The sequence below is a fragment of the Bidens hawaiensis genome, unplaced genomic scaffold (assembly GCF_021521415.1).
Source record: "Bidens hawaiensis isolate Kalapana, Puna unplaced genomic scaffold, B.hawaiensis_p1.1 tig00021042_1, whole genome shotgun sequence".
Taxonomy (NCBI): Eukaryota; Viridiplantae; Streptophyta; class Magnoliopsida; order Asterales; family Asteraceae; genus Bidens; species Bidens hawaiensis.
Genome location: NW_027493257.1, coordinates 265567 through 336269, shown reverse-complemented (window position 1 = coordinate 336269; position 70703 = coordinate 265567). Strand labels below are relative to the sequence as shown.

Sequence of the window (70703 nt, the reverse complement as noted above, 5' to 3'; positions counted from 1 at the left end):
TGTAATGAATACATTAAGGATCTAGAGAGAATCCGGCAACATAACGTTACAGGGGATAAATATGGCACAGATCTCTATGCAAACCAACTATGGAAGGCCTATTTATAGGCATGTCCCATTCCTTACACTGTAGTAACGAATAAGCCTTCTCATTTGTTAACATCACTAACGAATAAGTCATTCCATAGCCCCATTCGCTAAACACCCTTAGCGAATGGGTATACCTTAACGAATGAGCCCCATTCGTTACACTATATTAACGAATGGGCTCTTACATTAACGGATGAACCTAGTCTTAACGAATGAGGCGTCATTCGTTAAACATGCTTAGCGAATGAGCCTTTATACATTAATATAAAGGACTAAAACTACCCCCTATCCTATTCGAACAGCTGCGGAAACCAAATCCGTGCACTTACACCTAGTAATTAAAGGAATGTAACACAACATAGTGTTAGGTCCCTTTTTGTGTATTTAGTCTTTTGTATTGGTTCGTTTATGTATTTGGGCCCGTTTGGCAATTTTTGTACGTATTTGGCCATTAGATATTTTTTTGTATGTATTAGGCCCAAGAGAAATGGCCCAAGAGAAAATGTAACAAGCCATTGGGCATTTGAAAATAAACTACCTCTCATGCATGATCCTCTACAAATAGGGAGCATGCCATGAGAGAAACAACCTTTTGCCAAAATTCTCTAGCACACACATACTCACTTTCTTGTTCTCTCACTCTCACTCTCTCTAAACCGAAATAATATCTCAAGATCCGAGACCTCTTAGGTGGCTTAGTGTGATTTCCGCTAGCACTAAGCTCGGTTGATCTAAGAACGTTTTTAGATCCACCCGCGTCGGGGCCTACAATTGGTATCAGAGCTTCAGCTCACTAGTTGAGGGTTTTTGGATCACAACCTTGGGTTTTGATCTTGGGAAAAGAAAAGAAGTGTTCTTGACAAGAAAATTCACAAAAAACAAGAAAAATACAAAAAGATTCGGCTTCAAAGTTCATAAAATGTCTTAGAATGTGTTTTTGGTGAAAAGCAGCAAGTATACTTGTTCCAAATCTAAAAGTATTGGGTTTAAAAGTGTTAAAATTGGTGTCGGGTTCTTAAAATTGTTAAAATTGATAAGTTAAAAATTTCGCTTTGCAAGGCGTGAAAATCAATGTACCAACCTTTGACCAGAACTGACAAGATTAGGTGGACAGATCCCGAGAAATATTGCTTCTAGAAACTAAACTTTTTCGCATAAGAAAGTTTTTCGCTTTGCTTAAGACTTTTTCGCTTCGCATAAGCATTTCGCTTCGCTTCGCTTGGTGAACTTTTTCGCTTTGCGTGGCATAACTTTTTCACTTCGCGTGGAGACTATTACGCCGAAAAACCCATTGTTGGAAATTTAAACTGTTTTAAGAACTGTTAAGTGTTTAATACTGCTGAGACCAAGACGAGTACTGATTCTGAGTTGTTGAAGGGCTATTTGTTGCTTGAGAACCAAGTGAGAACCCCTACAAAGCCTCCTAAGTACATGACCTTAGATGATAACTTTACCGATTTTAAATGGAGGTTCAGGAACTATATCTCGTTGACTGAATCTGACTTAATGAGAAGTTTTGAATAAGGTCCTCATGTTCCCATGACTGTTACACAAGCTGGGGAACAACTAAAGACTCCTGAAAATTATGATTAAAATGATAGGGACCTGTTAGCACAAGACAAGAAAGTATTTCTCATATTAACCGTTTGTCTTTCGAATGAGATTACTGAGACTTTACGTGAGCACAGAAGTGCCAAGGGTTTATGGGATGCTCTTGTTGAAAAGGTTGAAGGAAATGCTGAGATCATGGAAAACAAAAAGGCCCTATTAAAAGAAGAATTCAATATGTTTAACCATCGTTAAGGTGAAACTGTATTGGACTTAGTAAAAAGGTTTGAGAAGCTGATGGTAAGAGTCAGAGCTGCTAATATCAACATCACCAACTCTGAGGTCAAAACAAATTAATGAACTCTTTGCCATACAGTTGGAGCACCAACACTGCTACAATCAAGAGAACCACTAATCTGAATGCCATGCTAAACACTGATTTGATTTCCACTAGCAAGTCGTTTGAAATGGATGAGCAAATGAGGATGATCAATCATCTAAGTTCTCTGTATCAAGCTGGGATGAGTACTGCATCTTCTGTGCCAACTGCTTTTATTAGCAAAATGCTTACCCAGTGACTACTCCAAAGTACTCATCGTCTGTTTCTCCATAAGAAACAACATTTATTTCAACCGGAAATCAATCTGCTTCATCTGGTTCCAGTTCATTTCAAAAGGCAGTTGATAGTGCGGTTGAACAAGCATTGATGGGGCATGGGATCACCTCATCCTCAAAACCTCAGCCAAGCAGAAGCTCAAGTTATTGTGAAGCTCTCCCAATGGTAAATGATTCCAAACTCTCATTAGTTCATGCATTTCTGTCAAGTCACGAGGAGTTGATGCAAGGAAATCTATTGCCACCACAATTTGAAATTGGGGATATGAGAGACGTAAATCAAAAGGATCTAGACAAGATGGATATCAAGTACCAGATGGCAATGGCAGTGCAAAGAGCTACAAACTTCATGAAGATGTATGGGAAAGACAACTTCAAGGATTCTGACAAGAAGAGGATCGGTTTCGACAAGTCAAAGCTACGATGTTACAACTGCGGTGAAATGGGTCACTTTTCGCGAGAATGCACGAATCCGTCAAAGCCAGCCAATGATATTCGTGTGACTAAGGTGACTGAAGAGGAAAATAGTAAAGCTGCTGGAAAGAAGTATGAGGTGCAGAAGCTAAACAGCTTAGCTCCGAGAATTGGAGGTCATCCACACAAGGGCAGTTCAAGCTCAAACACAAGAGCCCTTGTCTCCCAAATGGAGGTCCAAACTGGTATGGATTGGGATGATCAATTTCAAGAGCTGCAGAATCCTCTCAACATGGCAGACATGGCTTTCACGTCAAACAATGAAGCGTCTACATCCTCATTTGCAAGTTCTGATGCATCATCACTCGATAAGGTAAATCACAATCTCTGCTCTCAAGCTTGCATAAATAAGGTTACATATTATAGATATATTCAGGACGAAGTTTTGAAAGAAAATGCAAAACTTCGTCAATTAAATGCTGAATATGTAAAGGCTGACAAGATTTACGTTGAAAAGAACATCATGATGATGTCGCAAATCTTAAATTTAAAATTTTTCAAAAGAAGCATGATGTTATATATTACAAAAACATAATTAATGATTTAAAATATGAAATTGAAAAATTGAAAATTGATGCTTCTAATAAAAGGGAAAAAGAAAAACAAGTTGAAAGATTTGAGGCATCATCTGAGAAATTGGATGATCTTATTGGAGCACAGAGAAGTACTAAAGTTAAAGTGGGGCTAGGATATGATTATTCAGCGGTACCCCCACCGATGAATGATAATTATACTAGCTTGCACCACTTTAGCTATAATACTTTTCCTAAGGAAGAAATGTCATATGGGGTTGGAAGAATACCAAAACCTGTGAAATTTGTTCCTGCAGTACCACAAACTGCTGCTCCAGTTCAATCATTTGATAAATCTAACTTAAATGTGTCTTGTGAAGCAGGTGATGTAATCAAAGGTGATTATGGGAAGGTTAACCATGGTTGTAAGCCAAATGGAGAGTTAGAACCCCATTTTGAGTCTTGTGTGGGTCTAACTAAATAAATTAACAATCCTGTTTGTAACAAAGTGTATGAATCAATGTTAGGAAGTTTGATTTCAGGGTCAAAATTTGTATTTTGTGAAATGTCTAGTGATGAAAGTTGTAAAGATGTTTGCAATGAAAGTGAATGTTCTTCATCTGATTCAGAATGTGAAACAGTTTTTGATGAAACAATTGAAGCTAAGGTTGATGGACAGAATGGTCCTAGCTACTCATCAACTGATCATTATGTTGAGAACTTGAGAAATTAGAAATCAAATTTTGAAAAAGAAAAACCAAGCACTTCCTGTAAGTATGTGCCACATAAGAAAATCTCATTTTCTCAAAATACAAATTACAACAACATTTCTCAATATTATGATCAGTTTGATAATGCCTGTTACTACTCTCCACATAAACCTAGGCATTCAAATTATTTTGCTTCAAAATTTTCAAATGTTCATAATTATCAGACAGATACAGGGTACAGACATGTTAACCCGACTACATCACCTTATCCCACATATCTCAGTGATCAAGATATCTATAACTGCAACCAAAGAAAATATTGTTTTGTTTTGTGGGAATCCGTCTCATCTTGCAAGACATTGCAAGAACTGGCACAAACAACAAAGATATTCAAGAAGTGCGTTTGGTTAGGCATTTCCTAAGGTTGATCATAAACCTAAGAAAATGACTCACCAAACTCATTCATTTGCCAGTGAGACAGATTCAAATGAAAAAGTGCAAAAACCAAGAAAACCATTTTGGCTAACTCAAAGAGATCGAAAAAGGTTAGCAAAGGGTTCAGAAGCTGAAAAGCCGAAGGGCCCTTCAAATGTTTTCCTCAAGAATTACTCCAAGGATTTTGTTGTTAAGCCGAAACCTAAGAGAATGCAATCCAGAAAACCATTTCAAAACTGAGGAAATCATATTTAAGTTCCTCGAGGGATTGCTCTTCTGATTCCGATTCTCCAAAAGATTATATTTTCAGGAATCATAAAATTAAGCTGGGTGATTTTCTGTTTAATTTTCCCGAGACAACTACGTCTCGGGAAACCCTCCACTAACTAGCTATTCTTGTGTGTAGAGTCAGCCTGTAAGGCCTGTCAATAGTATTTGGTACTTGGACAGTTGCTGCACCCGATGATGTGTTGTAAAATACACGTATTTTCCACGCCTTTTATCTACGAATTATATTATATTTTATATGTTTTAACTTGTTTTATATAGGTTTTACATAGTTTTAATAATCTTGTAGGTTTTGGGTGGAAAGGAAGAAAAACCGAGCTTTTCGGAGAGCTTACGGGTCTTTTACGCATACAATTTCAAGACAAAGCTCAAGGCCCGGCCCGATTACATGTTATACAAGCCCAAGCTACATTATATTATATTATATAAAAAAAAAACCCTAAGGCAGCCTATTTTTGCCGATTGGAACTGTGGACAGTAAGGGGAAGGAAGAAAAACTTTTGTGGAAGCTAGGTCTTGGTGTCTTGGCGGCTAGGGAAGGAAGAAGAAGGCAAGGACAAGTCTCGGGATCGTTCATTATCCGTTTTTACAGCCAAGGAGCAGCCCGGAACATCTCATATCCTCACATCTTTTTCATTGTTCATACACTTTGATTTTCTTGCTTACTTGTTGATTTGTTTTGCAATTGATTGAGAGATTGAATTGTTTGTGATATTTGTTGATCATTGAATGCTTGAATTGATGTTTGAGATGAGTTATACAATGGTTTTATTAAGTGTTCATAGCTGTCCAAATATGATTAGAGGCTAAACTTGTTAGTTCTACCTAGGAATGATGATAATTGTTAGTGTTTGATGAGTTTTATGGATTGTTTGATTGATAGACTTTAATTGTTATTGTAAAGTTTGATTTAGACATGAAATAGGTTGTGTTTAAGGGCTGGAAATTTTGGTCATTCATTGCTTAAACCCCGTGTGTCGGTTAATTAGTTTTGTGTTGATTGATCGGTGCATTGTTTGATTCTAGACTTTGTGCTTAGGGTTTGTTTGCGATAGGTACAACCGTAGGGTTTTGTTGCGTGAATTTGAGGTTAAATTACAGTGGTTAGGCACCTTCTTAGAGACCGAGAGGTGATAAGAAGTAGGGTCGTCTCATTATCTTTGCATACTAGAATAAGAATTGCGCGAGAGCGAGTTCGTTTCTTGTCATGTTTAGGTGTTTTGAGCGGCTAGTTGATCTATTTTGATTTAAGTTGAATTGTTCCTCTATCCTTGGTTGTGTATTATTCATTGCCATTAGGGTCGAGTATTGGTGAGACCGAGAGGTGAGTCAACATTAGAACACGTTAGCAATTGTTTCCCGGTTTGGTCATTTTAGTCGATTTTGAGTAGTTTAGGCTTGTTGAGTGAGGCCGAGAGGTAATCCACTTGCCGGTTGTGTGTGGTTTTAGGATTTTCGTTTTAATATTATAGCTTAGTTGTGAGGGTCATTGTTATAGGGTTATCCGACGCACATCACCCGACATATGACAGGAGATGAGTCCCTGTTGTTTGACATCAAACCATTAGACAGTGGGCATGTCTCTTTTGCCGGTGATGTTGGAGGAGAAATAACTAAACAAGGAAAGGTCTCCAATGGTACTTTGACCTTTGATGATGTCAATCTGGTGGAACAACTCAACCACAACCTGCTCAGCGTATCTCAAATTTGTGATAAGAAATTATCAACCCTGTTCACAGAAAATGAATGTCTTATATTGAAACCAGGCTTTAAAGTCCTTGAAGAGTGGATCATGTTGCGTACTCCGACGCATAACGATGCCTACATTCTGGACATGAGTAGCAATTATTCCAAGCATTCTGCTTCTTGTTTGATGTCCAAGGCCTCGGAGAACGATTCATTCTTATGGCATCGACGATTGGGCCACGACAACTTTAAAAACTTGAATAAGTTAGTTAAAGGTGACCACGTGAGGGGTTTACTTGTAAAATCTTTTCATTATGCTAAAAAATGTTTATCTTGCTCAAAGTGCAAATAGCACAAACTCCCTCACAGACCCAAGTCTGTTAACTACATAAATTCTACTCTTCAACTGTTGCACATGGACCATTTTGGTCCAATTCAACCATTGGCAATAGGTCGAAAAGCCTATTGTCTGGTTATTACTTGCGATTTTTCGTGTTTCAGTTGGACATTTCTGTTAGGGCACAAGGATGAGACATCACAATTTTTGCTCAGGTTTATCATGCTGGTTGTAAATCAAACAGACAAAAGAGTGAAGTGTATCAGGAGTGACAACGGAACAGAATTCTGCAACAAAGTCATGAATGAATTCTGCCACAACAAAGGAATCCTTTGTCAATTCAGCGTACCTTACACTCCCGAACAAAATGGGGTGGCTGAATGACAAAATCGTACATTGGTTGAAGCTGCTCAAACAATGCTGTCATACTCCAAACTACCATTGATTTTCTGGGGTGAGGCCATCAACGCAGCTTGCTTTACCCAGAATCGTGTGCTTCTGAACAAAAGACTGAACAAGACTCCGTATGAAGTCTTCTATGGAACGAAGCCAAGGGTGAATTTCTTCAGAACGTTTGGATGTCCCTCTACCATACTCCAAACCAATGCTGGAACAACCTCCAAGTTTGCTGAAAAGGCAGATGAGTGCTATTTTGTTGGTTATTCTGCTGACAAAGTGCTTATCGGGTGTACAACAAGAAAACTAGAGTGATCTTGGAGTCTTTCAACATTGATTGGCAAGAATTGAACCCTACCGATGCACACAATGGTTCTGACTGGATGTTTGATTATGAAAGTCTATTCAAGCAGTTTCATGGGATGTTTGTGACACCAGTAATACCAACGGTTTCCCCTGTTGTTTCTGCACCAGTTCAACATGCTTATGATCAATCTATCTTGATGCAAGCTGTATTGAGAGGTCTTTAAGATGTTAGTGTAGCTGCCCCTGCACCTGTACTTAACGTACCGCACATGGCTAATCAACCAGCCCCGGTCAATAATGTGCAGCCCTTTGCAGACACCACCGAGATGCCCGTTGTTGAAGACATCACTAATTCAGATACTGACTCATATGTGTCAGCTGACAACGAAGAAAATGTTCAAGTCGAACATGCAGAGCCACCTCCAGCAGAACCTAGTGTGGTGGAATCCGTTCCCACACCTCCCTCGGAAGAAGATAATCAAGGTCCTGAAGTGGAGGTTGATGCATCAAATGTGCAGGTTAATCCAAGTCCAAATGAAGTTTCTGATAACACCGACTCAACCTCTGTTCCAGCCGTTTTCGTCCCATTCTATGACAACCTACGGGAAGGTCCCATTACTCCAGAACACTTGGTTGATCAAGAAGAAGGTGCAATTGATCCTCAACCATGTGCTTCTGTCCCTGCAACCACAGTCTTTCATCCCATAGAGAGCTTGACCATTCAGCTAGAGACAACACCAGTCGAGCATGTCGACCAAATTCCTCAGTTACCGATCCATCGTCGACATTCGACTGAGAATATAATTGGAGATCCGTCCGCTGGCATCCAGACACGTAGCACCTCTGGTACTATTAATAGATGTTTTTTTTCTTGTTTTATTTCACAGATAGAGCCCAAGGATTACAAATTTGCATTGAAAGAGAACTCCTGGGTTGAAGCTATGCAAGAAGAGATGTTACAATTCAAGAAGCTGAATGTTTGGAGGCTAGTAAAGAAGCCAGAACATAAGAAGCCGATCGGAACGAAATGGGTGTTCCGAAATAAGAAAGATGACATGGGTGTGATCATTAGAAATGAAGCCTGGCTTGTTGTGCAAGGCTTTTGGCAACGTGAAGGACTTGATTACGATGAAGTCTATGCACCGGTGACCAGATTAGAAGCAATTCGTATCTTTCTGGCATACGCCTCGTACATGAACTTCAAAGTATATCAGATGGATGTCAAGACTGCTTTCTTGTACGGGAAGTAAAAGAAGAAATCTATGTCAGTCAACCTCCAGGTTTAGAAGATCCAAGTCACCCTGATTACGTTTACCGACTTGACAAAGCACTTTATGGTCTTCATCAAGCACCTCGTGCATGGTATGCCACATTGGCTGATCATTTAGTGAAGAAGGATACAAGAGAGGCATTGTTGATCAAACTCTCTTTGTGAAAAAGGTTAAGGGTGATTTGATTCTCGTTCAAGTATATGTTGATGATTTTATCTTCGGGTCCACGAATGAGGATCTGTGCAAGGAGTTCTTTGAGATTATGCAGAAGCGATTCGAAATGAGTTCCTTAGGGGAGATGACTTTCTTCCTGGGATTACAAGTTGAACAAAAGAAGGACGGGACTTTGATTCACCAAGAAAAGTACGTTCATGACATTGTTCAGAAATTTGGATTTAAGGACTCAACATCTTTCATGACACCAATCGCTACGCGACCTGTTCTCGCTCCTGATCCATCAGGCTAACCAGTCGATCAACACCTTTATAGGTCAATGATTGGTTCCCTGATGTATCTCACTACAAGCAGACCGGACATCATGTTCCCTGTTTGTCAGTGTGTCAGATATCAGTTCGACCCGAGAGAATCCCACATGACGACTGCCAAGCATATTTTCAGATACTTGAAGGGTAGACCACGTTTGGGTCTTTGGTATCCAAAGGAGTCTCCCTTGGAACTTCATGTTTACACCGACAGTGATTATGGGGGATGCAACTTGGACAGAAAATCAACATCTGGCGGATGTCAATTCCTGGGAGATCGGTTTATCTCATGGCAGTGCAAGAAACAAGTTACTATATCCACCTCCACAGCAGAAGCCGAGTACATTGCCACATCCAACTGTTGCTCTTAAGTGATATGGATCCAACATCAGCTAGTAGATTACGATTTTAATTTCTATGGAATCACGATCAAATGTGACAATGAGGATGTCGTTGCTATTGTTAAAAACCCGGTTCAACACTCAAAGACTAAGCACATCGACATCCGAATACACTTTATTCGTGATTGTTTTGATCGTAATCTTGTTGAAATAAAAGGGTCCATTCCGACTATAACTTTGCAGATCTCTTTACCAAAGCTTTTAGTCGTGCCCGATTTTTGTATCTCATTGAGTCGTTGGGCAGGATTTCTTTTGAGTCAATTTTATCTTTTAAAATTGTAAATATTTTTCAAATATGTCGCAATTTTAGAGGGAGAAAATGTAAGGCCCCGTTCCCGGTAACCCAACTTTGGTGTTGGATTTACTCGTAAACACAGTTCTAAAATCAGAGTTAATTAAAACTTTCGTGGAATAATTTAAAACTTCAAACATTCATTTTTGTCATAACATACAAATTGTCTTTCCATAAACATTCATGACACTTCTTCGTAGATGCCAGTCTCTTCCGTTCATGCCATGTGTCCCTCCTCAAGCCAGTTGCCTCAACCTATTTGCCTACGTGCATACTAAAAGTCAGCTACGCTGAGTGAGTTCTAGTTAATCAATTAACATACATAACATTCATACCATACTCATACGTGTCCGGAGATACGTATTCATACCTTATTTAATGTTACTTCTTTCATACATACTTTACATACATGCATACGTTCTTAAATACTTTCTTTCATAAAACCCTATGGTATACCATAAGCTATTCTATCTTAAACATCACATATATTATAAGGGTCTGGTCCCTAACATCACAGATATTATAAGGGTCTGGTCCCTAACGTCACAGATATTATGAGGGTCTGGTCCCTATCATCTCAGATATTATGAGGGTCTCGTCCCTATCAACTCAGATATTATGAGGGTCTGATCCCTTCTATCTCGAATAACCATACCTTTATCACACGTGCATACTTTACCTATCTTCTAGTTATAAATATATATACATACTCGTTCATACAATCATTATGTAACAATACATTCAATACACAATTATACACGTATCATACACTTTACCAATCAAGTAAGTGTATTATCTACCACATAGGAGTATGCACACAGCCCCGAAAACATAACAGATAAAGGGGCTAGAACTCACCTAGAATCGGTTTCTCTCGCCGTTAATGGTAATGCCCTTCCTTAGTTGTGCACGGCTAACTGTACAATACATTACGCGTGTCAATTATCCATTAGTACTACTTCCTACATCTAAGTTAATAAAACCCTCAACTAACGGGGGTCCGGGGGCAGCGCCCCTGGTAGCAGGGTCTAGGGACGGCAACCCCTAGCAGGGTCCAAGGGGCACAGCCCCTGGCTGGGGTTGAATGCGACGGGCTGTGCTCCTGGTATCAATTCTATCCGGAATTCTACTTCTCGTTCCGGTGGTAACCCCGGAAGGTCCTCAGGGAATACTTTTGGGTAGTCACACACTACAGGAACGTCTTTCACTTCCTTCGTCTCGGTCGTAGCTTTAACAACTTACGCCATGTAGGCACTGCACCATCGCCTTAACAAACATTCGGCTTTTATCATCGAAATGACGTTAAGCCTTGAACTTTCTCTATCACCATAAACCGTTACTGTACCACCATCCGAAGACTTCAGTATTACCAATCTACTCCTACACACTATCTGAGCTTCGAATTCAGACAGCCAATCCATCCCCAATACTACATCGAACTCCCCTAAGGTTAGCACATACAGAGTAGTAGGGAATTTGTGTCCTTCCAAATCTATCTTACAATTCTTAACCAATATCATAATTTTAACTGAAGTCTCATTCGCGGTTTCTACCATAAAAGTTTCAGGCACACGAAAACATTTTATCTTAGCTGTCTTACAAAACTGGGTAGCTACAAAACTCCTGGTCGCACCTGAGTCAAACAATACGGAAACAGAAATACCGTTTACTAGAAATGTACCTGTCACGACGTCTGGGTTTTGTTTGGCTTGCTCTTGTGTCAGCATGTAGGCTCTGGTCCTTGGCCTAAACTGTTCAGCATCCTTCCTTCCGCTTCCCCCAGGTTCACCCTCAATGCACTCCCTTGCCATATGACCCGTCTTCCCACACTTGTAACAGGCGGGTTTCGCATTGCATTCGTTAGCATAATGCCCCACCTTTCCACATTTATAACAGGCATTCGACCCTTGCCTGCATTCCACTCCATGGGCCTTCCCACACTTGTTGCACACCTCACTACCCTTACCCCACTTGCACTCACCACCGTGCATTTTTCCACAAGTCTTGCACGGCTTCTTCTCCCACACCTTTTGCTTCTTATCCCTGGGATTCCATATTTGAGTACCAGGTCGCTTAGCAGGGGCAACCCACTTGTTCTCTTTCTGCTCTTCCACCACCACATCAAAAAATGAATCGGGTCACGTTTAATAGCAACTTAAACAATTTCGCATGGGAGGAATTTCGCATGGAAGAATATCGCTTCGCATGGAAGTATTTCGCTTCACATGACTTTTTCGCTTCGCATGGAAGTATTTCTCTTCTCATGGAAGTATTTCGCTTCGCATGACTTTTTCGTTTCGCACGGTCATGCGATGCGATTTCCTTTTCATGCGAAAAACCCATTTTTACTTCGTTTTCACTATTTTAAGGCCATTTTCCTCCGAGACTCTTCCTTAGGACCTGATTCTACTCTTTTTATGAGTTTTGGGTCGTACCAACTTTGTATACCCCTGTTTTTCATGGTCCGAACATCATCTTTTGTCCTACAACACTCCCGTGAGGTTATAACTTACCAAGTTTATGTTTTTCTTACATTTCACAGTCCGATCTATCCTCCTATCAGTTTGCATGTCGAAACCGACTTAAAACTTAACCATTTTAACCGAAACCTACCTTTTGCTTCGGGTTCGGTTCGGATCTGGACTAACTCGTAGATCTGGACGTGTTCTTGTTGTTTAATGGTGTTTACGTACGAAATTCTTCCTTCTTCTTACACGGATTTAGATCCGGAAAGTAGAGAGAAAGTGTGTGTGTTCTTGAGTTGGTGTGTGTGTTGTGAAAGGAAATAAATGGTGAAAGGGTGGAGGGGTTGGGTTTATATAGGGGCTATGGGCCCCACAACCCACTCACTATTCCAAGTCCAAATATTATCCAAACACTTAACACAAGACTAATTTAATGACACACAGTTAATAACAAAACTTTTTGTTATTTACTATTTAACAAAAGTTGGATGTTACAGAAAATGAGTTAACTTTAACTCACCAAAAAGATTTTAAATTTACTTTTAGACAAACCAAAATCAAGTCACTTGATTTAACAAAAAGATTTTATTCTTATATATAATATTAATTTCATTTTAAGAAACTCAAAAAGATTTATCCCATTTAGAGGGAGCTCCTTCATAGAGGGAGTCAGATATTTAAAAATTTTAATTAAGAATATAATGATCCTAGCGCGTGAAAAGATTAGATCACAAGGCTACAAAATCATTCATCGATGTGTAGGTAGGCTTGACAAACAAGTAAGTGTTGGGTGATATAAACCTAAACTCCTGCCGTTGCTAGTGGCTATACGTTTATGAAGCGGTTGCATGATTTCGTTAAAGTCATATCAATGAAGGATGAAATGTAATTACACACATCATACCCAAGCCTCTCTTTACTTGATCATAGTCGTCTTATGAAATATGTGTCAATTTTAATTTTTATTGAGTCAAGAAAAGAGTCAAGTAAAGCGTCAAGAAAAGCAAGAAAATGAAAAATAAAAGAGTCAGTTCTAGGAATTTTAACTTCTATTTTATTTCTTCATTTATTTTCGACTCAAGCCTTGGACTTCCTACGTTTGTAGTCATACAAGATCTGGTTGTTAAGGCCCTAAGTCTTCTGCTTTGTTTTATTTTCTTTCTTTTGTTCAAGCCTTGGACTTTCTCTGCGCGATAATATTGTATTATCTGACCTGATTGTTATTGCTTGAATTTCTGCTTTATTTTAATCTTTCTAGATCGAGTCAAGTGTACAAAGAGTCATGTATACAAAGTCAAAGCGTCAAGTATGTTAATAAGAGTATTGTGATCAACTAAGAAAGGGTTAAGTCAAGTTGAGGTGATATGTCAACACAAACTAGGCCCGAGATATGATGGAATCAGTAACATGTCTGATTAAGTGGGGACCACATAAGTACCGTGCTTAATTGAACCTTAAATGTATCACGTTAACATCAAAACACTTGTCAAGTAAAACAGGTGGACAAAATCTACAGTCAATGATGAAGTTGTGTCACAATAATTTCAAAATAGAAACGCGATCTAGGGATTTGCAAATCAATATGATTCCACGTCGCGATCACTGTTTGTAAATTAATCAACGAAAAGATTCATGTAAATTAATTCAATATTAACGTTAATATCAAATTTTGTTCTAATTTTTATTTAATTTTGTTTTATTTTGTTTTTATTTTCTAAAATATTAAGTACGTGTATAGTTTAATATTTAAAATTTTATTTTATTTTATATTTACTTCTAATTTTTATTTATTCTTTTTTGTTTTATCTTTATTTTTATTTTATTTTATTTTAAGTATAGTTTTTCTACTATTATTGTCTTTGTTTATTTTATTTTATGTTTTTGTTTTGTCAAAGATATCGATCTTGCAAACGTTAACATTCACGGATCGACAAAAGAAAAATCAAATAAATAAACAAGTGCTTGGATTAGGTGGGTAAATGTTTTTCGGGTTTGAAAATGAAAATATTTTTAAAGGCCAAGGACCGAGAGTGTATTTTCGGTGAATACTCGCGATGTTTTGACCTTATTGCGAGATAGGCTGACCCTATATATAAGGCGAACCTAACTTATCTTTCACTATTCACAAACACTTCACTATTCACTCTCTCTTTTCTCTTTCATTCTTTACTCTCAAACCCTAACACTTTACCAAAATTCCTCAAAGATCCGGTCACTTCTAATCTCATTTGATCATGAATCCAGAACATACACCCGCGGTATAACTTCATAAACACTATCAACCATCTGATTCTTCCTATTTTCTGGGTTCACGAAGTTCGAGGCGGCGGTTCATATGAACCGTCAGCCAGATCTAGAAATGGATGTTCATTTTCTTGTTAATTATCTTGCTTAGAATATGTTGTTAGGCCGTTTACATCATGTGTATCATCATTAATTGTTAGTCTTAGGTTTGTTTGAACAGTTTGTACATCTTGGAATAGTTCATAGGTTCTGGAGTTCAATTGAAAATGTAAAACAAAGGGATTTTGGTTCAAACTCTCCAGATCAGCAATTCGTGTCTTGGCGACACCCAAGGAAAGAAAGAGAAACAAAAATAGGCTTAGTAAAATTTTTTCGCATAGGATTGTTTTTCGCTTCGCATAAGCATGCGAAGCGGAATGGATTTCTATTTCGCTTCGCATGCCCATGCGAAGCGAAATGATTTTCTGTTTCGCTTCGCATGCCCATGCGAAACGAAATGAATTTCTGTTTCGCTTCGCATGCCCATGCGAAGTGAACTGAATTAACCCATGAGAAGCGAAACTAGAATCCATGCGAAATTCTCATGCGAAAAAGTTACGCTTAGCAAAATTTTCAGAAATTTGAGACTGAGGCTTCTAGACTGTTTGGACATGTTGGACTGTTTTGAACTTTGGACTACTATGGACTGTTAATTCCTATATATTCTGGACGCATTGGACTTATTGACTTATTTATAGACCAAAATCAACTTTTCAACTTATTAAATACAATATGTATATAACTAATTAACTATAACTATGTGTAATTATTTTAGTTAAATGCGTATACAAAATTAAAACTCTTTGTGTATAACTTATCTAATTTAGTTTTTATTCTATGATGATACTCATTTTCTTATGGTCTGATTTCAGGGTCATAATCAATTATGTACTCTCAAGCTTCCAAAAGCCAAGGCTGACAAGGTTTTCACTTCAATGGTCAACGGGCTAAAACTGTCACCTCTTTCACGTGCTATCACTGCCGACCTAGCTGTTTATTACAAATGGGTGTTGGATTTCTGGGCGTTTGCAAAGGTGGCTGATGATGCTTTGTCGTTTACTACAAAAGTAGCTGGGAAGGAACTGACCATTACAGAAGGAGCCATACAACGAATATTAAATATCAAGGATGATCCTGATTATATGTATGAGAATGGAGACATGGCTAAGTTGGAAGAATTTGTGACTCAGATGGCCTATGACACTGAATGGAGGAGTTTGGAAAAGAAACATCTCCCACCCTATTGGAGATTTCTCTTCCACATCGTCACACACTGTTTTGCTGACATTCGTGGAGGCTATGACAGCATGAGAGTATATTGGGTAAGGATTATGTATGCCTTGACGATACGGGAAAAGTTTAACTACTCAAGAAGGATATTCTTGTGCATGTTTGCAAATGCAAAGAACGACTCTAGATGGCTGATGTATCCGAGGTTTGTACAGATGCTTATAGATGATATGATGCCAAAAGTACCCAGGCCTCCCCACAAGGAAGCCAAAGACAAGAAGTCGCTTCCCGAGCCATATCATGTGCATGAGATAAAGTTTTTCTATCTTTGGTGTGTTGTTGAGCACCAAAGGGAAAGGGTATCTGTATGTTAGACCAAGACCAGGTCCCAAGTTTGGGTTGTTCAAAATGACAGAGCCTGCTGGGGATGAGGCTTCTGTTGAGAGTTGAGAAATGATTGGATCTGAGCCTAAGGTTGAGCCGAGCAGGTGGACTCGTCAGATGAGCCACCTGAGAATAGAACGAAGGCCAAGCATGATTTGAAGAGTAAGGCTACCGACAAGCCTTTTGTTGGTGGTTCTTCTAGTAAAGGAAAGGAGTCTGAAGAAGAAGAGGATGTTCAGCCCTTGAAGTGTTTGAGGAAGCTTGGAGACTCCTAGAAGTCCTCCAAGCTCGTCGTCAAGCTTCCCACAAAAGGTAAGCCCTCTTCCACCTCTAAACCACCCGTAGTTACCAAAGAAACCTTGGCCAAAGTCCTTAAAGACCTAGACGTAGGCAAGATCCAAATTCCAGCCTATAGGAAACCCAAATCAAGAAAGAAAGCCAAGGCCAAGAAAGCCAAAACCATGCTTCACGATTAACCCGACTCCTCACCCGAGCCTTCACCAATAGACCAACCTGTCTCAACCTTCCTGCCTCCAATACCACCCTCACGACCTAAAGACCAATCACATATCTCACCACCACAGTCTCAACCACAACCAGCTACACCTCCCAAACAACCAACCCAAACCGAATCCGAGCCATCTCAAACCACAACACCACCCACACAACCAACCACTGAACCCACAACCTCCTCAATATTCACATCATCCATATTCAGCTCACCAATACAAACAACAAGCCTGTGGAGCCAAAATGTTATCACCTCCCCACCTACAAAACCTCCACCAGCATTAAACTTGGTACCCATACCATACACTTCCATATTCTCAAAATCATCCACCGTCACAATTTCACCTAAACCAACCCAATCACCACTCACTTCAACACCACCCACCTCCACAACGTCACAAGTACCTACCCAATCCATCACCGTACCTTTCCAAATCACCTCACCACCCACTATGTCCATAACCCCACCTTCCATAGTATTCTCACCTAAACCCATTACCAAAGGGAAGTCTCTGACACCTCCAGTATACGCCGATCCTATCCTTGATAGGATCGTCACACTAGAGGAATCAAACGCTAAGAGCGCCGAACGTGAAATGGTACTCCTCTCATTTATTAAAGACATGAAGAAGAAAGGGGTTGAGGACGAGAAGGAGAAAGATCAATTGAGGGAAAGGGTTCAGACTCTGGAAGAAGAGAAAGAATTGAATGAGGCTAAAATTGAAAGTCAACGCCTCTTGGTTAACACTCTCCACACCCGAATCCAGAATCTGCATGTGCTACTGAACAATGAGTCCTCTGAGAATGCTAATATGAGGGCAGACCACTCTAAGCTTGGTGATAGAGTGGCTACACTTGAGAGGAACCTACCCGCTTCCACTATTCTTGAAGAGAGATTGTTCAAGAAAATTGATGATACGGTAACAAAGTGGGATATCAAGAAAGAAGCTACCAACTCTTGAGTCTCTCTGCTTGAAGGTCAGCTTGCCTCCTCCACCTCTCTCGGTACACTTATGGCAGCAAATACTTTGTTCAGAACCGAGATAGAGGCCATCAACGCAAAGATCAAGGAGCACGACCGTCTTAACGAACTACAGTTGAAGACAAATGAGGAGTTCGTGAACAAGCATCAGGCCACCTCAGAACTTATGGGTATTCACGAGGATGACTTTCATGGTGTGGAGGATCGACTTGATGTTGTATTCAGGGGATGGAGAAGGTCTGGTGAGACTTCTCAGATAGGTGGATCATAGCCTACCACAGGTCCAAGCGTAGCCTTGCGAGGAGTTCAGGTGGTGGGTTCAGAGGGCGAGGCAACTGTTGGTCGTATTGTACAAAAGATTGGCCAAGCCGAAAGCGGTGTTAGCACCATCTTGGGTCCTCAACATGTTGAACAACCACAGGCCCAAGCTGGTGGTGGTGAGGAAGGAGAAGATGATGATGATGAAGACAGTGATGATGATGATGACGACGACGATGTGGACAACAACGTTCACAATAGATTTGATGAGGATGATGACGGTGGAGATGCTGGAGCTAGTGCAGCAGGAGGTGGACGTGGAGGTAACACTCAATCACCTCCACATACTCAGGAACATATTTAAGACCCTGCTGCACATGACTCCGCCAGCAAAGTCAGGGAACACGTTCGCAAATTAATGATATGTATAAAGAACTGTTTCCTGAAGATGTCTTTGCAGGTAGCGTTACAGGGATGATGGATGAGTTTATTGAAGCTGGGAAGAGCTTGGGAGACTTTATTACAGGTACGGAGGAGGCAGTAGACACAACTGACGACTACATTAACTACTCGCCAAATTCTGACACGCCGCCAGCTCAAGCTTCTGAGGCCCCTGCTACAGAGCATGTATCCAATCCAGCCGCCGACTTGACCCAAGCAACACAGCCAAACAAAAGAAAGACTCATTGTGTCAAGTCGCGTCAGTGCCCGCAGCCTCAACTATCCCTACCATGACGACACACTGATTGTGTATGCCAAATACAATCAAGGGAACGGGTGTTGGGCGATCAGACGATATAACGGAGATCTGATCTATCTCAACCACCACGAGCTGAAGACATTACCAGAGCTTGACATAAACTATCTTCGAAAACCTCTTGGTCGTGGTGAGTATGAGAATACGTTGGCAGGATGGGTCAAAACCTACTTACATCGTCAGTCAGAAGTGGGCTACAAGGATTTTGAATTAAATAAGGGTCGCAAGTACAAGAAATCACGAGAGATAGATCCAGCTACCGGAGAGCCACGAACCATGTGGAAATACAGGGCACCAAAGGACTGTCACATCATATACCATGGTGAGCCCTATATTCCTAACATCCTCCGAGACTTCATTGGCTGGGAATTCGATAACACTACAGGGAAGGCCGTCATACATTGCAAAAATATGCAAGAAATTCGTATATTTGACGAGCACGAGTTAATGGGGCTGCATATTGAAGACGTCAAGAAGCTATACAACTCACCCCTGTGAACCGTCGACGACATTGGTTGTTAAAACACTGACCGGATAGTTGAAGCATTCAACAAGTTTGTCAAAAGAATTGTTGAATTTCCACTATCTGAGGACGACTGGTTGGAATACGACACCGATGGGTTCCAATACTAAAGACTAGAGGGAGATTGTTAGGTCCCTTTTTGTGTATTTAGTCTTTTGTATTGGTTCGTTTATGTATTTGGGCCGTTTGGCAACTTTTGTATGTATTTGGGTATTAGATATTATTTTGTATGTATTAGGCCCAAAGAAAATGGCCCAAGGAAAAATGTAAAGAAGCCCATTGGGCATTTGAAAATAAACTATTTCTCATGCATGCTCCTCTATAAATAGGGAGCATGCCATGAGAGAAACAACCTTTTGCCAAAATTCTCTAACACACACATACTCACTTTCTTGTTCTCTCTCTCTCTAAACCGAAATAATATCTTAAGATCTGAGACCTCTTAGGTGGCTTAGTGTGATTTCTGCTAACACTAAGCTTGGTTGATCCAATAACGTTGTTAGATCCACCCGCGTCAGGACCTACACATAGTTCCTAATGTTAGTAACATTTGGTTTGAAATATAAGACAGATTAATGTGAATAAATCATTTTACAGCATTATTCAGCTTAAATAGTTGCATAAGGGCAAGCGATATTTTACAAAAAAAAATTAAGGTTTTTAGTTATCCTTCTCAACATTGTACTTTAATTTCTTAATATTTTCTAATCAATATAAAAAAACATTATCTAATATATGAATTGAATAACCGAAATTATGTTACTACAATGTGTATTTAGCGTATCGTTAATTTCTTGATATTTTCTAATCAAATATTCACCACTAAAAAAACATTATCTAATATATGAATTGAATAATCTAAATTATGTTCCAACAATGTATAGTTAGTGTATCATTAAGAAATCTTATAACATAATGATTAAATACTTTTTAAAAGATAACTAATTTGAACGAGGTGGAAAAGTAATATTTATTTATTGGCTATAAATAGAAGTCCCCTAGCCAAGAACCTCAAATCATTCTTTTCAACACATCAAACACAACTTCTAGAAACTTTTGATCACAAAACAAAATATTGATACTAAAAATGTCCGAGAGCATATCGGATTCTGATTCTGCCATGCTTGAATTTGTTCGAAAATACCTTCTTGAAGATCCGGACATCACGAGTCCAACACTGGCAACTGAAACTCCATCCGAAGTTGAACCACATTTCAGCCGGTGCTCAAGCTTCACTAGCCCCTTTTCAGTCGAGAAATCGATCGAACCGACGTTTTGTGTCGACTCACTTGTTTATTCTCTTACTTCTGTAATAACTCCTAGTAGAAATAATAATATTGTCAACCCTTATTTTCAAGATAATTGTTTAATGAGTACATGTAGTGAGTCGACTCAGAGTCAGAGCCCGAGCCAAAGCTACACTCAGTCCCATTCAGTGAATATGTTCCAACTCACAAATTGGGAAGGGGGTCCATCACTTCACAGTCCAAGTTCGCCGGCTACGACGGAGAAACCGCAGTTTAAAGTCGACTTTTCGCTAGGAAAAGTCGAAAAAGTAAAGAAAAATGACCAAAGAAGTAAAAATTGGAGACGCTTTCGAGGCGTGAGACGACGCCCGTGGGGGAAGTTTGCGGCCGAGATAAAGAACCCCTCAAAAAAAGGGGCTCGAATTTGGCTCGGGACGTTCTCTACACCCGAAGAAGCGGCATTGGCTTACGATCAAGCAGCTTTCAAGATTCGCGGTTCGCGAGCTATGGTTAACTTTCCACATTTGATAGGGTCAAAAGCTGTGAACCCTTTGTGTTCTTTTTCACAAGTAGCCTTGGAATGTAAGTTGAAAAGCAAAGGCTTCCAAACAAAATCCGAGCAGTGAGTTCTGATTTCGGTTTGATCTTTAGTTCCACAACAATAAGGACTATGTATAATTTGATAGATTAACTTCTTTTGCATGTCTTGTTTCTTTTAAACTGAATCAATACAAGACTCCGAGATTGAAAAACAATTCCAGAATGATTTTTATACAATTCTTGAAGACAACCCTGTGTTAGTCTATTGATAACGTTTTATCATTATTGATTATTATGGTTAGTTAGGTTTATATAAATTAGCTAGGGTAACTTTATATAAATTAAGCTAGTCTGCTGATGACATTTTATCATTATTAATTATTTATATAAACTAGTAATTAGGTTTATCATTCTTTTTTTTCATTGCTAAGTATATATACATAATAGATCTATTTTGTGTAATTGATGCATAGAAAATATTGATCATCGATACATTTTTTTTCAGATCTTTGATTCTGATTAGGGCTCTTGTAACTTTGAATAATATAGAAAACATAACACTTGAGAATGTAAATTGTGTCATGTGTGTGGTTGTAGGTTTTTTGAAGATTCTTAAAAGCTAAAAGTGGAAATGATGACACAACTGTGACTATGACTGAATATTATTCTTTCTTGAATAGTTTAAAGATGGTTTTGAATAGGGTTTAATTAAAGATGATTCATAAGAAGTTAAAGTAAATTCCGTTTTAGAATCGAATTTCAGTTAATTAACGTTTGAAGTTTTTATATTCTCTTGAAACCAAAAGTAACAACCTACATGAGCTACAGACAAGAAAGCCAGAACAAAAACAGAAGAAGCATGATGACTAAAGAAACAGTTTACACTAATATTATATATATTATATTACTTATATACACACACACGAGGGGCAGGTTCTTTATTAAAGCGAAAAAAAAAGTGAATAATTAAGAAATCATGTTTTTTACATATAAAAAATAATATAAAACTTTATTTCATAGGTAAAAAAATAGTTTCAACATATACGTTTTCGGAGTTTTTCATATATATTTACAAGTAGAAGACATTCTAATAAAAAAAGACTTAAATTTGTATAAATGAAGCTTTTTACCTTTTTTTTTACTGATTTTAAAAAATTAATAAAAACACCTTCTACATGCAAAAATGATTTTTTTATTACTTTTACATGTATAAGATATCTACTCAGTTTCTCACTATTTAATAACCCTATACCCCGCCTCCCACCCCCAAAAAAAAAAACCGTCACCACCACCACAACACACAGAGGCTTTGAATTAAATACATATAATATTAGGGTGCGGAGCATGTGAATATATTAAACAAAAATAAAAACAACTCAACGGCAATTTTGTAATAATCCACTATGCTAGATTAATAGGAGTTTGAGATAGTATTCTACATTGGAAACTATATTAATTAGTTGGTGCTCCAAAAACAACCAAGAATGGCACTATCTATGCGAATCTGAACTCATGGCAACAACAACACGCCAAGGATTATGATTAAAAAGGCTCATCAGCAAAATAGCATGTTGGAAAGAAGAAAGGTGACTAAAATGGTTGATAACAGATCAGCTATTGCATTGAAAACGACTCACATATTTAACGGTGAAAGCAAGCACATTGACACACTCTATCATTTCATAAGATAATATATACCTTACTTGAACAAAACTTGTTCTATAGGCTCATACCCTTGTATTTTTTATTACTAAGAAGACAAAAACCCATGTCTGGATGATGAACTAAGACAGTGTAGCCAAAGCATGATTAACATGGTGTTACAGTTCGAACCAATGCTCGGTAGGGGATCATTGCTAATGTGTTGGTTGTCTGAAAGACAGATTAATTTCATAAGGTAACATGTTGGGAGTGAAATCATTGTCGAACACATCAATGGAGACTTTCTAGGACCAAGCATTCTAACAAATGCATTACCAAAAGTTAAATTCATCACTATAAGAGAACTGTTTGGTATCAAGGAACTTCTACGATGTAATCATGATGATTGGGATATTAATCATGATCATTCACTTAGTTAAAGTATCGTATCAAATATGTAAATTATTAGAAAGTAAAGTTTGGAGTCTATTGTGTATTTGTAAATAGTTTTGGGTTGTTGTGTCAATAAGTATTAAGTAAGCCTAGTAATTACATATGTTACGTCCTTTTAGACTACGGTGTTGATTTCAGTCGACGCTTGATCTAATACATCGACTGTATATGTCGCTCAATTGTAAACGATTAGGTTTTAATTTCCCCAATTGCAAATTTCAAGATTATGGTTTGATTATCTTTGTTCAGATTTGATTTCGGTTACAAATTCTGGACAACATTTGAGAATCCCGATGACACGCCTCGAGGTGCACACCATAAGCAATCCAACCATAACAGGATGGAGATTGGAGGATTGTCTGATGACACGTATCAATATTACGTATGAGGGAGATAAAAATCATTGATTAAAACTAGGGTGTCAAACTACGGGATGAGACAAAATGTTGGCATCTACGTTTAACGTACAATTGAATATGAGTTGATTTATGTTTGATGCATAAATATAAACCACATAAGGATTTTGTTGGACTGTCAATGATCCCATGTAGGTCGTGGAGACGGGATCAAACAGCGTGTTCTTGGATCAATCTCCTTGTAAGCTAGCGGAAATCACCTACAAGTGAACTGAGATCTCGGATCTTAGTATTTGAGTTATTATTCGAAGAGGAAAGAAAGAGATAAGAAGGAGAGAAAGTTGTTAAGTGAGAGTTCGTATTTTAACAAAAGGTCTGTTTGCATGTCCATACCTTCACTATTTATAGGCCCATAATGGGATTTGTTTACATGGGTCAAGCCAAAATATACAAATACACATAGGAAAGCATAACAAACAAGCTAATACAAAACAAAATAATACAAAAGACTACACAACATGATAGGGTCATACAATCTCTCTCTAGTCTTTAGTATTATTTGTTGCTTACATCTTTAATCCATTTCGTACATGAGGCATCCATCTTCAAGTTGATCCTCAACAAGGTGGTGAAAAACTTGCTGAACTTTTCAACTATAGGATCAACACTTGCTTTAACTAGATTAGAGATGGCCTCTAGCGGAGGCTTGTAGAGCTTCATTATGTCTTTTTTTGCAAACCGCATTAATGAGTGTTCATCAAAGAAGCGGAAGGCCTTGTGTCCTGAATCTCCCTTGCAACGAATCAAAGCCTCACAAGTCTGGCTGTCAAAAATCCAAGAAAGAAATTTTTGAGAGTATCAGGCCTAAAAGGATTGCCAAGAAAGATATTAGGTTCGTCTTTAGCCATTTCATATCTCCAACCCTTCTTCTTCTTTCCTGTAATATCGCCAAACTCAGTGGGATGCTTTCTTTTCTTCCCTTTATTCAACTGATAGTCAAAGTAATCATCCTTGGCTTGTCTGTGAATATGTCGTTGGAACCATCCCTCCATGCCATTATCATCGACACCATTACCAACTTTTCTTCTGAAGAAATTCATGTCGAGTTCAGACAATGAGTGCATTTGTGTGTAATACAAGTATGTGAGATCTCCTTCTCGCGTCTCAAAGCCCAAGACTCATTGTATTCGTGCCATTGGCAGTACATGATGAGTGAATCATCATGAAATGCATCATTTCGGCATCGAGTGTTGTAATACTTGTTTACACTCTGCCACTTCCTCTTTCCTTATTTGGGCATATCAATAGCAACATTTGCTGGAAGAGCAACAACAATAGCAGTATCAGCATTAGCATCAGCTTCAACAGGATCTCTGATTTCTTGTTCCGAAGTATAAGGATTTGGTGACCAGTTGATGTAGTCATCAAAATCAGAATCCTTCTTCTTTTCTTCCTCTTGAAACTATGTACCTACAAGTTCATCAACTTCAAAAATAGGACGAATTCTTCATCCAAACCTGCATTCATGTCTCTTGTTTTCTTTGCAGCATCACCAGATGAGGGATCATCATGCGGTAAATCATCGTGCGGAGCTATTTGTTTACCTGCTCCACTGCGTCCACCAACGCCGGCACCTCCATCACCACCGTCATTATTTCTACTATCAGGGTCGTTGTCATCATCATCTGGCTCATCATAGCTATCCCTTATTTCACCTTCTTCATCCTCATCCTCCGCATCATCGTCATCATCAGTATTTTCTTCATCACCACCAGTAATGTAACATTCGTTACTTTTCAAACCCAACCCATTTTGAAATTATATGTGTGTGTGTGTATTATAATGTTATTAATTAATTAATTTTTGTTGCAATCGTCATTTTGGTATCTTTACTTATTCGTATTCGTTAAACCGAACGTTTTGTCATTTCACTGTATTTGTGTTTAACATTCATCATTAATATAATATTAACGAGGATTTACATTTATAGCTTTTTTGTTATTAGTTCTTTCTATTGTCAAAACTACAAGGTTTAAGGTTTTATTAAAGTTAAACGAATTGCAAACTTTATGTACACAATATAATATCCAAGTTTCATAACTTATTATCTCGGTTATGACACATTTCAAAGTTCGGGATCCGATTCGTGAATCTCATTTTAACTTTTCTGGTCTTTACATTTTTTTCCAAAGAATAAGGTGCATTGTGTAAATTATAAATTAAAATCTGATTTAATAGAATGTGGAAGTTGAGGGGCCAGTTTTGTAAATTAGACTAAAATATAATATTAAAATATAAAAAAATCTGCCCAGCCCCTATCTCCCATACGATTTTCCGATGAGGCAATTCCGGCGGCCGTATATTTTTCTGGTGAGACATAAAATCGCAATATAAACGCAATTTTAAGCACAATAAAGATCGTAACGTCATTCTTCACCAACGTAAACCCGTTATTCACCGTCAATAACATCAATTAACGTCCATTAAGTGGTTAATCAAACCCTCTAACGACCGGGTATTTTATTAAAATGTATTAACAGCCATTAAACCTTCAACGGTCTAATTAGTCCTATAAATAGCATCTGATCAATCGTCTAAACTTGTCCGAAATATCAATTCACCCAAACAATATTTCCAAATATGTGAAATTGATCTCCAAGCTCATTTCCGGCAAGTCATTGTCCGTCGTCATACCCTAACATTTGCAGGTAATTGATTTGTGGTTTCTGTTCTTCGTTACCCATATAACAAAACCCCTAACTTATTTCAAACAAACATTGAACTAGATTACTGAATTAGAAACTTAGGGCTTTATAATAATGTATGAATAGTTTTGTTTCTGGTATGCTAACAACAATCAAACTAGAGCAGTTGGTTTGTTTGTTGGGGTGTGGATGAAAAGACCCGGGTTTGAAACCCAGGTTAGACATTATTTTTTTATTTTAAAACAATTTTGTTAAGAATAATAATCAAATAAATTATTTAAAAATCAAAATAAATCAAATAAAATAATTTTAAATCAAATAAAATTTTTGTAAATTATATATCACCTTTTCCCATATAAAAACCAACTTCTAAAACCGTTACCTCGTTAACTATAATCTGTTTGTTAATGTTAATTAGTAAACTTTAATTATTTAACTTTTGATTCGTTAATCCGTTAAAATTAGTTTTAGCTCGTAAACATTAACATGTGTTTAGCAAATATCATATTTCTCAAAATTACGTAAAGTTATTAATCAAATAATATTAAAAGATTATTAAACCATAAAAATTCCGGTAAAAGATAAAATATTATTAAAATAATAAAATGCCTAAAAATTAGTAAAAATTATAATAAGAATATTATATATTCCCAACAAATTATACAATTAACTTTAATAATCCCGTTAGTTCGTTGTTACCATATTATTTTATTTATAGTTCATGAAGTGCAATCATTTCGGATTCTTTTACATGCTTTCGGTTTATATTTCAAGTTGTTAGGACATGAAATGTCATGTGTATGTCCCCAGTTCTATCAGGATGGTTCGATATGAAGATAACGATCGTGAAACTAAGTTAACGGACTGAAAATGTCAAAAGAAACTGATTCGATCGAATCAGTGACTGATTCGATCGAACCAGGTCTCGTTCGATCGAATGAGAGACTCATTCGATCGAACCAGTTTTCGATATATAAACGAAACTTAGGAAATTTCACAAGAGAGCACACATTCTACACACAGTCACGAACCACCACTCTGCTGAAATACTCTCTGCCCGTTCTTCACGTGTCGGTCCTTTCCTCCGTCCCTAGGTGTCAAACCGTCTTAGGAATCGTTATCGCGCGTTGTTGATCACCACCGAATCGCCGTGTTAGAGGATTCCGCACTCTAACACGTTGCCCCGTGAATCGTTGGGAAACCGTGTCCCGCACCGGTCCGACAAAGTGGTATCAGAGCCTTTGGTTCTTGATTCACGTTAGATTTGTGGTGAAATTCGTGTTTTTCTCGCGAAAATCGTTATTTTTGCCGGAAAATTCCGAATTTTTGGTGTTTTTGATCTTGGTGTTCGTCGTGTTCTTGTCAAAAACTGTTAAAATTGTCATATTTTGGTGTTTTGATCTTGGAAAAGTGTGTTAAAAGTTCGAGTTTCGTCAAGAACGTTCTTCGCGTTCTTCGTGTTCTTCGTGTTTTTGGTGTGTTTGATCCGTTTTTTGGTTGGTGTTCATCTGTTTTTGTGTTAAAAGTCTCATTTTGATCTTACTTTGCTCCTTGATCTTCTAAGATTCGTGTTTGTGGTTCAAAATTCGAAAATCCGTCAAAATCTCCTAATTTTGGAATTTCCAGATTTTCCGATCGAACCAGTCTATTTTTGGAACTCATTCGATCGAATAGCCCTCCTATTCGATCGAACCAGTTTGAACTTGGACCGAATCAGTTTTTCCCGCCTAGAAATACTCCAAGTTCATTCGATCGAACCAGATTCGTTCATTCGATCGAACCAGTCTCCAGTTGATCGAATAAGTCACACATTCGATCCGTCCATTCGATCACTGTCTTATTCGACTGTCAGAACCCGTTCGATCAAACCATACACTCAATCGATCGAATCTGTTAACCCATTCGATCGAACCAGTTACACATTCGATCGAATAACTTTCAGAAGATCAGTTCGGTTTTCCAGAGAGACATTCGATCGAATCAGAACATATTCGATCGAATAAGGCACTCGTCCGATCGAACCAGACTCATTCGATCAACAGTTCAAAGTTAACCAAAGGATCAAAAATGGCTTCAAGTTCGAGTACCAACAAGAGGATTCAATCGATTCTCGAAAGTGATTCTGAATCGGGAAGCTATAACAAGCCACCAAAGCTAATGACTTTAAACGAATTTACAACCTGGAAGACAAGATTTCAAATTCATATAACAGGTGTAAATCCTGGACTTTGGGAAGCTGTCCAGACAAGTTGGGTGCATCCAACGAATGATGATGGTGAGTCGTTGAGCTACTTTAGGCTATCTGAAGAACAAAAGATAGCCTTCGATGCTGAGAAGAAAGCCTTCTCCTTACTATCACAAGCACTCTCCACTGATCTTTTTCATCAGTTTAACCAGTTTACTACAGCGTCAACTCTTTGGAACGCACTGGTTGACCGATGTGAAGGATCTGATTCCCTTAGAGAAATTCACGCACGGGAGCTCAAGCGTGAATTTGATCTGTTTAGTCCAGAGTCGGGAGAAGATATTGAGTCGTTACTGTCGAGATTTTACCATCTAATGTCAGAACTCAAGTCCTATAACGTCAAAACTACAGGGACTGAGAAAGTTAGATGTCTTGCACAAGGACTTCCACCTAGCTGGAGCACCTTCCTGACAGTAATGAGAAGAAGTCATCAGCTGGAGACGATTCTCCTGTCTGATTTTATTAAAGAAATCAGACACGAAGAGGCTGAACTAAGAGCCTCTTCCAGAAAACCGAGATCAACTTCTGACAAATCACTTTACATGTCAAAACCTCCTTTGTCAGATTCAACTGATCATGCTCCGATGAAGACTGCTTTTGTCTCCTCAACGTCAAATCAATCAAAGGGGACTGAAACGAGATCTTCCGTCCCACTATCAACTTCTGGAAACTCAAGTACTAACTCCGGACCCAAGTCAACGGAGAAAGCAACGTTGAATACTGAAGGCTTGGGAACAGTAACAGTGGAGGTTGCCAAAGAACACATGGCAACTCTAGGCACGATAATTGAGTCCTACAGTTTATTGGTGGCGGGTAAGCTAGGAAATAGTCATCTGGACAGCGATGACTATGAACAGCTTGACGAAGATGATATGGAACGCATAGACATTATGTGGGCTCTTGGCAGTGCGTTCCGAAGGGCCAGAAAGTGGACGAAGAAAACAGGTCAGGCCCTCTCAATAAACAACAAATCCAAGTTCGGCTTTGATAAAAGCAAAGTAAAATGCTACAACTGTGGCGAACTTGGTCACTTTGCCAAGGAGTGCTCGAAGCCAAGAAGGGAAGGTCACCAATATCCCTTCCGAACCACTTCATCATCATCCACTCCTGCTGCAGCAGCTGCAACTGTCAACCTTGAGAGACAACTGGTCCCTCAAAATCAAACCGCAGCAAACAACGTCGACATCAACAACGAAACTGCTCTTGCAGTTCAAGGGGATGAAGGCGAGACATGGAACTTGAGCATCAACATGGCTGATGTCACAGTAGTAGATGAAAACTCTGAAACAGAGTCTGTTGTTTCCTCGACCAATGAAGAATATACTGTCGATGAACCAGCTGCTGAAGTCCATGAAGGAGAACCTGAGGTTGAAGTGGTATCTTTGGAGATTAAGGAGGATCACGAAAAAGAGTCAAATGTTCCTCAAACATCTCCATGTTCGACAATTCCCGCAGAGGCTGCTGAAGTTGAAGAAGTCAACGAAGTAGAGTCTAAAGCAACTTCTGCATCGTTTCTGGAAAAAGCTGGGAATCTTTGCTTTGCATTCATGGCAGAGACATCAAATGCCAAGGTAAGTTCTAACCCATCAACTCCCAAACCAGAAAATGTTAAATGTTTAAAATGTGAATTGTATGAACAAGAACTTCAATCTCTAAAAGAGAGAATTGAAGATCTCGAGGCTTACAAACAAGCAGCCTCAAGATCTTTAATGGAACTGACTGACGCGCTTGCACAGAATAAGGCTTGGAAGCAGAAAGAGTCTGTTTTTAAAGAAAAGATTGATAGCCTTAAGCGTCAGAACAAGGAACTTGAAATATGTGTTCTGAATCAACAAGACTCTATCAATTTTCACATAAATAAGAATAATGTTTTGAAAAAAGAATTGGAAAACTTGAAAGCTGATTTTGAATCATTGAATTTCAAATTAAAAAGTTACTCAAATTCATCTTATTTATTAGAACACATCATTCCCGAGTTCCGAGGCAAAAAGGAAAGAGGCGTGGGATATAACAATGTCCCACCCCCGATCCTGAATCAATTTTCAAGCACACCAGGAGCTGTGCCGGATGATGAATCAAATGATTATATACCCGAGGACACAAACCAAATTTCTAAGTCTAAGGGTAAAGAAGTCATTGACCCGGCTCCTGAGTCCAAACAAAATGTTGATGCCACAGACTTAGGTTCCACAACTAAATCGGGCCCACCACCATCTAAGTCAAAGGCAACAACAACAAGAAGTTCTCAGAAGAAAAAGTTTAATCCTAAATCTGAGAAAGTCTATGTGGAACATAGTACCCAGTTTGTAAAGGAGGGTAACGTTAATGAAAAACATAATTTCCCAAAACACCCTCCTAGACAAACTTCACCCCAAAATGTCAAATCCAGGGGGTACTATGATAACAGACAAAACCAGAGTTATTTCTCTCCACCAAGTCAAAGGGGGAGAAACTACTGTTTTTCGTGTGGAGAGGTAGGGCATATAGCAAGATTTTGCTATAAGTACACGGATCCTAAGCAGTACATATCGACTCCGGATCCGAGGTATGTCAAGTCACCTCCTAGGAGGCGACCGACCATTGACATTCAAGGTCAAGAACGGTTTCACACACCGAGGTCGGTTTCTCCTCGGAAACCTCAGCCAACCTCACCACACCAATCCCCAAACCCCTCAGATCCAAGTGTTTCCACTTCGACAAGTGAAACTCAGTCTTCAACCAGCTATCTCAAACATGCTGAGAAGAAGACTGACTTTTGGAAACCTAAGAAAACTAACACTGTTGATAACAACGTCAAATCTGAAAACAGTGTTAATGAGGGTAAATGGATTGAATTGTTCATTCGTGATGAAGATGGAAAACCCAAGACCTTAAGGGCTTGGGTTTCCAATGATATTTAAACCTTTTGTTTTTGTGTGCAGGTTGCTCTATATGATCCAAGATTCAACATGTGGATCATAGACTCAGGAGCTTCCAGGCACATGACTGGAAACATGAATCTCCTTTCAAGTGTCAGACAAATAAAAGGAGGTGCAGTTTCCTTTGCAGGAAATCAAGGAGGTTATATCACGGCCCAAGGAATGGTGTCTAATGGGCGAATTTCGTTTGAGAAAGTAAATTTCATCAAAGAGTTGGAGAACAACCTGTTGTCGATAAGTCAAATCTGCGACAAAGGTTTCAAAGTTATGTTTGACGACCGAGATTGCCACATCTTGCCTAAGGATTTCAACTTTCCTGAAAACAAGGTTTTAATGTCAGCTGCACGCCAGAGTGATCTTTACATTCTGGATATGGCTAAGGCAGGGTCAACGTCTCCAACGGCGACATGTTTCGTGTCCAAGGCATCCGAACGTGATACTGTCTTATGGCATAGACGGATGGGACACATAAATGTCAGGAACATGAACAAGCTTGTGCACCGCAGACTAGTTGAGGGAGTTAATCTGAGAAGTTTTCGTCTCCCTGATTCATGTGTGAAGTGCAAAGCCGGAAAGCAGATAAAAAGGTCCCACAAGTCTAAGAGTTTCCACTCAATTGATATTCCGTTGGAACTCCTTCATATGGATCTTTTTGGCCCAATAAGCGTCAAAAGTATCTCTGGGCACTCATACTGTCTAGTGGTTACTGATGAATATTCTAGATTCTCTTGGGTGTTTTTCTTGAAAGTAAAATCAGAAACGTTTGGGTGTATACAACTGCTGGTTACAACTATTGAGTCTCAATACAATCTGAAGGTTCGAAGAATGCGGTCAGATAACGGTACAGAATTTAAAAATGCGAATGTTGAAAATTTCTGCAAAGAAAAAGGGATCGTTCAGGAGTTCAGTGCCCCATATGTTCCACAAATGAACGGGGTTGCTGAAAGGAAAAATCGTACGTTAATCGAGACAGCAAGAACAATGTTAGCCGACTCAGTGTTACCTGTTACGTTTTGGAGTGAGGCAATTGCCAACGCCTGTTTCACATTAAATCGGGTAGGCATCGTCAAGCGCCACGGCAAGACAAGTTTCGAGCTTCTTCAACGACGAAGGCCTAACTTAGAGCACCTGGAACCATTCGGGGCTCTTTGCACGTTACTTAAAAGGCAAGTCGATAATAAGTTCGAGGAGAAGATCATCAACGGCTATTTTCTGGGTTACAGCATACCTCTCAAAAGGGTCTTCAACAGAACAACAAAATTAGTTGAAGAATGGTACCATGTCGATGTTCAACGCTACACAGAACCAGCCAAGGGGACAGGAGAAGACTGGTTGTTTGATTATGACAAACTGTTCAAGTCATTCAATCTGTATGAGATTGCTATTCAAATGATGTATGAGGCGCAAAATGCACCTCCTGATGAATCTTTGCAATCTTCAACTCATCCTGGTCCGTCATCATCTTCCTCCATAGAGTCTAGCGATCAAGTTCAAGAATCTTCCGAATCTGAATCTGAAGATGAATCTCCAGCAGATGATGTACAATCGGCACCAACTCAGGTTACGTCACAACCTTCATCGTCAAATCAAGAAGTGCCGAATGCAGATCAGCCTCTAACGTCTACTTCAGAGGCACCACAATCCGCTCCAGTTCCTGAGCCGAACTTAACTAACTTGGAACAAAATGTTGTCGTTTCTGACAATCCGGTTGTTAGGACTGAACGTGATCATCCACAAGACAACATTATAGGGGACTTTCAACAGGGTGTCAAAACTCGGCGACAGCTGAATTTTGGTCTCTACACAGAAATGATGGAGTCAGGATCAGTTGCTCTTAATGCCCATGAATGCTTCTTAGCACAAGAAGAACCACACAGCACCACCGATGCGCTGAAAGATTCCAACTGGGTCTCAGCCATGCAAGAGGAATTATTGCAGTTTAAAAGACTTGGTGTGTGGAAGCTGGTGGATCTCCCCAAAGGACAGAAGAAAATTGGCACTAAGTGGGTACTAAAATGTAAACGTGACGATCGTGGAGTGATTGTTCGCAACAAAGCCCGCCTGGTGGTCCAAGGGTTTAGGCAAATCGAAGGCCTAGACTACAATGAGGTATATGCTCCGGTTGCTCGTTTGGAGGCAATCCGGATGTTCTTGGCGTATGCATCTTTCAAGAAATTCAAAGTATATCAAATGGACGTCAAGAGTGCCTTTTTGTACGGTCACATCGAAGAGACCGTATATGTGGCACAACCTCCAGGTTTTGAAGACCCATATCACAAGGACAAAGCCTATCTGCTCAACAAGGCTTTGTACGGTCTTCACCAAGCCCCGAGAGCTTGGTATAAAGAACTATCCAAACACCTTCTGAACAACGGGTTTAGAAGGGGAACCATTGACTGCACACTATTCTCAAAAGAAAAAGAAGGAGATCTAATTATGGTACAAGTGTACGTGGACGACATCATCTTCGGGTCCACGAATAAAACACTTTGTAAGGAGTTCGAACAAGTGATGAAAGAAAAATTTGAAATGAGCTCCATGGGTGAGATGAAGTTCTTCTTAGGACTTCAAGTTGATCAAAAAGATTCCGGTATCTTCATTCACCAGACAAAATACGTCAATGACATCTTGAAACGGTTTGAGATGTTGAGTTCTTCTTCACAGGGAACTCCTTTAGAGGTTAATCACGGGATTAATCCTGACGAGAAGGGTGAATTGATCAATCCAACTCACTATAGAGGGATCATCGGATCTCTAATGTACCTGACTGCTTCTCGGCCAGACATAATGTTTGCTACGTGTCTCTGTGCACGTTACCAGTCAAAGCCGAAGGTCTCCCATCTGATTGCAGTCAAAAGAATTTTGCGTTATCTGAAGGGTACTCCAGATTGGGGTCTTTGGTATCCTCATGATGATAACTTTGATCTACATGCGTACAGTGATTCGGACTATGGTGGTTGTAAACTCGATTACAAATCAACAACAGCAGGATGTCAGTTCTTTGGAAGTCGTTTAGTAACGTGGCAATGCAAAAAGCAGACGTCAGTCTCCACTTCAACAGCTGAGGCGGAATATATTGCGGCTGCCAGTTGCTGTTCTCAAGTTATTTGGATTCAGCAACAAATGCGTGACTACGGTATTGAATGTTCTACTACTCCCATATATATTGATAATTCTGCTGCAATTTCAATTACCAAAAATCCGGTCCATTTTAGCAAAACGAAGCACATCGAAATTCGATATCACTTCCTTCGTGATTGCTACGAAAAGAAGTTAATCGATGTGATAAAAATCCCCACTCAGGAACAACGCGCTGATCTCTTCACTAAAGCATTTGATAAACCACGGTTTTTATATTTACTAGAGATCAACGGCGTTAAACGTATATCAGATGATGTTCCTGAAGATATCATTTAAATTGTTTTCAATTTTTCTTTTCTTAAAAATTTGAAAAAGTCCAAAAAGATTTTGTTTTTTATAAATTCTAGGGGGAGAAAGGTTTCAAGAAAAACCAAAAACAATATAAAATACAAAAACCCAAAAACATTAAAAAAATTTCAAAATTTTGAGAAGTTGATCTTGTTACAAGAAAGGTGATAGTACACAGACGCTATCATACTGAGACATCAAAAAGATTTGTTATGTCTGTACAGCTTATTTTCATTTTTCAAATATTAAATTTTTATACATCACTATCGCTTAAAATTATGTCGGTTACCTCAGTTTGATGGACACATTTTCGGATGTGTGTTGGTCCTTACTTCTACTAGTAGATTATGAGGATAGCCATTAACCAGATGACTGAAAGTGATCGGGGCGGGTTTTGATGGGTCTTTATTCTTTCGCTGAAAAATAGTCGGTTATATTTAGTTAGAAGGACACATACTCGTATGTGGTCGGTCCAGTTGATCCATTGGATCTTCAGGATAGCCGTTTACCTGAAGACTTTGACTTGATCGGGGCGAAATAATTTAAACGTTATATGTTTTAAAAGACATTCATATATATTCAGAAAATGAGAAATTGATCCAACCTTGGAAAATGATAGATACACTGATTCTGTGTGCTTAACTAGTGAAGTTATTAGGCTTAAAAGGCTTTAGAACGGTCATTGTGTGTCATGGTAGCTTTTTATGGTGCGTAAAAGTAGATGTGATACAAACTAAATCTACTCGATTTTACGTGGAAACTCCTTAAGAGTTTTGTATGTCTTCATATATATCTTTCCGAATGATAGGCAGAAAAGCGATTACCCAGTCATACACGAGCCCATAAGTGTTCTGATTCCCGTAAAGATAGTGTGTGAAGAAACTGCAGTGATCCAGATTCGGGACTTGCAATTGTTTACTACTCTGAAGTCTATGTTAAAATAAAAAAAAAAAAAAAAAAAAAAAAAAAAAAAAAAAAAAAAAATTACATTATGAGTGATTGAAACATTCTAGAGTTAACAATGTCAAGACTTCTCAATCATGGAGTAAGAAAGAAAGAAAACGGGAAGCAGATGAAGACACTTACAACTTTAATCAGACACTATGGGTCAAGGTCAATTCGGGGTGACTTGGGGAAAGCCAAATACGCTTTGAGAATAGATAGGAGGCATCATAATCTCTGAGTTGATACCCACTTAAATTTTGAGACATAATTGAACCTAACTCGTATCACAGAAACGATGAAAACCATTTTAAGTTATTTACATGCTCACAACCTGTTTCTTTATGTCATAATACAGCTAAACACGGATCTGTGTGACAGTCACGTAATTAGTATGATTCCTGTTCGGATCTTTCTCACAAAAAGAATATTCATTATGTCTTGTTTAACTTCGTTTATTCGTAAAAAAAAAAAAAAAAAAAAAAAAAAAAAAAAAAAAAAAAAAATCTCAGTAGACAGTCATATACGTCTGTATGATTTCTTATTATAGATCCTTCTCAACCAAAAATAATGTGTTTTAAAATTTTGTACAGTTGTTTATTTCAGTTTGAATATTATAAAAAAAAAAAAAAAAAAAAAAAAAAAAAAAAAAAAAAAAAAAGATTTTTAATTCTGAATTAATCTTTTTATTTTTATTTATTTTATTCTGCTTTAATGTTGATGAGAAATCATCGTGACAGGTAGTCTGATCCCTGTCCCTCCCTGTAAATATTTTGATAAAAACCAAAAAAGATTTTATTTCTATTTATTTTTCATTTTATTTATTTCTCGTGACAGGTAGTCTGATCCCTGTCCCTCTCTGTAAATATTTTGATAAAAACCAAAAAGATTTTAGTTTTATTTTAATTTATTTTATTTTTTTCTGTTTGTTTAAGAATCGATGAGAAATCATCATGACAGGTAGTCTGATCTCTGTCTGTTCCTACTAAATGTTTATCCAGTGTGTAGAAATGAAAGAAAACTTCATGCAGGTTGCTAAATGTTCATCTGTGCAACAGGCTGTGCATGAAAGAAAGAATGAAGTGACAAGAAAACCCAAAGATGTTTGAGCCTGATATTTTTCCATTTGTTACTAATGTATTATGATCTATATGTTCTGTAGGAACGAAGCTCTCAGGATTGGAAAATGTCTACGAAAACTAACCAAGTGTCAAAAGTTTATGTTTTCGTGCAGGTTCAAAGGCATCACGATCGATGGACGGGAAATAAGAAATTTAAAAATTTATTTTTCAAATGTTTTCCCTCATTCGATCGAATAGGTTGCTATTCGAACGAATAACTCGATCGAATGAACAGATTCGATCGAATCAGTGGTTGAGGAATGTAAACAGTTGCGAAGAGACTCATTCGATCGAATAGAATCTCATTCGATCGAATGGTCCAAACGAACAAGTCCGTTCGATCGAATAAGTCCAAAAATAGTATAAATATTCAAACTCATTCGATCGATCAGTTTTATTCGAAATATTTTACGGATTTTTGCTCTCAAATTGATTTTCCTCAAACCCTCTTTTTGATCCGATCATATTATTCGATTTTTCACGTAGATCACGAAAATGTAAGTTTTACATGTTTTTAACCGTGTTTTGATCGAGTTCTTGATCGTTTAAGTTTTCCGGGTTCGGGTGTTCTTCATTTCTGGGTTTCTGTTTGAATGAGTCGAACCAGTCCATTCGATCGAACGAGTTTCTTATTCGATCGAATGTGACTTATTCGACCACTAGTTCGATCGAATCAGAAGTCAACGATAAGATCTATCTCATTCGATTGTCTGTGATCGAACCAGATCTCATTCGATCGAATGAATAGCTCAACCGATCGAATGTGTTACTCGTTCGATCGAACTAGTCCAGAAAATTTGAAAAGTTTAAACGCATTCAGTCGTTTCAATATCTGTTCGTTCTAACACGTTTAAGTTTACAGATTCAATGGCTGAAGTTGCAGTAGTGGTTGCTCAGTACAAAACGTCCATCAAGCACAACATCGTGGCTTTTCTAGACGAAAAGTCGAGCCACGGGAAAGACTTTGCAACGGTGATAAAGTTTTTGAAGAGGTCAAGGATTTTTGGACCTATCTCGAGGGTCATTGAGCCGATAATGTCAATCCAACAGGAATTTTGGAGAAATGCCACGCACGACAAATCAGTCGTGCCGTCGGTTATTCGCTCCACCGTTAGAGGGCATGCAATTGTTATATCTGCCCAGGTCATTCGAGAAGTCTGTGGATTTGAAGATGATGAATCAGACCCGACCTCCCTACATCCTGCTGCAACAAGAGGATGTTTCGCACGTATGAAGTATGACGGCGACCTCAATGCCGGTCTGCTTCATAAGGCCAACTTGTGCCCCGAGTTCAAATATTTGGCACACGTTGTGATGCACTGCTTGGGCCCTCAACGAACCAGCTTTGACAAGCTGAGGGAAAGCATGCAGTTCACTGTAGCTGCTTTGGTGATGAACCGACCATACAACTTCTCTCAGATGACTTTCGGTCATATGGTCGAGAACATCACGTTGAAGCAAGGGAAAAGTGAGAAGTTTCTACAGTTCCCACGGTTCGTGCAAATGATTGTCGATACTCAAGCACCAGGGTTACTGAAAGAAAACGAAGGTGATGTGGTGAAACTGGACCACATGAAAAATGAGACTCTCAACCGTCTCAAATCTTACAAGGAACGTCCAACCAGGCCACCAATCAAAAGATGCTTCGGGCATTTGGTGAATCCGTCTTACAGGGCCCCTCCTAAAAGGAAATGGAGAAATGATACCAGTGACTCAGACGTCGAAAACTTACCTTTGCAGGAATCAAGCGACGACTCTGACACTGAGGAGGTGGCGGTCCCTGAAGATACAAGGACCGAAGCTGAAAAGGAGGCTGATTCGTTTCTAAATGAAGAAGAGTTGGAAACTGGTGAGGAAGTCAGAGCCGTGGAAAATCCGGCCGACATAGATGTAGGAGAAGAAAGGCCTGCAAAGAGGCAAAAGAAGAAGGTTACTCGGAAGTATCGAAGCTTATTTCCCGATCAACCGCGTCCCTCAATGTTACCATCCGTCGGGACTTCTGCTGCTCCTCCTGCTCAACCAGCACAGCCACCAACACCGCAGTCAGCTCAACAACCTATTCCTCAAGCTCAACCTGAAATGGCCATACCTCAAAAGGTTGCATCCGAACTTGCTGATTTGCACAAGGCGATGATGAAGATGTTACTGTTCAAGGCAGAGCAAGAAGAACAGAATCGGCTCAGAGATGAGCAGATTGCTAAACTTCAAGCTGAGAACGAAATGCTCAGGCTTGAAAATAGTCAGTTAAATGCTACTGTCGCTGAACAGGGATCTTCGATCAATGAACAAGGTTCTTTGATCACCGAGCTGAGAGAGTCAAATCTACGCCTTGAAGCAAGAGTGACTGAGCTGAAGGGTGATGTTCTTCGTCTGGAAGGTCCAACCAATGTCGATGTGGACACAGACGAACTGGACTCTTCTGATGATGGAGGTGAAGGTAGTTAAGAGTATTTTGAGTGAATGTAGTAAGGACTTAAATGTTAAATCTTTTCAATTAATGATTTGTTTGTAAACCTAGTTTCATATGTAATGATATTGTATTTAATGTTTATGATATTACATATGTTTACTTAAATTTGTTGTTACTTTGTGTTTGTGTAATCAAACAGGTGATGCTGATCCGTTTAATGTCCAACCGCTGCAATCAAAAACAGCAGCGGAATATTTCACGTTTTTACTGGACAATCCAGATGAGCAGCAATTCTTCGCAAGTGGAGACTTGGAAGAAGGTGAAATTTCTCACAATTTCACAGAAGAAGAACTGGAACATATGTTTGAGCTATACAATGAAGAAACAGGCAAGTATCTGGCTTTGCCTTCAACAGAACAAACATCTTCTTCGGCTGCTACACCTGACTCAACATCATCCACGGCCGCTGATCCTTCTCAATTCGATGAAGTCGAAATGGAAGACTTGACGCAGGAAGAATATCCAGAGTACTACACGTCTCAAACTGAAGATCTTCCTAACTCGGCAAGCTTCTTTCAAAATGTAACAGAGGAGGAAATACAGAAGAAGGCTGACGAAAGGTCAAACACAATGAAACAGCCTTCTGATGCAGATCAAGCCGATTTCGTTGAGAAAACTGAAGAGTGCAAGAAAGCTTTCAACGCTATTCTTGAGAAGATAAGGTCCAGACGACAAGCAAAGCCGACCATTCCTCACACAATGTCCTATAAGATGAAGGGTCGTAGAACTTCAGGTGAAATAATTGCTTGGGCGTGTCTGAAGGATCTTAATTGCATTGCTGTCAAGAGAGAAAAAGGGGTTGAGTACTTTCAACGTATCACTGACTTGAAGACTCTTCCTACTTTTGATCTAAACCGTCTTAACTATCTTGATATGCTTTATGCAAGTTCATCTCCATTTGCAACGTATTATCAGAGTGTATTGCGAATGGAATACAGCTCAAAATGGAAGATGATCACTCCACAAAGGCCAAAGAGATATACAAGTAAAAGGGAGATCGATCCGATCACCAACAGGCCAAAGATTGTTTTGAAGTACATGCCACCACTCACGATGAAGAAGATTCCTCTAAGAAAGATGAAGCAGGACTTCTACAAAGCGTTCAGGCATTGGTACTATGACGGAAGACTGCATGAAGCAGTCATCGTGCTCAACGACAATGGAAATTGGAGCACAATTCGTATCTTTGATCCTATGTGGCTCACAAACTTGTCACGGGAGGACGTCTACACGCTGTACAAGACAGAGATTCTCTACGCCCCCGAAGACATGGAGCAAGCTTTAACGTATAGAAATGTCATTAGGATCTGCTTTGCCTATGACATACATGCAGGATCAAATTGGAAAGAGCAACAGAAGAAGTATGCACAAGAGACTGAAGCTTAATTGTCATGTTTATTTTGTTTCTTGTTGTAATGAAAGGTTTAATCTTCTGGTTGTAATTGTTTTTGAGTTGAATGTAATTTGTTTTGGAACATTGTGATAGATTGTGCTTAAATGTTTATCTAAAGTTTCAATTGACAGCTTCTCAGGATATGCGGAACCTATGGTAAGTCTGACTGACTGGACCATTTGATCCTGAGAGAACTTCATGATGAAAGGAGTTCGTGGATGCAACATGCGCACCATTAGCTTTGAGAAAAGAGAGAGTGAGATAACTCCAAGGGGGAGTTACGATCGAGCAAGAGAACTCGATTGATTGTAAGTAAATAGAACTGGCTCCAAGGGGGAGTTTGTTAGGACATGAAATGTCATGTGTATGTCCCCAGTTCTATCAGGATGGTTCGATATGAAGATAACGATCGTGAAACTAAGTTAACGGACTGAAAATGTCAAAAGAAACTGATTCGATCGAATCAGTGACTGATTCGATCGAACCAGGTCTCGTTCGATCGAATGAGAGACTCATTCGATCGAACCAGTTTTCGATATATAAACGAAACTTAGGAAATTTCACAAGAGAGCACACATTCTACACACAGTCACGAACCACCACTCTGCTGAAATACTCTCTGCCCGTTCTTCACGTGTCGGTCCTTTCCTCCGTCCCTAGGTGTCAAACCGTCTTAGGAATCGTTACCGCGCGTTGTTGATCACCACCGAATCGCCGTGTTAGAGGATTCCGCACTCTAACACGTTGCCCCGTGAATCGTTGGGAAACCGTGTCCCGCACCGGTCCGACACAAGTTATCTTTGATTTCGAGGTGAGTTTCTCACACTCCCTTTTTAAACGCTTTTACATTTTGGGGGTAGCAAATATATCCTACTCAACGCAATTGATTTTATACTCAGCTAAGAAACTGCAACTCATATCGTGGACTTGTGTGTTTATGTTCTTACTTGATTATGTGCTCAGCAAATGGTTGCCTCAATAAGTATGATCATACGTCCCCTTTTGCACTCAGCTCCAGTTGTATCTAGTGGAAAGGGACCCCCGATCCGAGTACATTAGTTGTTACCAACTGGAAAGGACATTGCATGCGAATTAGTTTAATTTTCACAAGCTTCACGGAATTGCGTGGTTTTTATGTATTTATACAAAACTTGTGTGAACTCACCAACTATTAAGTTAGTTGACCGTATTTTATATACATGCTACAGGTACAAGCATTAGAGGATGATACTTGGAGAAGACACTAAAACAAAACAAAACAAAATAAAATAAAATTAAAGTTAGGAGTAAAGATGAAATTAATATTATTTACTTAATAATATTTACAAGAGTAAAGTGTCATTTTCGTCCTTATGGTTTGGCAAATAATGTTAATTTAGTCCAAAAATTTTATCTTTTGTTTATGGACCCTCTACGTTTCCCAATTCTTGCCAATTACATCTAAATCACTAACCTCGTTAAATTTAATCGTTAAGTTAGGTGGTAGACATGTCTTTTCACTATTTCTTTATTATATGAGTAAAGTGCCAAAATCGTCCCTAAGGTTTGGTCATATTTGCGAATTTCGTCCAAAAATATTTTTTTAGCAAGTAGATTCTTGATTTTTCCCAACCGTTGTCAATTTCGTCCAAATTACTAACTCTGTCTAAATTTAACATTAACTCAGGGGTGTTACTGTCCTTTTATGTATTTGTTTACATTGTTATTATTATTACGCGGAGCTAAACGCCTTATATGACTAAAAATAAAGAAGATAAACAAACGGAAAATATATTGGATTCAAATATAGGAATCGTGAAATATTATATATGTTAGGGATGAGCAAAATCAGTACCGGTAGGGATGAGCTTGGTACCGGTACCGAAAATCCCGATCCCAAAAATCGCAAATTTTTTGTACTGTTATAGGTACCGAAATGTTCGATTCGGTATCGGTACCGGGACGGTACCGGTACCGAACCGAACATTTCGGTACCGGTACCAAACATTTGCGATTTTCGGGATCGGGATTTTCGGGACCGGTACCGGTACGTTACCGAGCTCATCCCTAATATATGTCATCAAACAAACACATAATAACAATAATGTAAACAAACATGTAAACTGACAGTAATACCCATAAGTTAATGTTGAATTTAGACCTAATTAACAATTTGGACGAAATTGGCAACGGTTGGGAAAAATCGACGGTCTACTTGCGAAAAAAAATATTTTTGGACGAAATTCGCAAATATGACCAAACCTCAGGGACGATTTTGGCACTTTACTCATATAATAAATAAATAGTGAAAAGACATGTCTACCCCTAACTTAACGATTAAATTTAACTAGGTTAGTGATTTGGATGTAATTGGCAAGAATTGAAAAACATGGAGGGTCCATATGCAAAAAATAAATTTTTTGGACTAAATTCGCATTATTTGCCAAACCACAAGGATAAATATGACACTTTACTCTATTTACAAAGTATTCTAATATTTTTGCGAGAAAGATCACGACAGGGAATCACATTGTTTGTTAATGTCCTAGATCACACTTCTATTTCCATATTATTGTGCTAGGAAGTAGATATATTTTGTCCACTTTAAGCTTAAAAAGTATTTTGATAACATTAAGATACGTTAAGGTATCTATTAGGAATTATACTTGTGTTGTCCCCATTTAATCTGACGGATCATAGACTCCATGATACCTCGGGCTTGGTTTGTGTTCACCAAATCACCCTGAATTAACTTCGACCCCTAATAATAGATTAAAACACTTAAAGCATATCTAAACTTATTTTGAAAATTTTACAAAAAAATTAAAGGTTGAACCATGGACTTATATGCCATGCAAGTCGACTTACATACCTTTATTTAAGGTGTTTAGGGCTTACTGCTGTCAGATTTACTATCCCACCTTAAGTGGTTCTACTTTTATCCCTTTTTTTCTTTTGCTAATTATCAACAATTTTGTTGATTAAACATTTAAGAACTTTTGTAGTTGTTTGCTTTTTCTTAAGGATTTTCAATATTTTAAAGCAAAACTGTAATCATTTTTATGGTGACCAATTACTAACGGGTTCATGTATAACTGGGTAATTGCATTTCTGCCTTCATTGATATGACTTTAGGTGGAGACATACAACTGCTTCATAAAAGTATAACCACTAGCATAGGTGGATATTTTAGTTTATATCATAATGACATCTACTCATTTGTCAGGCCTATCTACATATTAATCAATGATCTTGCTGGCTTTTGATATACTGTTTTCATGTGCTAGGAACATCAGGGACAATTTCTTATCATTTTCCAAAAGGTTGGTTCAATTTCCCTAAGTTTTTGGAATAATATTTAAAACATCTGACTCTCTCTTGACGGGAGCTCCCTCTGAACGGGAAAACTTCTTTTTGATAATCTTTCTATATTTCTTAAATAATAAATAAAATCTTTTTGATGAGATGAAAACTCAATTTTGTTTTTTCTTAAAATAAACATAAAATCTTTTTGGTGAGTTAAACTTAACTCATTTTCTCCCTCTAAATTTATGACATATTTTAAAAATATTTACAAATTTATTTGCAAAAAGATAGATATATCTTAATCAAAATGGATCATGCCAAGAGACTCTACGATATTAGAAATCGGGTACGGTCAAAGGCTTTGGCGAAAAGGTCTGCAAAGTTATAGTCGGTGTGGACCTTTTCAACATTGACATGTTTTCGGTCAAAACAATCACGAATGAAATGGATTTAGATGTCTATATGTTTTGTCTTTGAGTGTTGGACCAGGGTTTTCACAATACAAATTGTTGCATCATTACCACACTTAATTGGGGTGTTAAAGAAATTCAAACCGTAATTCAGTAGCTGATGCTAGATCCATATGACTCGTGAGCACCTGGAGGCAGCAATGTATTGCCAATAAATTAACCGATCACCTAGGAATTGACATCCTCCCGATGTTGACTTTCTATCTAAGTTGCACCCTCCATAATCGCTGTCGGTATAAGCATGTAGCACCAAAGGAGAGTCTTTAAGATACCAAAGACCCAGACGGGGATTTTCCTTGAGATACCGAAAGATAAGTTTGACAACGATTAAGTGAGATTCTTTCATATCTAACTGATATCTGGCACACTGACAAACAGGGAACATGATGTTCGGTCTGCTTGTAGTGAGATACATCAAGGAGACAATCATGGACCTATAAAGGTGTTGATCTACTGGCTTTCCTGGTGGATCTGGAACTAACACCGGTCTTGTAGCAATTGGAGTGATGTAAGAGGTAACATCCTTGAACCTAAACTTCTGAACAATTACATGGGCATATTTCTCTTGATGAATTAAAATCCTGTTCGTCTTCTGTTCAACTTGTAGGCCCAGAAAGAATGTCATTTATCTTAACGAACTTATCCTAAATTGACGCTGCATTACCTCTAAAAACTCTCTACATAGATTCTCACTCATTGACCCAAAGATAATTTCGTCAACATACACTTCGACTAGAATTAGATCGTTGCTAACTTTCTTGACAAAGAGCGTTTGATCGATAACGCCTCTCCTGTAGCCATTCTAATAGATGTTCTGCTAAGGTAGCATACCAAGATAGGGTTCTTGATGAAGGCCATAGAGGGCTTTGTCAAGTCGGTAAACATAGATTGGATTATCTGGATCATCAAAACCTGGAGGCTACTTGACATAAATTTCTTTTTTCATCTTTCCATACAAGAAAGTTGTTTCAAGTCCATCTGATATACTTTGAAATTCATGTACGATCCATATGCTATAAAGATACGAATATCCTCAAGCCTAGCAACGGGAGCATAAACTTCATCATAATGAAGTCCTTCATGCTGTGAGAAACTTTGCACCAACAGGCTTGCTTTATTTCTTATAAAAACCCCTTTATAATCTTTCTTGTTTTTAAACACCTACTTGGTACCGATCGATCTTTTGTTTTCGGGTTTCTTTATCAGCTTCCACACATTAAGCTTCTTGAACTTTAACAATTCTTCTTGCATAGATACCCAAGACTTCTCCTTGAGAGCGACACGATAGTCCTTACGTTCAACCAGAGAAATTGAATAAGCAAAAAGACATCTGTTAATAGTTCCTAATTGGTTTCTTGTCTGAATGATGGCAGAAGGAGAGCCAATTATGTTTTATGTTAAGTGAGATCGGTGGATGGGAATATGAGGAATTGGATCCACTTGAATCTTAAGGATATGACTTTCAACTGGATGAAACACACTGGGAGCATTGATTAGAACGTCAGTGACTAGTTGAATGACATCAGGTTATCTAACCACATGTTCTGTAGCAATGGGACAGTCCCACAGATTTTCCATTTGCTGGAACCATAGTAGAATCAGTGTCATGAGAAGCATCAGCATGAACTTTATTAGCAACAGCCTCTTCAGTAGCAACCTGTATATTTACATCTGTTGAGGTAGGTGTGGGAACAGAATCTACCACGCATGGTTCAGGCTGAAGGTCAACTACAAGCTCAGTGTCATTTTGTTCAGTGTTGTCAGGTGAAAAGTATGAAGACTCTAAGTCGGAATCAGAGGTATCTTCTACGAGAGCTACATCGGTTGTATCTTCTAGTAGAAGAACAGAATCAAGTGCGGCCGGTTGAGGAGCCATGGGTAATACATTTCTATTCGAAGGACCAGCAAACAAATTGACATCACCCAAACTGTTTGAAATAGCTTGAATCAACACAGACTAAGACACTATGGTTGAGACTGGAGCGAATGCAACTGGAGGGGTAGAAATACCACAACCAATTGATTGAACAAGTTATCATAATGACACAACCAATTTGGACCCGCTCGATCATCTGTTGGATTTAGCTCTTGTCAGTCAACGTTGAAGGATTCCACAATTACCCTACTTTCTTGTTGTATACTCGATAAGTTGTTTTATTGGTAGCATATCCAACAAAATAACACTCATCTGCCTTTTCAGCAAACTTGGGACCTGAATTACCATTTGTGTGAAGTAGAGTACATGGGCATCCAAAGTTTTTAAATAGTTTACTTGTTGCTTCGTCTTGTAGTAGACCTCATATGGAGTCTTGTCGAGACGCTTGTTCAACAGCACATGGTTCTGGATGAAGCATGCAGCATTAATCGCTTCACCCCAGAAGAACAACGGAAGCTTTGAGTATAAAAACGTGGTTCTTGAAGCTTCGATGAGAGCTCTGCTACGTTGTTTAGAAAACCCATTTTGTTGTGGAGTGTACGGGGCACTGTACTGAAGATTTATCCCCTTTTAGTGGCAGAAGTCATTCACGGCTTTGTTTCAGAATTCAGTTACATTGTCGCTTCAAATATACTTGACTTCTTATCTTTTTGGTTCTCCACAAGAGTCATGAACTTGATGAGAAACTGAGCGGTTTCATCCTTATGCCCTAAAAGGAAATTCCAGCTGAAACGAGAAAAGTCATTAGTAATAACAAGACAATAGGCTTTTTGGCCTATTGCTAAAGGATGAATTGGGCCAAACAAATCCATATGTAACAGCTTCAGAATGGAAGCTATTGAATTTATAGTCTCGGGCCTATGAGGGAGTTTGTGTTGCTTGCGTTTCGAACAGGAGGTACATTTTCCAATGCAAGAGAAAGTTTTAACAGGCAAATCCCTCACATGCTCTCTTTTCATAAGTCTGTTTAAATTCTTAAAGTTGACATAACAAAGACTTATATGCCAAAGTGATGAATCGTTCTACGAGGCCTTAGATAGAAGACATGAAGCAGCTTGTCGTGAATACGAGCTTCTCATGTCTAATATGTAAGCATCATTGTACCTCAGAGTATACATCAAAATCCATTCTTCTGGGACCTGAAAACTTGGCTTCAAGATCAGAAACTCATGTTCTGTGAAGAGAGTGGAGTATTGTTTGCCACGAATTTGAGAGACACTGAGCAGATTGTGGTTAAGCTATTCCATAAGGTTGACATCTTCAAAGGTCAAAGTGCCATTTGAGACCTTTCCTATCTTCCCTCCCTTTTCAACTTTTTGACTTCTTGTCACACTTGTTTTTGGTGGATTCTTAGGCTTCTCAATCTTTGAGTCCATTTTCGCTCTTTTCTTTTTGTTTATCCAAAAAGGTTTTCTTATTTTGTTTCTTTTGTTGGATCTCACATTTGTTTCACTGGCTTCACTTGTGATTTGATCAGTCCTTGATCCCGAGCTGCTAGCAGCAGTAGATCGTGACTGATTAAACTGCTTTCTCAAATCCTTTTGTTGCTTATGCTAGTTCTTGCAATGTCTTTCAAGGTGAAAAGGATCACAAACATAACAGCTTTTCCTATTATAGACCCCATAATATTGTCAGAGCTATAAGATGATTGATGATGCCGAAAAGGTGATCATTGGAAGAACGGGACATGATTGTGATATCCATTTGGTTTTTGACCTCGATCATCAAAAGCATTAGTGTAGTATGACTCCACATAATTTGGTATACTGTGACCACAGTAGTTGTATCAATAAATTTATATGACTGAGGACTTCTTACATGATTGGTTGTTTAAGAGAATGATTGCTTAGTTGGTGGAACATATTTACACGAAGTACTGGCCTTTTTATTTTCAAACACTTCGTTTTTATTTGAAGTAACCTCAGGCTTACAACTAGATGATGAACAGCTTGGTATGTTCATATTAACACAATTTTTAATAAAAGATTCATCATATACGGTTTCACAATCACTATCTGAAATAATATCAACATTTTCATCCGAATAGTACGATCAATGCCAACATCAGCATTGTCACAGGTTATATTACCATCCGAAGATGACTTTAATGCATTTTGCATGGAAACAGTATTGTTATTATTACAAACAGAGTTGATAAATGATTATTTAAGATTCACATTAGAATCAAAAAGTGAATTTAAAACACTTTATGTTTCACAACTAAAGTCTTTCTCCATTGATCCCCTTTCTTCTACACAACCCGGTGAAGAAGATGAATTATCATTAGAACTAATTGGTTCAATAATTGGATCAACAGTTTTGGGCACAGCAAGAATAAATATCTTAGGTTTAGGCACACGACCAATTCCATAAGCCATTCCATCCTTTGGCGAGGTATTGAAACTAAAGTGGGGTAGAGATGTTTAGTTATCATTGAAAGGAGGTGGAATTACAGCATGTTCATATCCCACCCCGGTCTTTTGTTTCACCCCCATTTGTGATCCAATGATGCCATTTAACTTATCGGAGGCCATTTCAAACTTTTTGATAGATATTTTTCTTTGAGCTAGTTCTAATTCAAGTTATTCAACTTTAGCATTTTAAACAGTTAATCTTTTATTGTGAGTATAAACTAGGAAATTACATTCAAATAACTTTCGATGTAAGCATGCCATGTCATCGTGATGAGTTTTAATTCTAGTGGTAAATATTTTCTCAGCTTTGTACTCGTCATTTTGGTCTTTAATGCCAATGTTTTCTATTATTATATAGGCATTGTGGATTCTATAATTTTCAACTTTGTCAATACACATTTGAGAGCATAAGTGTTTATGTACCTCGGGAATGCCATAACTGCTTTGGCTGCTTCCTGCTCTAGTGCTTGATGAAGTTTGGCCTTCATTCACAAATGCCATCTGGCTAAGATCATCGGATTCATTAGCTCACTCATTTGATTTAACCAATCTGGCTCAAAAGTTTCACCAGATTGAGTGAGCAAGGCCTTTCTACTAGAGTTCCTTTGACCAATCCTTGGAACTGCTTGACCTGATGAGCTGCCTTGGCCAAACTTCCTCTTCCCAACATCCTTTGCTTTACCTCCTTCATTGTCAGATACTTCAACGATCTTCACGTCTCAATCAGCCTACCTTGGATTTGTGCATTCTCTGGAAAAGTGTCCCATTCGTTACAGTTGTAACAACAGAGCTTTTCTTTATTGAACCCAATACTGTTGCTGTTAGAGTCCTTGAAACTGTTCTTCCCATACTTTTTTATGAAGTATGTGGCCCAATGAACCGTCATGGCCATATGGTACTTGATGCCTATCTTTTCAAGGTCTTATTCATTTATCTCTAGAAGATCTCCTTGATTGAAAGATGGAGGAAATAGTTTCCCATGTAGCAATTCTTCATGGCTGGCCATAAAGGCATGAAATAATGACATGTGAGAGTCGTCAACTTGCATGATGGATTGACTTAAGCTTGAAGAGTTAGTAACCACATGAGCATTCCATGATTGATTGACAGCTTGATTCATCATGTGTTGAAATGAATTAGATGCTAAAGATCCTAAAGCACCTATGGACGGCTTGAAGGCTTTGTTATGATCTGACTGAACTGAATATGAAACAAATTTCACACCATCGACAGGATGAACTGTGGAATGTGATTGGGTAAGAAAAGCTGAGCCTATACCAGAAGCAGTAGAAGCAACTGCATGATTTAAAGAGCTGACATGATTGCTCATTTGGAGTTTATCATCCATCTCAAAAGACTTGATGGTGGAAGTCAGCTCAATGAGTGTTGTGGTGTTTAGATTGGTGGTTCTCTTGATGGTGGTAACACTATTGTTGCAAGTGTACGAAAATGATTTCAACAGTTTCTTGTTAACCTCAGACATTTCTTTAACAATACCAGCATTTCTCATCTTAGTAATCAATGCTTCAAATCTGCTGAGGAGAGCAATAACTGATTCTCCTTAAATATGATTAAACATGTTGAATTCCCCGTTCAACATTTCTCTTCTACTTTCCCTCATGTTCAGGTTTCTCTTAAATTTCTCAACCAGGGCATCCAAAATATATATAGTAGTTTTGCATTCTCTCAAGGTTTGTGCTATATCAGCGGACAGACACTCACTCATTACTCCATATGCTTTCTCATCATCAAGCATCAGTGTCTTGTCAATCTCAGTTAAACTTTTTGGAGGAACATCAACGGGGCCACCGGGTGACATGGTATTGGGTTTGTGTGGTCCGTTCACAATTGATCTTAGCAGTGCAAAGTCATTAATTCTTGTAAAATTTTTGAACCTCCACTTCCATTCATCAAAGTTGCTTTCAAAATTTAATAGCTTAGGTGGTTTGTTCGTGTTTCCAGCCTCGTTCTCGAACATCAAGTAATTCTTTAATGTTTCCGGGTCATAAGACTTTTTTAAAGCAGATTATCAAACCAAACAGTCTTGAAGAAGTAGCAAATTCTGTTAAAAATACCAAGTAAAAACAAATCGAGCAGAAAAATGTGATCACATTGGTTTGAAATGCAATTGGATTCTTTCCAGGAATGCATGTAATTACTTTTAATGTGCGATGCACATTATTTGGGAATGCGATGCAATTCAGATGAAATGCGACTGGTTCATAGAAATGCAATGCGATTACTTCAGGATGCGATTGGGATTTAAAATGCGATGCGAATAAGATTTCAAATGTGATGCGATTAAGATTCTAAATGCGATTCAAAATCTTAAATGCAATGCGAATGAAATCAAAATGCGAAGCGATTGGTTCTCAGATGTGATACAAATTGTTTCTGGAGAAAATCAAACCGCTCAGAGTGCTGTATGGTACAGATTCAAGTACAATCACACCTTTTCATGAATTTTAAGCTTTAAAGACTTCAAAAAGGAAGAAGAACACTTGAACACACTTAAATACACTTTCAAAAATAAAGACAAGACCAAAATCCAAGGTTGTGGCGCAAGAAACTCAACTAGTATTGCTGAAAGCTCTGATACTAATTGTAGGTCCTAGAGACGGGATCAAACAACTTGTTCTTGGATCAATCTCCTTATAAGCTATTGGAAATCACTTACAAGTGAATTGAGATCTCGGATCTTGTTGTGTTTGAGTTATTACATGAAGAGGAAAGAAAGATATCAGAAGGAGAGAAAGTTGCTAGGTGAGTGTTGGTATTTTAACAGAAGCTTTGTTTGCCTGCTCGTACCTTCACTATTTGTAGTGAAGGTATGCCATGCATATCTTTATTTTATGGGCTCATAATGGGCTTTGTTTACATGGGTCAAGCCCAAACATATAAATGCACATACGAAAGCGTAACAAACAAGCTAATACAAAATGAAATAATACAAAAGAATAAACAACATGATAGGGTCCTACAGCCCATACCCTCTGCCAAACATTAAGTGATATAATATTCTATTATATTAAACTATATATTAAAAAGCAACTTAAATTTTTGAGATAAATTCACTATTCATTTTTGTTTGTTGTTTTAAAGCACCGCATACAACTGTTTTTTGCATATATATTATATTAATTTTGAATCATTTTTTATAACATAATATGTGCTTCAAACAATAAGAACTATCCACGAACACCAAATGCCCACATGATTTCATACATCTCCGAAATCATTCCCATGATGTTTTCAAGTGATGCAATTAGGCTCCCCCGCACAAGAGCTTTATGCAATCACAACATCACTCATTTGAGGTTCTCCCTCAATGGTACTCCCACATTGAATAACTATTAACTACACGCACGTGGTTACATTTGAACAATTTAATTTGTTAACAACATCAAGTTCTTTAAAACCGTTCTAACGCATTTGGTTGATAAAAATTATTATGTAACGCGCTCGTTATAATATTTATGCAACTTCTAACCTACTCGTTAGAATATTAACCAATTTGACAAAACCATTTTTTTAAAACACTTTGGTTTATACAATAAACCGCGTCTTAACACGGTCGTTAGAAAATTAAACGCTTTAAACAAAACGTATTGAAGCCTTTAAATCGTTTCTAACACGCTCATTAAAAATAAAATAAACGTTTATACAAAATGTTATTATAATTTTGGTTTTACAAAATCAAACCCTTCTAACATGCTCGTTAGAATATTAACCGATTTCTTATACAAATATAATTGTTTCTAAAACGCTCGTTAGAGAATATAAATGCTTAGACAAAATGATTTTCAAGGCCTTTGGTTTATAAAATAAACTGTTTCTAACACGCTCGCTAGAAAATAATATGTCTTATACAAATATAATCCTTTCCAACACACTCGTTAGAAATTATAATGTATTTAGACAAAACCATTTCTAGGCGTTTGATTTATAAAATAAACCACTTCTAAACCGCTCGTTAGAAAATTAAACGCTTAGATAAAACGTTTCTAAACTTTGGTTAATATAAATTAACCATTTCTAATATGCTCATTAGAAAATTAACGTTTAGATATCAACGTTATAACTTTAGTTTATAATAAACAGTTTCTAACACACTCGTTAGAAAAGTTAAATATTTAGACAAATATTTTAAGGTTTCGATTTATAAAATAATACGTATTTAACATTAATTTTAAAACCGTTGACGTTTACACAAAAAGTTCATTTATTTTATAACATTAACCTGTTTCTGTTGGACTCGGTCTGCCCAAGACACATATTATTATTGATGTGGCTAGTACGTTATGATCCAAGTCGGGTCATACTCAATAACAAGCTAGACAAACACCAATAATATTTGTTTATATATGATATGATCATAACAAACAAATATTAACACTTGAGTTATTTGAAAAGGGGTTTCTAAATACATTGTACTTGTGGAATAAATAAATCATATGGATCATTTATACTTTGAGAGAGAGCATTCCATATTGTTATTTAAGATGGTTAAATAACAATATGTGAATAATGGTTACCAAGCATGTTACCTATATTGTGTTATATTTATTTTGTGAAATAACACAATGTGAGTTTTATGATATAAAACTTATTTAAAGAAAAAAAATATATAAAATTTGAAATGGGTGAGCGGGTGCCCCCCCCCCCCCCGTTACTCTCTTACACCTTTTATTTTATATTATTATGTTTTCTTTAGTGGAGACATGCATTGGATGTGAGTGGGTGCCATGGGTGGTGCTTCCATTAACTCCCTAACTCTCTTTCATTCATTCTTACAACATTTTTGCAAGTAACAAAACATTCCTCTCTTCCTTTTCTCTCCCATTTTCGGCCATAAGGAAGAACATCAAGGAGGAGTTAACAAAGGTGTATTGTCGGAGGCTTGGGGTATGCTAGCTTGAGGAGCTTCCATATTCAAGTTCTTGCCTTTCAATCACTCTTTCTTCACCCGGTTTTGGTTTACTTGAAAGGTAGTTTAACATGCATGAACTTATAGTGACATGCATGTGTTTGATAGTATGTATTTCGTATATGGATCCGGGTTTGGGTTTACTGTAAACTAACAAGATTTAAAACATTTATCCGCTGCGTTTTTGGTAAAAGTAAGGTTTTATGACTTTGATAATCTTGTTAAAACCCAACAATGGCATCAAGAGCCGGTTATACGGATGCATGCTTCATTAAACACGAAAATTTTCGGGTTTATGGTGGGGTTTTACCATATGGCCGAAAATTTTAGGGGTTTTTGGCTACCCCATGGTTTTTCAAGGTTATGCTTTACATGCATGTGGTAATCTTGAAAAGCTAAGTTATTTGGATGATTGATTGTGTTGTTTGGACAAAAACCCGAAACTTTCGATTTGGTTGTTTTTTGGGCCGAAAGTTTGAGGGAAAAAGGGGAACCATATTGGTCTTGTATTATTGCACATTTGGATGTGTATTGGATGTTCATAACCTACCCATGGCCTTATGTTTGGTTGAATGATTGTGTTGATGTGTTTGTTCATTCAAGTGGTTGTTTGTTCATTCGATATGGTTGTAATATTTATTTGGGTTTGTAATCTATTTATTCATTCATTTGGTTTGTAATAATAAGTAGATTAGATACATTTCTTTTACTAGAAAAATGTATTAGGACATATTTTGTAAAAAAAGATGCAAGGATAGAAGCCCAAATAAAGTGGAGACCACAACACGGGGGTGAACACTTGGAGCATTTGGATGTGGGATTAAGTGGGAGTTCACCGACACAAGATTATGTCCTTTCGGGTCCCTTAGGAAAGACCTTTTTGACACACTTGTCTTCGGTCAACAAGTGTAGTCAACATTAGGAGGCTATGGTTATGAACTTGTGGTTGTATGTTTTATGCTTGCGTGGTTGATTTTCTTTTGTTTGTGTTATTGCAATATGGTTTGCTAACTACTTAAAATCAACAACTATCATAAAATTGGTTCCTTAGAAATCGTTAGGTAATAAAAATTGGTTTTATTAAAGTATAATGATTTCATAATAAAATGGGTTTTATTAATAGGAATTTTGAAAATGGGTTTTTCAACTTAATACCATACATTTGAATGCATGCAAATGAAAGGTAAATAAAAGCTTTTCCTATCTAGAATTTAGAAAACTAAAATCCCTGTTATAAAATAAGTCGAACACCATCCTTTTATACAACACTCGAATCACTTGGGAACTCGATATGGGATAAAGGTCACCTAACCATGTTGGAGGAAACTTGGGAGTTTGAGGTGGGTTTACCATATAAGTGGGATAAAGGTCACATAACCACTTGTATATGTAAACTCACACGTGTGTATAAGTAGGATAACTTAAATTGGAAACCATGTGAATAGGGTCACCGAAGCATGGTATACAATGGTGTTGATGCGATTAAACATGCCAACTAAACATAAGATGTTTAACCGATCCCATAAAATTAGAAGTTGCAAAGGGTTGCAACTGTCAAACGTTGACTACCTTGTTAATTTAAATAGTAGGATAAAGGTCACCTAACTACTATTTGAATGTAACGTTGGGTTCTAGATTTTAATCATTAATTGTCTAGGAGACATAAAGGGTATTAACGATTAAAATTAATTATTGAAATCGAAAATACTAAAATTGAGCTTTTTTATATTTGTAGATGTCCGCAATCAACGATCCACCTAACGTTATTATTCCACCCGTTAACAACCTATGACTAAGATCTATTGTCGATAAGGATCGTCTAAACTATACCAACTTTATGGATTGGTATCGAAACTTGAGAATCGTTCTCAAGCAAGAAAAGAAATATTACGTGATAGACGAGCCTATTCCTGAAGAACCTAACATTGACGATGCCGATAACTATAACAATTGGGTAAAGCACAATGAGGATTCCGTGCAAGTTTCTTGCCTCATGTTGGGAACTATGATTCCCGAAATTCAAAAGGATTTTGAACTTCATGGGGCATACGACATGATTACCCAACTTAAGGAAATGTTCCTTACACAAGCTAGGGTGGAACGCTTCGAAATGGTTCGAGCCTTCATGCATGTCGAATGGAAGAAACCCAATCCGTTTCCTCCTATGTGCTTAAGATGAAAAGCCACATTGATCGTCTCGAGCGCCTTAATTGTCGTGTCTCAAACGAGTTAGCCACGGATTTGATCCTAAATGGACTAACCAAGAAATTTGAGACTTTTGTTATGAATTATAACAAGAATGGGTGGGACAAGAGCATTGGTGAGCTTCACGCAATGCTCAAGACGGCCGAGACGGGAATGGGTAAAAAGGTTTTACCCGTTCTCACGATCAATGAAGGAAGCAATAGGAAGAGGCATCACCCGGAACCTAAGGCAAAGGTTGCCAAAGGTAAGGGACAATTCATGGCTAAGTTCAAGGGAAAGGGGAAAGTGGGACCACCCAAACCAAAAGAAAAGAAGCCAAAGGTTTGCGCAGAGGATCCGTGTTTTGGATGTGGGGAGATAGGGCATTGGATGAGAAATTGTCCAACCTATCTAAAAGAGTTGAAAGCTAAGAGGGATGCGGGGCAAACCTCGGGTACAACTTTCATGATTCATGTTGATCTTAATATTATTTCCTCTAACACATGGGTATTGGATACCGGATGTGGAACTCATATTTGCAATTTGTTGCAGGGGTTCAAAGGAAATGAAGGATTCAAGAAGGGAGATATTAGTCTCTTCATGGGCAACGGAGCAAAGGTTGTTGTCGAAGCCCGAGGGGACTACATTTTGAAGCTTCCAACTGGTTTGGAAGTTATTTTAAATAATGTTTTGTATGCTCCTAGTTTGACTAGGAATATTATCTCCGTTTCCTTGTTAAGGAAATATGGTTATGATTTTAAGTTTATAGATGATTGTATTTATGTTTTCATGAATGATGTATTTTATTTTAAAGCAATGCCATCTAATGGCATTTATGAATTAGTTCATGATAACACATCTTATGATAACATGTTGTAGCAATCAAGCACCAAAAGACTCAAAATGGATTTGAGTAAGACCTATCTTTGGCATTGTCGTCTTGGTCACATAAACAAAGATCGCATACATACACTTCAAAAGAATGGTCTTTTGGAATCAAGTGATGATTCATTCAATAAATGCGAGTCTTGTATGTTAGGAAAGATGATCGAGGACCCCTTTAGTGGAACAAACCAAAGGGCAAAATACTTATTAGGTATCATACATTCGGATGTATGTGGTCCTTTTAAGGCAATGACAAGGAATGGTGAAAGATACTTCATTACCTTTATTGACGACTATAGTCGTTATGGGTATGTGTACTTGTTAAGACACAAAGATGAAGCTTTTGAAATGTTCAAAATCTTCCAAAATAAAGTACAAAATCAACTCGATAAAACCATCAAAGTACTTCGTTCGGATAGAGGAGGTGAATACCTAAGTGATGCGTTCCAAGATCATCTTAGAAGTTGTGGGATCATCTCACAACTTACTCCACCCGGAACACCACAACACAATGGTGTGTCCGAGAGGAGAAATCGAAGTCTATTAGATATGGTTCGATCTATGATGGCTAGAAGCACATTGCCTCTATCATTTTGGGGTTTCGCTTTGCTCTCCGCGGCCCGTATTCTAAATATGGCCCCAACCAAGAAAGTGGAAAAGACACCTTTTGAAATATGGAATGGAAGGGCTCCATCATTAACATATTTAAAGGTATGGGGTTGTGAGGCTTATGTCAAGAACAACACCCAAAACAAACTTGAAAGTCGGTCCACTAAGTGTATCTTTGTAGGATATCCCAAGGACTCCATGGGATATTATTTCTTCAACCCAACCGAGCAAAAAGTGTTCGTTGCTCGAAAGGCCGAGTTCTTGGAAACTAAGTTCCTTATGGAAGGTACTAGTAGAACAGTGGAACTCGAGGAGGATCGAGAACCACAAGCTGATACACGTTTGGTTGACACTAGCAATCAACAAGAGGTTGTTGAGAATGATGAAATGGTTGATCAAAACACACTAAACGTTCGCAAATCCGGAAGAATTAGACATCCACCCGAAAGATATGGATTTTTCATGTATGGATGCTATGTGGTAGATTTGGATGAACCCACCACATACCGTGATGCAATGTCACAATCTGATTGTGACAAATGGCTTGAAGCCATGAACGTAGAGATGCAATCCATGCATGACAACCAAGTATGGGATTTGGTTGTATCATCTCTTAATTCCAAACCGGTTGGAAGTAAGTGGGTTTTCAAGAAGAAAACCGATATGCATGGAAACTTGGATACTTATAAAGCAAGACTTGTAGCAAAAGGTTCCACTCAAACTCAAGGGGTTGACTATGATGAAACTTTTTCTCCCGTAGCAATGCTAAAGTCTATTAGGATATTATTTGCCATAGCCGCACATTATGACTATGAGATATGGCAAATGGATGTCAAAACCGCTTTTCTAAATGGGCATCTTGAGGAAGATGTCTATATGGTTCAACCCGAAGGTTTTGTCGATCCACAACATCCTAACAAAGTATGCAAGTTAAAGAAATCAATCTATGGATTCAAACAAGCATCTAGAAGTTGGAATCACCGTTTTGATGAAGAAGTTAAGAAATTTAGATTCATCAAAAATGGTGATGAAGCTTGTGTGTATAAGAAAGCTAGTGGGAGCATCATTACCTTCTTAGTATTGTATGTTGATGACATACTACTATTTGGGAATGACATTCCAACCATGGAAGGTGTAAAAGCATGGCTTGGAAGTTGTTTTTCCATCAAAGATCTTGGTGAAGCCGCCTATATTTTGGGAATAAAGATCTATAGGGATAGATCAAGGTGGTTGATAGGTTTAAACCAAAGTGCATACATTGACAAAATCCTGAAAAGGTTCAAGATGGAGAACTCTAAGAGAGGTTTGGTACCTATTCAAAGAGGAACGATATTGAGTGCGTCTCAATGTCCAAGCTCAAAGGAAGAGCAAGATAAAATGAATGGGATCCCATACGCATCGGCTATTGGATCCATCATGTATGCAATGGTATGCACTAGACTGGATGTGTCATGCGCTTTAAGCATGACAAGTAGATTCCAACATAATCCGGGAAGTATCCATTGGATGGCGGTCAAGAGTATATTGAAATACCTTAGAAGGACTAAGGATATGTTTCTAATATACGGTTCAGGTGAGGAGGAACTCATCGTAAAGGGTTACACGGATGCGAGTTTCCAAACCGATCGAGATGATTCTCGATCACAATTGGGATATGATTTCGTTATGAATGGTGGAGCAGTCTCTTGGAAGAGCTCGAAACAAGATGTGGTAGCTTTGTCCATCACAGAATCGGAATACATCGCCGCCTCATTGGCAGCTCAAGAAGCTGCGTGGATTAGGAAATTCATTGCCGACCTAGGGGTGGTCCGTACCATTCAGGACCCTCTAGAAATCTTTTGTGACAACGAGGGTGCGATTGCTCAAATCAAGGAACCTCGTGCTCATCAAAAGTCGTGGCACATTGAGCGGAGGTTCAACTACATAAGGGATGAAGTTGAGAAAGGAAAGATATGTATTCGAATAGTTCACACCAATCAAAACATTGCGGATCCACTCACGAAGCTCCTTGAAAGGCCAAAGCATGAAGGTCACACTTGTGCCTTAGGACTTCGATATTCTAGTGATTGGATATGATCTAACTTTGTATTTGGATATCGGAACAATTGTTATTTTCACTCATTCATATGATTATGGTTTATCATTATGACATTTTGAGTTACGTTCCATTTTAACATGTTTAAATCCATGAATAAGTTAATTATTCTAAATGTCCGTAGTCGCTCATAATTGTGGAACAAGTATGAAGGTAAGACTATTATGAACTTGGATTGGTAGATATTCATAAGGTATGAATATAGAGCAAAAGGTTGCTGCCAAGGTTTATAGATATTTATGGGATATAAATATTGGACTGACCCGCTCTCAAATGTTACTACATGGAATCTTTCTGATTGATCATAAGTAAATTTGAGTAAAAGGCGAATATCATAGTATCCTCCGACCTGAGATACATATAGGGTCTTGATATTTACCAAGTTTTATGCTTTGACTTAGTTCTTCGCTGCTCTGAAACATGACAGTACATAAGTCTAAGATCAGGTACAGTACTAAGTGATTGTGAAAGACATATGTAGTCAAAAGGGGATTTGTCCCTCTTATTCGTTGAGAGTAAGATGTCTAAGGCCTGCAAAGTTAAATCAACAGAGAATGATCACTCTGTATCTCTGGATTTGACATGACATATGTGGCAAAAGGATAAATGATAGTTTCACCTAAATCATTTCAAGTAAGGGACTTGAAGGGGATGATGTTATTGAATGGCATTTCGTCATGCGTATTAGGGGTAGTAAACCGTAGTTAGGCGGGTACTTGCTACTTGCATCAATCTTCTATGTATCTTGTGCAAGTGGGAGATTGTTGGACTCGGTCTGCCCAAGACACATATTATTATTGATGTGGCTAGTACGTTATGATCCAAGTCGGGTCATACCCAGTAACAAGTTAGACAAACACCAATAAAATTTGTTTATATATGATATGATCATAACAAACAAATATTAACACTTGAGTTATTTGAAAAGGGGTTTCTAAATACATTGTACTTGTGGAATAAATAAATCGTATGAATCATTTATACTTTGAGAGAGAGCATTCCATAGTGTTATTTAAGATGGTTAAATAACAATATGTGAATAATGGTTACCAAGCATGTTACCTATATTGTGTTATATTTATTTTGTGAAATAACACAATGTGAGTTTTATGATATAAAACATATTTAAAGAAAAAAATATATAAAATTTGAAATGGGTGAGAGGGTGGCCGCCCCCCCCCCCCCCTTTACTCTCTTACACCTTTTATTTTATATTATTATGTTTTCTTTAGTGGAGACATGCATTGGATGTGAGTGGGTGCCATGGGTGGTGCTTCCATTAACTCCCTAACTCTCTTTCATTCATTCTTACAACATTTTTGCAAGTAACAAAACATTCCTCTCTTCCTTTTCTCTCCCATTTTCGGCCATGAGGAAGAACATCAAGGAGGAGTTAACAAAGGTGTATTGTCGGAGGCTTGGGGTATGCTAGCTTGAGGAGCTTCCATATTCAAGTTCTTGCCTTTCAATCACTCTTTCTTCACCCGGTTTTGGTTTACTTGAAAGGTAGTTTAACATGCATGAACTTATAGTGACATGCATGTGTTTGATAGTATGTATTTCATATATGGATCCGGGTTTGGGTTTTGCATGTATAAAATTGGTTTTATACACTGTAAACTAACAAGATTTAAAACATTTATCCGCTGCGTTTTTTGTAAAAGTAAGGTTTTATGACTTTGATAATCTTGTTAAAACCCAACAGTTTCCAATGCGCATGTTAGAATGTCAAACGTTTACAAAACATTTTAACCAATGTGGGTTAAGAAAATACACAATTTTTAACACGCTCATTAGAGAGTAAAAGTGTATAAGCCTTTATTATTTAACAATAATGATAATTTCTAAATGTTTGTTAAAACTAAACGTACGCAAACGTTTTATGGTTTGGAAAATATCTTTTCTAAGACGCACATTAGAAAATACATGTTCCAAAACATTTGAAACCAATATTATTTAGCAAATAATAATTTCTAACACGCTCGTTAAAAAGATAAAACGTTGACAAATGTTTCATTATATGGGTTTTTCAAAAAATACATTTTTCTAACATACTCATTAAAAAAATCAAGTGATTCAAAATGCATTTTGAAACATTTATATATTTTTATATATGATTCGACTTAACGAAACATAACCAAAACCCATAAACTCGAATGTGTTTAATCAAAACATTCATTTTCGGATGTTCTCCAATAGTTAATCCGACTCATTTTTATGCATACATGATTTATTTGAAAAATTATAACGAAAGTTTTTCAAATAGACATATATTTTTAACCATTAAGATAATCAAAGATCATCATATTGTTATTACTTGAAAATAATAGATTGTTCTAAGAATTCAAGATCCTCAGATTCTTAAATTAACGTTACTCGATTACGATGATGTCATTTTTCTGAAAAATAAACTATGCTAAGTTAGTTTTTCAGAAATATTAATAGTGGTCGCTCCCACTAAATTAAAGTTACGCAAAACTTTTTAATCCGAACTCTTGAATTAACCCACCGAAGGTGTTCTAAGTCCAACTTTGAAGGAACCAAACAATGGGTTTTTCCAAGAGTTTAGCGTTAAAAAATCCGAATTGTAACCGGTTTTCGTTTCTACAAAGTCGCTCATTTGAATAGAAACGGAAAAAAAATGATTTTTAAAAAACACAACCGCGTGAAACAAAACTAGTTTCAGTCACACGAGAATGTTTTGAATACACGAACAGTGATTTTTTAAAAAATTTGTTTTAAGATTGTAAAACCGTACTCGTATAAAAATAAAACACTTTTAATAAAATGATTACAATACAAGGAATCAAATCTATCTAGGAAAGCAAGTAGATTACAATACGAATTACACCGGAAAAAATCAAAATTACAATACAATTGAAATAAAATAATACAAGAAAGGTGTAGAAGAAGAATGGTGTCGTGGTCTTTGTGGCCAAGGATCGTGTTTTACACGGGACCCTTAAAACAAATTCCGGGTCTCTCCCCGTTTTGTTTCCCAGGGTACAACGGCCTAAGCAGTATGTACTGTCGGGGAGGGCTCTAGCACCCGAATAGTACCTTAAAGAAAACGATGAAGATGATCAAGAATGTTGGAATTCTTAAGGGAGAAAGTTGGAGAAAACACAAGAGAGAATGTGTTGTTTTTGTGTTTTTTGTGTGTCTACAACCAAGAAGCTCCCTCGGTATTTATACTAGTAGAAAGTTGAAACCATTCAACAATCATTAAAGGAAAAAGGTGAAACATCCCAATCAACATTAACCAATGCATTTAAGTTTTGACCAAAACTTAATGACATATTGAATGGTCTTTACTAAATCAAAGGTGTTTCAATTAATCATATAATATAAAAGAATTCAAAATTAAAAATATATTATTTACACAAAAAATTTTCCAACATATTTTTTTATAATAATTTTAGGGTTTTTTTAATCCGATTAAGAACCAACAACATCTTTCAGTGACTTCGATGTTGCTATCAATTTAGTATCGGACAACATTAGATGTTAAGGGAAGCATTTAATCTGCAATTGTTCAATAGAAAGTAATCAACTATTAGTTTTATGTTTGTTGTTTTGAGATTCATATTTCATGTTATCAGAGAATCTAGCTAACTAGACATGTTTATCCAGGTTGAGATTCATGTTGTGTTTGATTTCATTTAAATGTTAAACTATAATCGATCTGTGGTTAATGATTCCATTATTTGGGCTACCCTTTTTGCTCTACAAGTCACTCTGAAATTCTAATTGCTTAGTATAAGATCATGTAATATTTGCTAGTCCTTTGAGCTTATATAACATATTTTGTGATATTTTTACAGTGTTTGGATGTTAATATGTGCTTGTGTGTTGCTTTCTATAATTCTATGCTTTCATTTGTTGCCTTCGGCGTCAACATTTGGGCGGTCTGAGGTAGGTATTCTGTTAATTGTTTGCTTTTTAATATTTTAAATTCACTATTGTTGTGCCAGTGATGTAGATAATTATTTGTTTACCTTTAATTTGTATGTACTTAATATGGTTATTGTGTTGATGCATGTCTGCTGTTACCATTAGTTGTAGATTTAAGTGTTCGTTTGCTTTTAATACAACAGTTATGCAGATCGTTAGTTGTGCAGAATCATTAGGTATCCATAAACTCCCATCTAACTAGTAACTTTTTAATTATTTTTAAAAAATGTTTTAAAAAAAATAAATTCGCCATCCGTTTTAAATTGTTATAATTTAAAAAAAGTAGAACAGCTATTTATTAAATAAATAAAAACATGGCATTAATAGATAAATTTACAAAACAAATATGAACCACCTTCACAATCTTTTATCGGAAAATTCTCAAAATAAGCATTTATGAAAACAAAATTCTAGTTTTAGGTACTATTTGTAAAAAATTTCAAAAACAGGTATTATAAACTAGTCGTGACGAGTAGCGGAGTACGTTGTAGAAACCAATTCGAAATTGCCACGTGTCCTTAAACTAACCGTAGCGAGCACATTCACTATCAATTACTTGTCACGACTAAATAATTAAGTTTCATGCCTCATAATTAACGCCACGAGTAATTCATAATATAAGGTTAAACTAGTCGTGACGAGTAGATTATAAGGTTAAACTAGTCGCGACAGGTTAACTACTAATAAATTACTCGTGTAGGGAATGTAAACCAGGTAAACTAGTCTTCGCGACAAAAGGATTTATAAATAACTCGTGGACATTGATAACGAAGCATGAAACTTACTTAGTCGTGACGAGTAAATGATTAGTGAACGTGCTTGTTACGGTTAATTTAAGGACACGTGGCAACTTTTAATTGGTTCTACAAACTACTCATTACAACTAGATTATAATACCTATTTCTATAATTTTTTTTACAAATGATACCTAAAACTAGAACTTTGTTTTCATAAATACTTATTTTTGGAATTTTCCTATCTTTTATTACTTTCTTAGCATGGTGTTTGTACCCACAAATTGTAATGAATATGATCCGATACCAAGTATCAGCGTTCATTTACCGTTACATAATTGACTTATCTAATTCCTATATATATTAATTTGTAATATAATTATCCCTTACAAAGTTACTGTTAACTTTTTTTTACAGATAAAAAAGCTTTTAGTATAACTATTCAATGCATACCAATTTAAAATTTGATTGACCCGCAGTCGTTTTAAGTCACTTTCCATGTATTAGTAATTGAGTTAAATTTGGCTTTATATAGGATCCGGTCGAAAAGCTCAAGAAGACAGCAGCAGCAACAACCTCTTTTGGTAACAAAATATGAAGGTAAATACATAACCATGGTAAGTATTTAGATCCGTATAAGTCTATATGTATCTAACATAAACTACTCGATGCATGGCTATTATCTAAACTATATGTTTGTATACATCATTCAAGGCCATCACTTAATTCAAAAGACAATGATATTTTGTATTCAGCCAAGAAATAATGGACATATGATGCCTCTTCTACTTTTAAAAAACAGCATGCTAGGTTGTTAACACAAAACTGATGTCTGTATTCTAATAACTTTATTTTGTACAACCACTGCATATTAGGTTAATAACAATGCTGGAATATACTAGCACATGTAACTTTTGTGTATCGCAATATGAAGCCTAATAACAAAAGTCTTGCGTATTATTGAACTGGCGCAACGCACGGGTCACATTCTTGTTCTTATGAAAAACTAAACCAATTAAATTTTAAATTCAGTAATGTATTTACTAAAAATCAACATTTTTATATAGTCATGTATACGAACAAAATACTAACAAGGCTTGTTCATATATACCTTTGTTAATTGGTGCTAAATAACTTTAAGGAAATACGTAAACAGATATATATGACCGAACATAATTGTATAAACATTGATGAGCAAGTATAAATGAACATTTAAGAAAGGAAATGAACAAAAATAGGCAATTTTTTTATATTTGTACTTTTAAATTAATGTAAATAAAAATAAGTTTCTTGTCATGTCATTTTATAATAAATGATCGTTGTTCGACCGGTTTACCGATCGGCTTTTTACGTGTATAATTTTATATTTCAACTCGATCTTTTAGCTTTTTTTTTATGCAAACCACGTTGCCAGTCAAAATCATATTGAAACTAAAAAAGTCCCATAAATTCATATACATCATACAAAAGACCAAATGATTATAAAAATGACAAGGATGTAGCGAATCAACAATAAATTTTATATGCATTGTACTAGAGCCAGTTACCACCGATCTCACACCCCAACCTACGGAGGAATACCGGGATGCGAACCGTTTGTTCACAGCTCACACATACTATCATACAATTTAAATATGACAATATCTAATTTATTTATTAATTTCAAATTTTCAATCAAGTACCCAAAGTTTAAATAATGACAAAACAATCCAAATTAAGCAATCATTCCAAAATAATAGCCAAACACAAATGTCTTTTATTTAATAAACTAATGTCTCTCTAAGTGTCGTATCACCTTAACTTCAAATCAACTGATAACATGCATATACGGACAAAATAACATAGATTTGTCAACACGAGGTTGAATGGCAAAATCACCAGTTTAGATATAATAAGAATATGTGAATAAATGAGCAACACTTATATTTGTGAGTATAAATCAATCAAACCATGAGCAAATAGTTGGTGTCAGTTGACCATTGCCTAGCGAATCGGGCTTTGGTTGCCAGGACAATATAAATAAAAATAAGGTGTCGGTTGACCATTGCCTAGCGAATCGGGCTTTGGCTACTAAGACGGCGTATGATCATACTTTAATGTGATTATGATGGACATCTCTATATGCGATAAAGTAAACAAGTAAGCAAATAAGCAATTAGCATTTAACTAATCAACACACAATATTCAAGTATGCTAGTTGTGTATATATAATATAAAATATATGTAGGTGTGCATAAGTCCCAAAACAGTTGTAAAAATTAGTAATAAATGAGGGGAATGATTTCTCACCTTGACGATTAAGCGAGTAAACCGAGATAAAGAATAAACGAGCAAAGCTTACGCAATGAGTGATCTGACCCAATCAGAACTTAGACTTATCCAAAATAAAATGGAGTCAAAAACCGAGAACATAGCCGCTGAAATCAATCCAAACGGATGTATAAAACTCCTGTTATGGGATTTTCAGTAAATAAGCGAGTTAGTAGCCTGGTATTGACCAGAATCCGAACAGCGAGTTGGGAATCGGGTTTTGGTCACTACACTCAAAATCTCAAAATAAATCTAAAAGTATTCTAGTTCGAAAGCTAGTTCTGACAAGAAGTGATAGAAATCGATTAGTCAATGTAGGTCCTCTAGATGGATCTCAAGACTTGACTCGGATCAATCCGTGTTGTTGGTTAGCGGAATTCACCAACGACACTCGGATCTAGGATCTTACTTTGTTTGGTTTATTTTCTAAAAGAGAGAAAAGGAGAGAAGTGGGTGAGAGAAAGAAACTTTATTTCCAAATGTTATGTCTTGGAGTGAAAGGGTTGGAGATAGTTGGAGAAATGGGTTAAGTGGCCCTTTTATAGGGTCCCCATTTCTCCAAAACTTACAAAATAAACGTACAAACTAAACGTACCAAGTACGTACTACATCTACTAAAACAAACTAAAACGACATATACAATCCTAAAAACAATATAGAATATTGGCCCTACAATCTCCCTCTAGGATTGAGTATGTCGAGGAACCTTCATCAAGTTCTTTGCTTCGTCTTTATTTCTTGAAACTTAGTACTTGTCTTGATCCAGGATCTTGAACCAGATTGGATCTTGAATAGTTCTTTATTTTCCAGTCTTATAGACTTGAACTTTAATCTTATTTTCTGGGAAGGATCGGCAACAGCAAATTTTAGAAACATCAGATGCGGGAGGCTCGACATCTAATTTTTCTTGTTGACTTTCTTGAGCCGGCTGGTTTCATTCCTTGTCTTCAGACACAATCAGTTCATCTTTAGGTTCAACCACCAACTTTCACGTTCTCGTCTTCTTTTAAGCGCTTCAGCATCTGCAACTCCAAGCATACTTGATCTTGATCTACCTGCCCATCTACACCTGCACAAAACTTAGAACGAATAAGATTCGTTCATAGACCCTCTTAAGGGTCAAAGAAGAATTTTCCTTTTCAAAACAAGCTCTTGGTTTGAAGTGTTTGCACAATAACCTGAAATTTTATTTTCAATCTCTCAACTTGTAAATGATTTGTTTAAGTTCCAGGTTTCCAACAAAAATTGCATGAACGACCTTGACAACAAAACACATGATTTTGAATAAAACAAGGTTTAATAAAATATGTACGAACATAATAAAAACTTAAAATCTTTTTGGCATTTTCATATATTTTAATATTAGGAAAATATATACATAATATTTTGAAGTTGAAACAAAAATAAGATAGGAGTAAAAATGAAATTAATATTATATATCAAAAATATTTACTTTAAAAGTTTACTAAATTATTTTTCTGAGAAAGATCACAACAGGGAATCACATTATCTGTTAACGTTCTAGATCACACTTCTATTTGGACATTATTATGCCAAGAACCCAAAGTCGATTGTAGATATAATTTGTCCACTTTAAACTTAACAAGTATTTTGATGTCAACATGATACGTTAAAGTATAATTAGGCACAATGCTTGTGTGGTCCCCATTTAATCCGACAAATTACAGACTCCATCATACCTCGGGCTTAATTTGCTTTCACATGTCACCTCAACTTGACTTAAACATTTCTTAATTGATCACAGTAATTTTATTAACACACTTGACACTTTGACTTTGTGCACTTGAAACTTTGTACACTTAACTCGATCTAGAAAGATTAAAATAAAGCAGAAGTTCAGGCCATAACAATCAGGTCAGATAATACCATATTATCGCGCAGAGAAAGTCCAAGGCTTGAACAAAAGAAAGAAAATAAAACAAAGCAGAAGATTCAGGGCCTTAACAATCAGGTCGGATAATACCATATTATCGCGCAGGAGAAAGTCCTAGGCTTGAATCAAAATAAATGAAGAAATAACGCAGAAGTTAAAATTCCTAGAACTGACTTTTCATTTAGTGGAACATATTTACACGAAGAACTTGTCTTTTCATTTTCAAAAACTTTGCTTTTTAACTTGAATTATCCTCAGTCTCACAACTTGATGATGAACAACTTGATATGTTCACCTCAACAGGCCTACTTTCGTTGACACATTTTTCAACAAAAATTTCATCACAAACGGTTTCATAATCTGAGTCAGAAGAAGAACATTCATTTTCATTGCAAACGTTTGTACAACTATCATCACTTGAATTTTCACAAAATACATAATTTGACCCTGACTTTACACTTTCCAACATGGATTCACAAACTTTATTACAAACTGGATTGTTAATAGTTTTGGTTAGATCCACACATGATTCAAAACGTGGTTCTAACTTTCTTTTTAGCTTACAACCCAGGTTAACCGTCCCACATTCACCACCATTTACATCACCAGCAGCTACACAAGACACATTGATGTCAGATTTATCAGATGATGGGACTGGAGCAGCAGTTTGAGAGGCAGCAGGAACAAATTTTACAGGCGTTGGTATTCTACCAACTCCGTATTCCATTTCTTCCTCTGGAAAAGTATTATAGCTAAAGTGGGGCAAACTGGTGTAGTTATCATTGAATGGTGGTGGTACGGCAGTGTAATCGTACCCCAACCCCGCTTTAACTTTAGCGCTTCTCTGGGCTCCAATAAGATCATCTAATTTCAGATGATGCCTCAAATCTTTCAACTTGTTTTTCTTTTTCTTTCTTATCAGAAACTTCGAGTTTTAATTTCTTAATTTCTTCTTTTAAATCATTAATTATGTTTTTATAATAAATGACATTATGCTTTTCTCGAAAAATTTCAAGTCTAAGATTTGCTACATCATGGTGATGAGTTTTGATCTTTTCAATGTAGATCTTGTCAGCTTTTACATATTCAGTGTTCAATTGACGAAGTTTTGCATTTTTTTTCAAAACTTCGTCTTGTAAGTATCTATAATATGTAACCTTATTAACACAAGCTTGAGTGCACAGATTGTAATTTACCTCATCGACTGGTGATGTTTCAGGAATGATAGGACATGCATGACTGCTTTTACCGGCAGCACTTGTCCTAACTTTATTACTTGTCCCAACTTTATTTTCTTTGGACTGATTGTTCATTTGGAGCTTATCTTCCATTATTTCAAAAGACTTGATGGTAGAAGCCAACTCTGAGAGTGTCATGGTATACAGGTTTGTGGTTCTTTTGATGGTAACCACATTGATGCTCCATGTATAAGGCAGTGAATTCAACAGCTTCATGTTGATCTGAAACAAACCATTGATGATACCGACACTACTCATTTTGGTGACGAGTGACTCAAATCTGTTGATGAGTGAGGCAACCGATTCTCCTTTAATATGTGTAAACATGTCGAATTCTCTTTTTAATATTTCCTTTCGGCTTCTCCCATATCCAAATTTCCTTCAAGCTCAGGTTCGTAAGACATTTTTTTTTAACTCGATTAAATTTTTTATTCTTTTTTTTTAAAGAGAAAAAATTTGAAGTTTTTTTTTTTTTTTTTTGCTACAGTACCGAGTTGCTACAGTGCCGAGTCGCTACAGTGTTTCGCATGAGTTTGCTACAGTCCCCCCCGAAGCGAAACAATTGCTACAGTACCCGTGCGAAGCGAAACGATTACTACAGTACCCCCGTGCGAAGCGAAACGATTTGCTACAGTACCCCCCCCCCCCCGTGCGAAGCGATTGCTACAGTACTCGCGCGAAGCGAAACGATTGCTACAGTACCCCCCCCTCCCGTGCGAAGCGAAACGATTTGCTACAGTACCTCGGCGAAGCGATTGCTATAGTATCTCGGCGTTGCGATTGCTATAGTACCTCGGCGTTGCGATTGCTATAGTACCTCGGCGTTGCGATTGCTATAGTACCCCGCGCGGTTGCTACAGTACCTCGGAAGCGACTGCTACAGTACCCGATGCGATTTTTTTTTTTGAGAATATAACACCCAAACTTCCAAAAAGTTAAAAAGACTTTAGTCTAAAAATTAATAAATCGGTCTAGATCTGAGTTTTTTTTGACCTTTTATAGGGTCCCCATTTCTCCAAAACTTACAAAATAAACGTACAAACTAAACGTACCGAGTACGTACTACACCTATT

General features: G+C 37.4%; 1 protein-coding gene and 1 pseudogene across 1 annotated transcript; both read left to right on the top strand.

The window, feature by feature from the left end:
* The first annotated feature begins 20292 nt into the window (after nucleotides 1-20292).
* LOC143562601 (uncharacterized) lies at nucleotides 20293-21112 on the top strand. The gene has a single exon (XM_077050359.1). It carries the CDS (start codon nucleotides 20323-20325, stop codon nucleotides 21106-21108), a length of 786 nt encoding a protein of 261 aa, XP_076906474.1. The 5' UTR covers nucleotides 20293-20322; the 3' UTR covers nucleotides 21109-21112.
* Nucleotides 21113-22716: 1604 nt separating this feature from the next.
* On the top strand, nucleotides 22717-22908 carry LOC143562605 (small nucleolar RNA U3; annotated as a pseudogene).
* Nucleotides 22909-70703: the final 47795 nt, after the last annotated feature.

What these genes read in the sequence shown, in the direction of transcription:
- LOC143562601 (XM_077050359.1), top strand. Translation starts at nt 20,323, where the DNA reads ATGTCCGAGAGCATATCGGATTCTGATTCTGCCATGCTTGAATTTGTT.